At 40.4% G+C, this 54,812-nt stretch overlaps 1 long non-coding RNA gene across 1 annotated transcript; it reads right to left on the bottom strand.

The window, feature by feature from the left end:
* Positions 1-1,362: 1,362 nt before the first annotated feature.
* On the bottom strand, positions 1,363-35,150 carry LOC111091920. The gene is made up of 3 exons (XR_005376997.1): positions 35,009-35,150; positions 6,862-6,923; positions 1,363-1,482 (listed from the first exon to the last, which is right to left on the bottom strand). It is a non-coding gene; the product is annotated as an uncharacterized LOC111091920 (long non-coding RNA).
* Positions 35,151-54,812: the final 19,662 nt, after the last annotated feature.

The raw sequence follows: 54,812 nt of genomic DNA on the forward strand, positions 1-54,812 counted from the left end.
TTATATATGTTCATGGGAGGCAGGCATAGCAAAAATAAATGATGTCTAATTGTAAGTCCTACCATCCTTACCAAACTAAACCCATCAATATGTGGTCAAGTTGTCTAATATCAACTTTAGTTCTTAATAAAAATCACAGGTACCATTTATTGAATGTTTACAATTGTTGGAAGTAATGTGTATGTATTATGTAAGGGTCACAACTTTTTGAGGCAAGTACTATCATCCCCGCCTTACAGATGAATAAGTTGAGGCACAGAGAGGTCACAGGGTATGCCCAGATCATGCAGCTAGCACACAGCAGAGCCAAGATTTGCACCCAAGAATTCTAACTCCAGTGTCTGTGTCTGTGCTCTTAACCACTCTCCTTCTTTGCAGCTGAGCCCAATCTGAGGTATTAAAATTCATTCATTACAAACTCAATATATAATGAGCACTAGCCACTCATGTATATCAGGCACTGTGGAATATAAGAGCCCTGACCTCCTTCACAGAGTTGGGGGCTCACAGCCTAGGACTTGAACTCAATCACAGTGACTAGTCATCCACCACCACATTTGCTGTGAGGACCTTATCACCTACACGGCAGAAAAGGATTACGAAGGAAATAAGACCTTCGAGCAGAAGGACACATGTCAGGTTTGTGTTAGGAACGTGTTTCTCAGAATACCAGGCTTGGGACTGAGTCCTAAAGAGTGCCTTAGGGACACTTGGGTGTCTCAGTCAGTTAAGCGTCTGCCTTTGGCTGAGGTCATGATCCTAGGGTCCTGGGATCCAGCCCCATGTTGGGTTCTGCACTCAGCAGGGAGTCTGCTTCTCCCTCTCCCTCTGCTTCCTCTCCCTCTCCCTCCCCCCTGCTCATATATACACACTGTCTCTCAAATAAACAAACAAACAAATAAATAATTTTTTTTTTTTAAAGAGTGACTTAAAGCCTTCATAGAATTAAAAGCAAGCCCAAGGCCATTTCACAGGTACCTAACAAAACCTCAACTCTCAACCTCCCTACTCCTGAGATGGCCCATGTGGGATACCCCCCTCTCAGGAATATCCTTTCCCGCTTCCCTACATGGCTAGCTTTCTCTCAATTATCACTTAGGATTTTTGCCACTACCAGCCTGTCATCACCTGTGAGCTAGTTAGTTAGCAATGCAGAATCTCAGGCTTCCCTCCAGATCTGTGGAGTAAAAAAGAACCTGCATTTTAGCAATGTCCTCAGGTATTTCTTATGCCTATTAGTGTGAGAAGTAGCAAAATAAGACATGGCTAATCATTGTCTTCCTTGAGCTGTCCTCACCCTCCCCGCTGCCCTTGGCTTCCCCCAACCCCCCACCCCTCACAGCTTCAGTGAGATTCTTCTCCAGGGAGTGCCCATGGTCCTCTGGTCTTCAGTCCACCACTGTGGCTTGTTGACTCTCTGCCTCCACCCTGGATTCCTGGAGGGCAGCTATGGTGTTTCATTTTACTTGGTCTCTCCAGCGCCTACAACAATACTGAGTGTCAGCTGAATGGATGAGTCAGTGGCTCTGAAGAAATGTGAAGGCACTCTTGGAGAACTCAGTGTTATATTGCTGGCAGCCCATCTGGAACCCTGAACTTGGCATTTTCGCCCTCCCAGTTGCTCAGCCTGTCCTTGGATGGGAGAATGACTTCTGACTTCTCTGAACTCAACCTAACTTCAAGCCCTCAGGCCTAAGCCAGGGGGTGGGGGTTCTTTGAACCTTCTGATTTGAGCCACCTAGTCACAGAACCCAGCAGGAAAGCCCCAGCAAACAAGGGCGGGCCCTCTGTTGCTAAGCACAGTCACCTCAACAAAAGCGGGCACTTCCTGTGGGGCCCAACCCAGTCTGGCATCCCACCCCCCAGGGGGTTCCCCGGTGCTTAAAACCAAGGCCTTTCCCCTGTTGCTTGGGTTTCTGCAGGCATTGAGGGCACACCCTCCTCAGAGGGCAGCCTCAGAACCTCAGAGTCAGGAGATGCTGGGCCACCTCAAATGAATTCATTTAGTCTTTAGAGATCCTACAAACAGCAGAACAGGCTTCTGAACCTGCCCCTTGTTTCTTCTCAGAGAATGACTGTGCCCTAATTAGCCTCACATGCTGACTTGGGGGAGCATCTCTGTTCTTAGCATGTTAAAGGGGCTTTACTCTTTAGTAGTATCTTTCTTTTGTTAGTTAGTTTGTTTGTTTTAAGCATTTTTGGTGGCTACAGGAGGTTGGGTAATGCCCAGAGCTTTGCCAATCTCATTGTGGTATTTTTTTCACTTGTAACATATGCGACCGCAGATGCTGCCACAAGCATCACGTGGCTCACTCCCCAGAGCCTGGAGGGAGACATGCCTCATGTACCACCCCCCACCACCACCACCACCACTGGGCTTTGCCTTTTCCCTTTCCTGCTTACATTACTGAGCTGTCAGAACCAAAAGGAGTATAGGAAAGAAGAAGCGACTACCCACTTAAAAAAAGTTAGTAAGACAAATTGCTTTTCCATTTTTTCAGTTTTTAGAAGCATTTTATTTTTGTATGCAATACTTCTATATAATCATTGTAGAAAACCTGGAAAATACGAAGAAGCATAAATTGCCCATAATGTGACAATACAAAGAATCATTCTCAATATTTTGGTAAATTTCTCACTAAATAGGCACAGCACTGGGATAATGAGAGTTTGGATGGAGGGTGACCAGGAATGAGCTGTCATCCACTTGCACTTCAGGAACTTTATGACAATACAAACCTACATTTCATGCTGTTTGAAGTTTTGATACCTATTTATAACATTATGGGGGGGGGTGTTATTATCCTTACATAGGTGAGCTAAAACTATATGCATTTTTGTATGCTTATTACTATTCTTGTTACTTTTTAAAAAAGATTTTATTTATTTATTCATGGGAGACAGAGAGAGAGAGGCAGAGACAAAAGCAGAGAGAGAAGCAGCCTCACTGTGGGGAGCCTGACACAGGACTGGATCCCAGGACCCTGGGATCACAACCTGAGCCTAAGGCAGACACTCAAAGCAAGCATCTCCTTATTTGTTATTATCACTTAAAAGAATATAAAGGGCATTCTCCCATGTTAACATTTTTAAAAAATATTTTATTTATTTATTCATGAAAGACAGAGAGAGAGAGAGAGAGAGAGAGAGAGAGAGAGGCAGAGACACAGGCAGAGAGAGAAGCAGGCTCCATGCAGGGAGCCTGATGTGGGACTCGATTCTGGGTCTCCAGGATCATGCCCTGGGTTGAAGGCGGCGCTAAACCGCTGAGCCACCCGGGTTGCCCAACATTTTTTTCAATTGTCTACTTTGTCAGATAAATCTAAATGAAATTATAAGTAAATTAGGAATAATTTAGGAGGTTACTGATCTATCATAAGGTTTAAATGAAATAACATACTCAAAGTGTTTAGCCTGGGACCCAACATATAGTGAACTCTTTATAAATGGTAGGTATGGTTATAGATCATCACTAAACTCTCATTTTAGGGATGCCTGGGTGGCTCAGTCAGTTAGGCATCTGCTTTTCGCTTGGGTCATGATCTCAGGGTTCTTTTTTTTTTTTTTTTTTTTTTTTTTTTTTTTTTTTTAAAGATTTTATTTATTTATTCATGATAGTCACAGAGAGAGAGAGAGAGGCAGAGACACAGGCAGAGGGAGAAGCAGGCTCCATGCACCGGGAGCCCGATGTGGGATTCGATCCCGGGTCTCCAGGATCGCGCCCTGGGCCAAAGGCAGGCGCCAAACCGCTGTGCCACCCAGGGATCCCTGATCTCAGGGTTCTGAGATCAAGCCCTGTGTCAGCCCCTTGCTCAGCGAGCAGTCTGCTTCTCCCTCTCTTTTTGTCCCCCTGCCTGCCCCTTTCCGGCTCTGTCTCTCTCTCAAATAAATAAATAAAATATTTTTTATTTATTTATCATTTCAATGCCAGTATAATATTTCATTCCAAGTAGCATATTTAGCCATCCTTTTATTATGCTGAACTTATTTCCAATTCTTTCTATTTAAAATTATAGCATTGCAACAGATATCTTTGAATATAACATTTTTATTCATTTTTTAAAAAATATTATTTCTTTAAAATGGATGACTACATTGGGTGATATGAACATTGTAAAGGCATTTTATTACATGTTGGCAAATAGCTTTCCAGTGGTTGTACCAAATTTCCCACTAGCCATGAGTGGGACTACTCTCCTTTCTGCAGCCTCACTAGCTATACATTTTCTTGTCTTTGAATATGCTAATTTAATAGGTGAAAATTGGATTTCATTGTCCTTTGATTTTATATTTTTAAAAATTGCCAATGAAATTGAAATATTCATTCACATTCATGCACCATTTGTTCTGCCTCTTCAATGAATCATGTCTTCAAGAACTCTATAGTAAAACATATGTTATCAATCAAATATGCTACTGGTTTGGGTTTTCTTTTTGTGTGTGGTGTTTTTCACATCAAAACTCAGAAGCACAATCACTTCCTACATTTCCTCCACATACCTGGAAAGACTAACAGCGAGAACATTTAGGATTTTATTAGAGTTGTCTTTAAAGTAATCACACAACTAATAAATATTAGGGAAGGGCCAACTACATGTACCCATACAGTGGTATTTAGCAAGGTTCTGTCCAGAAGTAATGGGAGAGAAATGGGTGCACAGCAGCCAGAGCAGATAGATGCTTCAGGCAGCCCATCTTATCTGTGCTCAGCCCTAAGGGAGCATCTGAGCCCAGGACAGGCAAAGACACACTCAGACCCAGGAGAAACACACCCAGCTCCCCAGCTGGTGACTTGTGATTTGGCTAATCCAGAGTGGGAGGTGACATGATGGACCACAATGTACAGGTAGCAGTGGCCATCTCACACCCCCATTTCTCACCATATTCATTTTACTGATACGAAACTGGTGGTTGGAAGAAGTTAAGAAAAGTCAGAGTAAGGGGTAAGGATTCAACTTTGGGCCTAGTGGGCCCAGAGTGGATGCTCTCAGCCACCAAACCATGTCACTTGCTTTAAAAAACAGGGTCTCTGAACTTGACAATATTCTGAGAGCCTCAATAAAATTTGTATGAGCAAGGCAATTTACTTATTCTTATCCTCAAAGTAAACTAACCATCTCTAGTCAAGGAGTCCCATTTCCTTGGAACATACTTGCCTAGATACTTCAATTCCAAGAAAGAAACTAAGGTCAAGGGGTATTCTGGCTCCCAAGGAAGAACTTATTCTTTTTTTTTTTTTATTTTTTTTTATTTATTTATTTTTTTTTGGAAGAACTTATTCTTAATAGTGATGCAGTTTCCTCTCTGAAAAGGGGAAACCACTCCAACTTCCCTCAGAAAGATAGTGAAGAAGATGCTGGGCTTCATTAGTCCTCAGATAAGGAAAATGACTACGGAATATCAGATCCTGAGGACTAGATATTACACAGCTTCTGTCTTTCACACAATGCCTGTTAATTAATGATGATTGAAATTATTGTGAAAGTTATTCACAAGTACAAAGCATGATCTGCATAAATCTTGCAGAGAGTTCTGCATATCAATCCCAGAAGTGCTTTAGCCACCAGAGCAGCTATTTTCTCACCAACCCCTACAGTGCAGATATGCAATAGCACTGCCTATAATCCACCAATTAAAAACAACTTGAGTTCTATTTCCCCCTGAAATGTATATTTAACTTATTCATTACCTGATTTATTTTAGCATTGATCCAATTTCTGATATCCTGCTAATTCATAAGATTGTGTAATCTCTGTCTTCCAATATTTGGAAAACTATGAAAATATTCATCCATCTAAGCTACAGAAGTCAGTTTCCTCATTTATGTTTTGTAAAAGTACTCACTGCTATTTGTCAGAAAGGGATCGAGATATACATGCTTCTGTCTCAATCCTAAATAAGAGAGAAAGGCAAAGTGTGTTGTGGTAGATCCCATGACTTCAGACAGTGCTGTTTTTAATTTTCAACTTCTGTCTAAACTTGGGAACCAATTTGACTACCTGGGGTGTCCAAAACAGTTAGCTAAGTTTGCTTCTGCAAAGCTGAAGTGAATTGCTTTTGCCTGAATTAAATAAATGTAGCCAGCGCTCTCAGGACCTGGCACTGCTAGATGGCATTTGCCACACCTTGCCAATTACCAATCAGCACTCAACAGCTGGGCTTGACCAAACAACAACTACCCTTGACCCCGGCTTCTGATCATCTGTTGGCTGTAAATAGAAGCTGGGTGTCAAGTAAAGAGAGCAAAGTACTTGGTACTAGCAATCCAGGAAATCCATCTGACAGCAACATAATCAGCTTAATGTATTGAGCTAAATTTCAGGAATACTTGAAATGAGAATGGGAAAACACGGAGTCTAATAACTGACTATTCTAATATGGAGGTACCTGCAGCAAGAAATTATGGGTGGTTTTATGACATGGAAGCTAGAATATTTCCCAGATGCATGTATAGTCATATTGAAAGCATGATGTATTTGAAATACATCAGTATTTGAAATCCCCTGGGTTTGACAGAGATCAACAGTTAGAGTTCGTTTAAGAAGTACGAGAGCATATCCAAAATTCAGTGTCATGCTTTTCCCATACCAAAAGATGTATAAGCAAAAAATTGCAAAGGTTCACCATTCTGCTTCACATTATGTATGCTTAACCCATTTATCAAATTTCATATTAGAGCTAAAGATGGAGAGATGAGTGTTTTGTTGCCTCAGATCTGGACTGGGTAATGCTAAAAGAAAGCATCAGGAAGAAAATTCCCACAAGTTACCTTGCTAAATATCCGTATTTCTCAAAGAAAAAAGACAAGGGGTGGGGGGAAAAAGCAGAAAATGACATTTTTAGAAACAAAACAGAGATTACCTTAGTTATGCTGGATGAGATGGGAACCATACATTCTGCTGAAGGAAATGCAAACAGCCTGCCTGGCAAGAAAGGAAAGAGATAAAATAAAAAACAAGAAAAAAGAAAACAGCTGAGTTTAAGCTCCAGAGAGATTTTCCTGAAACTGCCGTGCTGTGACACAGGGCTGTGCTTTAAAGGTTAAGGCTCACACATGAGCAGGCCCAGGCGCCTCTCTTGGTGTCCGCTCTTACCCAGGACAGCTGGGGATGTCTTTCACTGCTGACAATTGGGGATGTGGGTGTGTGTGGACAGAACAGCAACTGTGGGCTTGGCGGGACCCCATGGAGCTGAGGGTGGGCAGGCTGGGCAGAGCCTGGCATTGCAGAGCCTCTTCTCTGGCCCTCTGCCAAGAGGGTGCCACCTGAGCAGAGGCCTGTGGAGGCAAGGGCTGTGGTTTCAACCACTGTGCTCAGAGGACCCTCTTTCAAAGTCAAAAACTGTGCTGTACAAGGACTCCGTGTACAAGCAGTTAGTTATGCTTTGAGTGGCCTGAGTGGTTGAAAGACTGGAAGCCACAAGGAATTCGTAAGGCTTTTAAAATTAATTTGTATTTTGTTCCTTACCACACCATCTATACAGATTTGGGAATAAGTTATGCAAAATCTGTGAAACAAGTTATTTTTTCTGTCTACAGATAGGTTGGAGGTCCCCTGCCTATTCTGAAGCACAGACCATTTGATCATGTAATTGACTTTGGGGCTGAACACTTGATTAGAAATTACATTATTTATGCCTCCCTGGGATATTTGTGGAATTGGAGGCTTGGAGCCACTTTCCCTGATTTTAGGTCCACTGATCTCCTTTTCCCATATATGCCTCCAGGGCAGGATGTGAAAAGAATTAATCAGTTTTCTTGATTGCTTTTCATTATGCAAATCACACTAAAATCAATCCAAATTTGGAGGATCCCTTTTTCCTTTCCCTCACATCGATCTTCCTTTTCTAGAAGGTTCTGCCTATACTGACCCCAAGTCTCAGGTCATTATTCACTCACTGAAAATCTGAGAAAACCAATGTTATCTCAGCAATGGAGGTATTTCTCTCACAATCTGGTGCTGGAAGAGCGAATCCAGAAACTGTGATAAACAGTAATTGGCAGAGTTTTCAGTTTCAGGAGATTCCCATAATTGTGCAAATGTTTCTCAGAAGGTAGACTTGTAAAGTGTTAGGGAGCTATAGCCCTCATACATTGGAGTAGGCCTCCTCATAAGGTTGGTTTTCCATAATTAAGATTCTCTGAGCCCACCCAAAGTCACGCATGACTACTTTTTACTTTGAAGACCATTTTAATTCATAGGGCAAGCCAGTAGGCTTATCAAAGAGAATCACAGAGTGCTGGCATTGGAAAAACCTTGGGGAAGTCCACTCCTCATATTTTATACACCAGGAAATGGAAACATGAGATTTTAGTGCCCAGAACAGATATTGACAACACCATTTCTTAGTTGTTTTTGTTTTTCATGAAGTTCTTAATGATATATAAGCCAGGCACTGCCTTTAATATGGAAAAATACTAGTTACCTACAAACAACTAAAGTAAGCCTTCTTTTTTTTTTTTTTTAAGATTTTATTTATTTGTTCATGAGATACACAGAGAGAGAGGCAGAGACCTAGGCAGAGAGAGAAGCAGACTTCCTGCAGGGAGCCTGACACAGGCAGGACTCAATCCCAGGACGCTGGGATCATGACCTGAGCCAAAGGCCGATGCTCAACCACTGAGCCACGCAGGTACCTCTAAAATGAGCCTTCTTTGGTATAATCCTCATTTTGTACCATACATTTTGCTTTGTTGGTAGGGAGAAATGACTTTGTTGGAACTGTTATTCAAAGGCCCATGGCTTCTTGGTTGCTTATCAAATCATGACCAGCAATGGAATGGCAACTGACTTTTCCATTTTGAATTCCATCCCTGCTTTGTACCCATTCCCAGAAACTCTGAAGTCACCTAAAATGGTGATCCATGGCTCAGATTTTAATGTAAGTGGGATCACCAAGGAGGCCAACCAAGTTGCTTTGCATGATTGAGACAGATTACTTCATAGGTCTCAAGAAGTATGTATCAGACAGGGTTAACCCAGAGGATCAGAACTAGTAGGAGACAGAGATTAAGAGATTTATTTCAATGAATTGGCTCATGTGATTGTAAAGGTTGGCTGGATAAGTATGAATCTGTAGGGTAGGCTGTCAAGAGGTGCTGGCAGGGGGCACCTGGGTGGCTCAGTTGGTTAAACATCAGACTCTTGGTTTTGGCTCAGGTCATAATCTTATGGGTCATGATCTCATACGTCATGAGATTGAGCCTCACTTTGAGCTCCACTTCATGCTCCACTTCCAGTTCTGAGCTGAGCAGTCTGCTTGGGATTCTCTGCCTCTGCCCCTCTCCCCACTCAGACATGTACTTTCTTTCTCTCTCTCTCCCTCAAATAAATAAATAAATAAATCTTTTAAAAAATGGAAAAAGAGGAGCTGGCAGGAGCTGGAGCTGTAGTTCATAGGTGGAATTACTTCTCCAGGGAAACCTCAGTTCTGCTTTTAAGACTTTTCAACTGAGCCAAGCCCACCCACAATATTGTCCATATTCCCCTTACCTAAAGTCAACTGATTATGGACTTTAATCACATCTATAAAATACCTTTGTGGCAACACCCAGATTAGAGTTTGACTGAACAATTGGGGACAATGGCCTTGTCAAGCTAATATAACTAGCCATCACTGAGAAGTACTATTCTGTTTTCCCTATGGAATATTCTAGTATTAAGGGATATTCCACATCCCTATGGAATATTCTAATATTCTAATAGAAATATTAGAATAATTAATATTCTAATTATAATATTCAGTGTCTCCAGTTGTTCTGGCACAAAATTGACAAGTATTTATTGAATGAATAAGATCATGACAGGGATGTAGGAGTGTGGGGTAAAAATGTAAGCCTTTTCTGGGATGGGGAATGGGAGGAGGGCAAGAGGCCAAATCATAGTGGCCCCAGGACTCAGGTGGAGCCCCAGGAGTGTGGGTGATTGTTTAGTTTAGGGTCGGAGCACATCTCCCCCAATTATTCTGTATAAGCAAAGGAAGTGAACTTTGCACCAAGAACCTTATTGAAAGAGGAAAATTCATAAAGAATAAACACACATGCCTGTGGAGAAAAGTAGACATTCTCTAGTTGAGAAATCAGGCCGCAGGAGAAAGGCTATGAGGATGAACTTCCAAGGTTCTCTATTGCTTTCTCTGCCCAAGCTTTTGCTCTGCTGTCCCATGTTCTCTCCTGACCAGAAAGACCAAAACAATGGAACTAGCTGCTATGAACCCTAATGTGCAAAAGGCAAGGCCCGTAGGACTCTTGGCCATCCCACCTATCAGCTCTCTGTAGGGGTTGGGCAAAGGTACTTTCTTCCACGAGCTTAGGTTCTTGAGCTATAAAATGGTCTCAATAATATTCTCTGGGCAATGGAAGGACTATGACATGTGTCGAAAGAGTGGTGGCATTACCTTGAAGCTAATGAAGCTAAAGCTTTCAAGGCTCAGTATCCCCCACAGATGTGAGAGGAAGCAGCAGCCCAGACAAGTGCGGGGTGTAGAGTGCTACCGCAACATGGGATTACCTTCTGTGTGCTGGTGATAGTACTCGGGCTACCAGTACTACCTCCATGCCCAATTGACCCCAGCAACCACTTGCTCCTTAGAAACTAATTGAGTGAGTTAATCACTTTGTGAGGATGAAAGGCATACACGTTTTCAAAAGTATTAGCTGCTATTATAATTTTAAAGGCTTACAGGGTAAATAGTAGATGCTAAGATTAACACTGAACTCTATAGATGCTCTCAGGAGCGGAATGTTGTCCTGTCTGAGTTTTCTATTTCCTACTACAATGAGCTGTTTTTTTTATTGATCTTCAAAGTGTGTTCTTTTAATCAGGGTATACTGGATAAAAATAGTGGGTTTGCTCACTTAGTGTTAAATATAAAACATGATCTTGATTACCCTAACCATCTTTCTCTCCATTTTATTTCTAGATCCTGCAGACTGGTTTCCGGCTAGCAAGAAAGTGAGAATGAACTTGAGTGGGCAGAGAATAAAAAGATGAAATGAACAAATCAAGCCAGAGACATTTAAAAGGAAGTTCAGTCAATGCTCATCTCTTCCAAACAGCTGCCAACCCATTTTCCCAGCTGAATGAAGATTTCACATTTTTGCCTCCAATTACTGGTAAAATTATGGGAGGAGGTCCAGCCCCATTTATTAGAACTTGACAAGATTGCCTCCATTATTATCGAGAGGGCCGTTGGTCCAATGACAGAGCGCCTTCCACAAATTATGAAATGTGCCGCTCCTCTACTATCACAGTTCCAATTGCGATGGGAATAGTTGAAAAAGCATAAACTATCTCACTCTGTAAGGAGACAACAGCAAGGAAAATTACACTTGAGGGGCAATGGTCAACTTCCAACTATCATTATCCAAAATGATCTAGCAGTGCAGTGTGTATTGTGAAGCTCTATACTTGGGAAAAAAGCATACTGGGTTGGAGGAATAAAACTTGCTGTTGAAAAAGGTATGTCTCACTGGCTTAATTCAACAAAGGTATGTTTCTTACCCTCAAAAAGTCTTACATAGGTCAGGTGGTCCTATTCCATCTCAAAAGTATGCCATCTGGAACCTATGGTCTTCAAGAGCATTTCAGCAGAATTGAATGATGAAAAGATACACTCCAGCCACTCTGCCTTGGTGCATGTTATCTTTGCTCCCTTTTTACTGGCCAACTACATTCATATAGCCACAGTTAATTGCAAAGGAAGCTGGACAATGAATGTAGAGGAAGGCACAGATGTTAACTGGTCACCTACTGTCTTTACCACCCATAAAAACCACTAGGGACAAAATGGTTGAAGATAACTGCACGTTCATGGATTCATTCAATGATTATTTCTTTTCTTTTTTAAATGTATTCATGAGAGACACACACAGAGTGAGGCATAGACATAGGCAGAGGGAGAAGCAGGCTCCCTGTAAGACTCCATCCCCGGATCCTGGATCACGCCCTGAGCCAAAGGCAGACGCTGAACCACTGAGCCACCCAGGGGTCCCAATGAGTATTTCTATGGGGTCCTACTTTGTGTCTGATCCTGTCCTCCACACTAGGGATATAGCAGAGAACACAATGGACATGGCTCTGACACCATGAATTTTCTAGTCTAATGGGGGAGACAGAAATCAAACATGTACTTAAACAATATCATGTGGATGTGAAAAGTGAAATTTGAAGCAAGCTGGTTTATGCACTCTGGGTGAACAGTCATTTGTTCGTACTTTTTCCAGGCAATTCTGTTTCTAAACGATTTGTGCAGTTTTCAGATCCTGGGTCCTGTCTCCTTAATGATAAAAGAGAAACTAAAGCACAACATACAGATGCAAAGGCATCTCACCTAGACTGTATCAGTGGCATCCTCCCTGACCTTGATACTTCCTTTGCACTCCATCTTTCAGTCTGTTCACCACCCAGCAGCCAGAATGATCTTTGTAAAATTGAAGTCTGAGCATGTCATCTTCTGAAAACTCTGTTAATCACTTTCAATTTAATTTAGTAAAAATTCAAGGTCCTTAGCATGGTGGTCTATAAGGCCCTACATGCCCTGGCCCTATCTGCCTGATCCTTGGATCTCTTCTCCTTGTCCCCCTATTTTCTCACTCAATCTGCTTCTACTACTTGGGCCTCCCTGCTGTCCTTCAAATGTGGTAAGCTCATGCCTACCACAGGGCCTTTGTACTTGCTATTTCCTCTGCCTGGACTCTCTTTCTCCAGACACTCATATGGTTCATTCCCTTGCTTCCTGAAGACCTCAACTGAAATAAATGTCTTTCTATTAAAGAGGCTTTAAAACCCAACCCGTCCATGAAATAATCGCACTTTCTCTACTCTTGTAACTTTATTTTTCTTTCTTTCTTCCAAGCTGCTGGCACTTTCTGCAAATTATAATGTTGGTACCCCTCCCTTCCTCTTCCCCCTCCCTCTTCCTCTCTGGACTTTCTTCCTTCCTTTCTTTCTTTTGTATCTCTCTTTGTAACAGCTTTTTTGATACATAATTCACCCATTTAAAATTCACAATTCAGTGAGGTTTTTTTTTTTTAGTATATTCAGAGTTGTGCAACTGTCACCACAACCATAATTATAGAACATTTTAATCACCTTCAAAAGAAATCCTGTGCCCTTTAGCTATCATTCTCAAATCTTCCCCATACATCCCAATCCTGGGGTGGTCCTAAGCAATTGCTAACCTACTTAATGTTGCTCTATATTTGCTTCATCTGGACATTTCATATAAATGGAATCATATAATGTGTGGTCTTTTGTTACTGGCTTGATATTTTTGAGGCTCCTCCATGTTGTATCAGTATTTCATTTCTCTTTATACCTGAATAAATATTCCATTGAATGAAAATACTACATTGTGTTTATTCATCAATTGATGGACATTTGGGTTGCTTCCATCATTTGGCTATTATGAATCATACTACTATGAACGTTCATGTACAAGTTTCTGTGCAGACATCTTTTCATTTTTCTTGGATATATCTCTAGGAGTAGAATTGCTGGATCAAATGGTAACTCTACAATTTAATCATTTGAAGAACTGCCAGAGTGTTTTCCAAAGTGCTACACCAGCTTACATTCCCCTAATAATGTATGAAGTTTCTGATCTATCTATATGCTTGTCAACACTTATTATTATCTGATTTTTAAATCATACCTATCGTGATAAGTGTGAACCAATATATCTTTGTGGTTTTGATTTGAATTTCCCTAATGGCTAATGAAATTGAACTTCTTTTCATGTCCTTATTGTTCACTTGTATGTGTGTGGGTGTTTTGTCTTGTTTTGTTTTGTTTTGTTTTGAGAATGCCTATTCATATCCCTTTGCTCATTTTTAAATTAGATTATTTGTCTTCTTATTCAGCTGTAAGACTTTTAAAAATATATTCTACATTTAAGTCCCTTATCAGATATATGATTTGCAAATATTTTCTCCCATTCTATTGGTGTCTTTTCATTTTCTTGATGGTGTCCTTGGAAGCCCCAAATGTCTTAATTTTAATGAAATATAGTTTATGTATTTTTTCTTTTGCTGCTGGTGCTTTTGGTGTCATGTCTAAGAAGCCTATTGCCAACTCCAAGGTCAGGAAGATTTACGACTAGGATTTCCTCTTAGAGTTTTATAGTTTTGGCTTTAAATTTAAGTCTTTGACCTATTTAGAGGTTTTGTTTTGTTTTCTATATGGTAACAGGGAAAGAATCAGATTCATTCCCTTGCTTATGGCTATCCAGTTGACCTATATGTTTATTCTATGCCAGTACCACACTGTCTTGAATTTTTTTTTAATTTTTATTTATTTATGATAGTCACAGAGAGAGAGAGAGAGGCGCAGAGACACAGGCAGAGGGAGAAGCAGGCTCCATGCACCGGGAGCCCGATGTGGGATTCGATCCCGGGTCTCCAGGATAGTGCCCTGGGCCAAAGGCGGGCGCCAAACCGCTGCGCCACCCAGGGATCCCCACACTGTCTTGATTACTGCTGCTTTGCAGTAAGTTTGGAAATTGAGAAGTAAGTAGGCCAACTTTGTTCTTCTTTTTCACAATTATTTTGACTACCTGGGCCTTTTGCAATTCCACATGAATTTTAGCTTGCAAATTTCTACAAAGAAGCCAATTAGAATTCTGATAGGGATTGCACTGAGACTATAGATCAATATTGCCATCTTCACAATATTAAATCTTTCAACCCATGAATATGGGATGTTTTTCCATTTTTAAAAAACATTTATTTATTTGAGAGAGAGAGAGAGTTACATAAGCGGTGGGGAGGAACAGAGAGAGAGGGAGAGAAGCAGACTTCTCACTGAGCACAGAGCCCATGGCCTCTATGGACCTCACAACCCTGAGATCATGACCTGAGCTGAAACAAGAGTTGGACGCTTAACTGATTTGGCCACCCAGGTGCCTCTGTTTTTCCTATTTATTTATTTATTTATTTATTTATTTATTTATTTATTTTTTAGATCTTCTTTCATTTCTTTCAACTACGTTTTATAGTTTCCAGAGTATCTTGTAAAAGAGTTTTACAATTCTTTTGTTAAATTTATCCACAAGCTTTTCATGCTATCTGATGCTATTACAAATGGAATTGTTTTCTTAACTTCTTTTTCAGATTGTTTATTGCAAGTGTATACAAATAGAGTTGATTTTTGTTTTGTATATATTCTATCTTTCAACCTTGCTAAACTCCTTTATTAGTTCTTATGTTTTACTGGATTCTTTAGAATTTTTATATACAAGATCATGTAATCTGAAAATAGAGATTCCTTTTTTCTTTCTTTCTTTCTTTCTTTCTTTCTTTCTTTCTTTCTTTCTTTCTTTCTTTCTTTCTTTCTTTCTTTCTTTCTTCTTTCTTTCTTCTTTCTTTCCAATACAATGCCTTCTATTTCATTTTCTTACTGTTGTACTTGACTTTTCTCACTTTTTTTTCATAGACCTTACCATTATCAAACATATTGGATTTATCTGTTTATAATTGCCCTTATTGGTATGTAAGCCCCTTGGAAGACAGGTACTTCCTCTATTCTGCTGACTGCCCTCCCATGTTTTCTAAAAGAGAGCCTGGCACATAGTATGTGCTCAATAAATATTTATGTTCTCTATTAGCTTTCAGGGTAAATACTCCAAAGGGACATCCTCACCATCTCAGCATGCTCTCAAGACCCAGAACTGCCTGGAGTTGAGGCCTTAATGACTGTATCTTTTCCTGCTTGCCTGACAATGTAGGCCAGAGGGACCCTCTGTGGCCACAAAGCAGTGCAGAAGTGAAGGGGCCTTTTGAATATTATACTGTATAAGTGTATCCACTAAGTTGCTATAGGACAGATTCCACCTGCACCAAGACCTGTCCACATGCATCCCCATCATCTCTTCTGCCACTAACCTCTCCCTGGCCAGTGTTTCTATTGCTTCACTCAAACTATCCTTTTATCCTTAGGATTTTTTAAAAAGATGATTAATTAAAGCAATAAAGGGTGACAGGAGGAAGTTTCTGTAAGGCTCAAAAGAGGAAGAGCTAGTCTCAAATAAAGAGTGAGTACTTTGGACTCCATAAAACAAAGGAAAAACTTTGGGGTCCAAGCAGGCATCCAGCAGCTCCTCAGGGAGATGGGCTGTTGATGAAATTGCATCCCTTTCCTCCCTCCTACCCAAGGCAGGGCAGCTGAGAGACAAGGATGTTATAGGGATTTTTGTGATTCTACTTCATTTTTAAAAGAAAACTAATAATTTCAGGTAACCTAACAAAGCAAAGTTAAGATTGTTAGCGAAAGTACAGGAGAGATTGGAGACATTTATGGTGTGTAAAGAATTGTTCTCTCAAAAGGTCAACCCTGGGCTCTGGCTTCATTTGACTCACAGTATGTTCAGGAAAAAGTAAGTGCAATTTCTATATCAAATATAAGAAGAAAAAAAAAAGATAAATCCAAAGTATTCCTAGGGAAATGGAGAAAAGCAAGAATTGACTGGATACACAGGAGAAAGTTTTTCATAGGGCAGTTTTCATACATTGATGGATTTTGTCTATTTTACCAATATTTTGGCAATTTAATTATAGAACAAAATGTCATCTTAAAATCTTAAAATTTAAAATATCTTGTAAGCTATTATATTTAAAATATCAGGCTCACATTTTATGATTAAAGCAGAGAGACCTAAGATAGTAACTAATGCATGTAGTGCCTCATATGTGCCAGGTACTATTAATTTAGTCCTTACGTAACTCTCAGAGGAAGATACTATTATTTTTCCCATTTTTCAGATGAAAAAATTGAAACAAGTGATGTTATGAGCAAGTTTCCCAAGGTCTCACAGTCAGTCTGGCAAGGTTTAAGTTTAGACTCTGGTTATTTAATTCTAGAATCTGTGCTACTACTGCAATTTATTTTTATGCCATTATAGTTTATGATAAGTATTCTATCCAATCTAAAAGCTCTTACTCTGTAAACTATACCAATTTTCAGATAGAAAAGTGTCAACCAAACAAACATCTCAGTTTATGGGCTGCTGAGAATTTACCTATGAGACATACTTGGACATAGGCCAAAGACCAAAATATATATACTAAATATGCTCACTATAGGTTTTTCTTTTTGGTAATAGCCAAAACCTCAAGAGAACTTGAGTGTACATTAATAAAGAATTGGTTAAGTAAATTATGGTTATCCATAAAAAGAGAATTATCTGTAGCCACTAAATTTATGAACAAGCAAGACTAGTCTGTGGTAAGGTAGAAACTTTAGAAGATGTGGAAAAGTGTATTTGTATTAGTAACAAAGAATATGCATGTACTTTTCTGAAACAACACAGAATATAACTGTGGTTAACACTGGGGTTAAGATAAGGGAGAGGACACGACAATATAAGTATACTCAACATTATTGATCTGTACATTTTAAGAGTGGTTAATGGTAACTTTTATGTTACGTGTATTTTACCACAATAAAAAATGAGAATAAACATTTACTTCTCATTTCATATCTTTCTACTCTATTTGGTATTTTTACATAATCCTTTAATTTTCATAAACAGCCCATTAAAGAATAAAAGGAATGCATCAAACAAAGTCGTGAGTGGTCAGAGCCACTGAAAATCACATATCTGCATCCAGCTATATTTTTATGAGTGTCTCATATGAAGAGCTCTAAGAGTCAATGATGCTTAAATTTATGTTTGATTTCAAGTGACTCTGAAGTCATCTGGAAGGTCCTAAATAAATAGCCCAGCTCTCAAGAACTTCATATGCCATCAGGAGAAGAGTTTTCTTGAATGTGGCCTGTGTAAAAACATCACTCAGCATGCGCCTAACATATTTTCCTGGAATTTATTTCAGATGATCTTGTTTTGAAGAACAGGTAGTTCTTCTGTAATTTCAGACTGTCCTTATGAGAACACATTATCCTGTTGTCCTCTCTCTTCTTGACCATGCAATTTCTTCATAACCTTTTATGGCTTTTGTTTTGTCTCTGCTTATGCCTTCAAAAAGTGAGCCAGAATATAAAAATGCATAGGGAGTATGCCAAACATTGTAAATTGTATGTGCCAAGGTTAGAGATAAAACATAGGCAAGTAAACATTACCATTTATTAGTTTTACTTTGACCGTTCCTATCTTTATATGATAAGATATATATATCATATATATATGATGCATATATATATGATATATATATCTTTATATATAAGATAAAGCCTGAATCTCTAAGACTTTATGTCTGCTTCCCAGAGTCGAAGGTCCTATGAATAAAGGAATCTCAACTTCTGGAAGAGACTTCAGAGATCATCTGGTTTCTAGTCCCTGCAGGGATGGACAGGTAAGTAAACACTGATGTTGGCCAGGTAGGGGGTAGGGAAACCTAAGGAGAGTGTACCTATCTGAAGAGACTGCTGTCTCTCAACTCCAGCCCACCATTACCCTATAGGACCCAATGTAGCAACAATATCTCTTCTGATATTTCAAGAGAATCAGGAAATCTAGACTATGTAATGATTCCAACCTTTAAAAGTTGGCAATCAATTCAAAAAATTTGAAAGCACTGTGAGGGCCAAACAAAACATGTCTCTTGGCTGAACTGAGATGTGACCTCAAATGGAATCCAACTCTCTTCATCTTATGGAAGAAGCCCAGAGGGGAATGAAGCCACCTACCTAGAGGCCCAGGGCTCATTTGGGCAAGAAACTGGGACCAGATGTAGTGTGCCCTCCAATACCACCCTCTTTCCTTAGCCTTTCAGTCCAACGAATAAAACAGCAGACTAATTTTAGACAAGCATATGATGGGTCTTCCACCGCAACACACGTCAGTAAGCCTTCAACCTGATGGGCTGGACCTTAACCACAAATAGAAGACTCAGCTGACAAATTACACCCACTCTCTACTTAATTCAGGCTGGAGTCTAGCTCTTGACTTGTTGGGTGGATATGGAGAAGGAATGGAAAGGTTGAAAATGTTACCCTCAGACAGTCTGTGGGAGGAATGGGAAAGTCTCCACTTCCCAGCAGAAATTTTTAAAAATCACTAATTATAAGTGTGGCATTGCTTGGGAAGATCTTTTACTTGGCTTCCCAGAAGGCAGATACAAGATCTCTGTCCCCTGCTCCATGGCAACTTTACAGTATGGGGCTTTGCCAAGAACTTATGTTTCTCACGTCATGAGAGGAAATGAACCTGTTGGCTAAGAGTCAGATGGCCTCTGTTCAATCCCACACCCTGAAAATTACCAGTTGTATGATCTTAGACAAAGCATGGGACTGCACTGTGCCTCTCTCTCCTGATCTGCAGAATGAGAACAATGTCTGCATCTCTTTTATAAGATATTTGCAAAGATTAATTACATTAATAGGCATAAACCGCATGGCAAGCATCATGTATGTCAGCTGCACCATGGAAGCACCTGCAGAGCTTTAAAAAAATACTTATGCTTGGGTCTGACCCTCAGAGATTCTGGTTTAACTGGTTTAAGCTCTGGCTTGAGCATCGGAGCTTTTTAGTCGCCATGGGCAATTCCAATGTGTAGCCAAGAACCTCTGGTATAAGTGCTTTAAATAAATAATGATCCTCTGAGTGATTGATTTGGGGATGGGAGTTAAAATTACAGAAATTAATTGTCTCACAGTTCTGAAGGCTAGAAGTCCAAAATCAAGTGTCAATAGAGCCACGCTCCCCTTGAAACCTATAGGGGAGAATCCATCCCTGCCTAATCCTAGCTTATGGTGGTGACTGTCAGTCCTTATGCTTTTTTGCAGCTGCATCTTGGAATGACTTACTTTTAAATAAACGAAAATGCTCTTTTCCTTGTTTAAGCCCATATTTTGCAGCCTTTTCATGAAGTTTCCCAGTGGTCATTTTTTTAGTAGCATTCAGCATGGAAGACCCCAAGATCCTGGGGAAATTTGCAGAGAAGGGGAATGCTTCTGGAAGCTTCCTCATTTCCTCTGCTCTCCTTTCTCACTACTGCCCTGGCTTCAGGATATTCAGGTATCCTGAAGTTTCTGATTCAGCTGCATTGTGGAAGATAAATTGGTGAGAATTCTCATAAAGTGAATAGATATGGGTGCTTAAAAGAGTTATCTGTATATTCAAATAATTTTTCATGACTGGAATAAACCTGTGGAGCCATAATGGGAGTGTGGGAGTGTATGCCAGAGAGTTGGGGGCATGTCTCTGCCACCTTCCAGAACCTTACCAATCCCAATGACCCAGTCCAATAGGAGAACAGGGGCCTCCAACAAGGCTCCCAGCATCAAAAGATGGTACTGCTGACACTCATCTGACATGCTGACAGATGGAGTCAGAAATACTGCTGAAATAGTTAATTTATTATCAGTTGAGTGTTTTATATACTAAAATGCAACATAGTGTACTCTCAAATTAAAATGGAATCATCTTCACTCCGTCAGAGAGGCTTGTTTGTAAATTACGCATCCCAACGTCTTCAGTTTTGATGGTGATCAGAAACCCTAATGTCATTGCATGGAGGAAGGGAGCAGTGGGGGCAAGGAAGGATAAGACTTCCATGCAGCTGAATGTCTTCCCTAAAATGGGAAATATAGGGGGAAGGCTTTTAAACCAAATGAAACCTTGATGAGGGGGTGGCAGCATCTGTGGTTTGAAGCACAGAGTATCCAAGTTCCTTTGTAGTAAGTCTGGTATTTTTTATAAGCCTCTATGTTTCTCCTGGGCTTGGTATCTTATTAGTAAGCAATTCTATTAAACACATTTGTTTCCCAAGTAGGAATATGAATCTGAAGACTTCCATGGTAATTCTGGAATTTGCCACTAGAAAGGAGAGTTAGTTGACCAAAGATAGATTCATTCTTTACACATCTCACAAATATCTCTGTACTCCAGCACCGGGCTGTGGGGCTCAGCCTGAGAGGCCTAGAACTCCAGCCACTACATTCCTTTGCTCTGTTGTAGGCTGTCAAGATTTCTGGAATTGTAGGGAAAAGAAGAACAATTATAATAGCTAATACTGGTACCCTCTGACTAAGCCCTAAGCCCTTTTCATAAACTGACAGATCCAATCTTCACAGCAACCCTATGAAGTAGGTAACCCTATTTTTCAAAGGAGGAAACTCAGACAGAGAGAAGTTAAGCGACATATTCAAAGTCACACAGCTAGGATTGGCAGAGCTTAGACCAGAATCTGGCCAATCTAATTCCAGCGACACCGCTATCTTAGAGAGTGTGTAACCTGGCACAACAAAAACTTTGTTAGATTATGTGGTCAGAGTCACTGTTTCAAAAGCCCATTTCCCCTTTATAAGCCCCTAACAAGTCGCACCCCTCTGCCACTTCTCTCTTAGCCCTTCTGAGAGTAGAACATTGAAGCTCTTTCCCAGGAGAGCCCTCAACGGTTGACATCTCTTATTGCCCCTTTCTACTTACACTTTCTCTTTCCTGTTGCAAAGAACAAGAGTTCTCCCATCCCAGAACAAACACTCTGGCTGTACTTTTATTTTTTTTTAAAGATTTATTTATTTATTTGAGAGAGAGAGAGAGAGAGCACACGTGCACATGAGCAGAAGGGGCAGAGAGAGAGGGAGAGACTCTCAAGCAGGCTTTACACTGAGCCCAAAGCCCCACGTGAGACTCAATTTCATGACCCTGAGATCACATCCCTGAGATGACAATCCCAGCTGAAACCAAGAGTCTGATCCTTAACTGACTGCACCACCCAGGCACTTCATTCTGGCTATACTTTAAATTACTTCTTATTCCTTTTTGGAACAGCAGCATCTCTCAAGTTCTATGTTCTGTTTCTCCCTGCTCCCCTTCTGTGATGCTCACAAAAGTGTAAGCATCTTAAAAAGTGCAGGTACACAGCACAGGGTCAGAGCCAGGATGTCTGGGTTTGAATCCTGGATCTGGACTTTCTACCTTTGTGGTCTTGGGCAAGTGATTTACCCTTTCTGTGCCACCTATAACTTGGGAGTAATCACAGAATCCATCTAATGGGATTGCTGTGAAGATTAAAGTGAATTAATCCAAAGTGTTTAGGACAGTGTCAGGCACATATTAAGAGCTCTAAATGTCATTAGATTATTTTTATTTCCTCTATTGGAGACACATTTCACTTGGCCCCATTGCTTGGTACAGTTACCTTGCCACTTCCTTTTTGATCTTAGTGACCAAGTCAGTATCCAACTCAGAATCCTTCAATGGCTCCCCACTGGCTACCCAATAAGATGAGATAGCTTGGTGTTTGAGGCCAAAATGCTCCCTCCATCCTTCCCTGCCTGATCAATTCTTCTCCATCCTTCAATGCCTAGGTTCCACAATGTCTCCTTCAAGAACCTTCGAGATCCCTGCTTCCTTCCCTGGACTCTTGATTTCTACCATGCTCCAGCACTTCTCCAGCACCCCATCTACTATGTGCTTGTCTTTCCTCATCTAGCCTCCGCTAGTTTCTTCTCCTCTCCCTAGAATTACTTCTATAGCCAGACTATATTGCATGTGCCCATAGTGCTAAAGGCTGAAATATATGCATTATCTCAGCCAATCTCTACAAAAGACATGGGAGCCATTATCCACGTTTTACAGATGAAGTCTGGAGAGCTTCATGACTTACTTAGAGTTACACAGCTAGCAGGTGACACAGCCCAGACCTGGAGCCAGGGTGTAGAGCTCATTATCTTAACCGTCATGCTGTAGAGCTTCTTGGCTGATTTTGTATCTCCCTCAGCCCGAATACAAAATAAGTGTGCTGCTGAGCACTTCAGCAGGAGCTTAGTAACAATAATAATGACAACATTGATGATAATAGCATATCAGTTCATCTGAGTGCTTACTATATGCCTGGAACCTTTCTAAGCACCTTATTTCTCTTAACCAATGCAATCCTCACAACAACCATTTGAAGTAGGTACAATTTTTATCCCCATTTTATAGATGAGGAAATGGAGGCACAGTGCATTAAATAACATATCCAGTGGCAGAGCTGGGAGGCAAACCTGGGAAGTCTGTCCCCAGAGTCCATGCACTTAGCCAACATGCTGCCTCTGTGCATGTCTATTTTGAGTGAATGAATTTAAATGAGGAAAACAAAGAAAAAGCATGTTATTGAAAAATAGAATTTAATAAACTTGCACTCTGTAGACACCTCCTAAACCAGATGACAGGAACTCAACTGTGACATTTAGCCATATGTCTTATTCTGAGAACAGGCAGGTCAACAGATAAGGACACTGTGCCAACATCCACAGAGAACCTAAAAGAGAGCAAGAAGCTCCAGGCAGCACCTCCCTGCTACAGGTCCCTGCTTTTTCCACCCTCAAAGCCATGGAGACTCACTCAGGTGGCCCTGGGCTCTTGGCTGGTCTGATTTGATCTGCTCAGAGGAAAATCAAGAAAGGCCTGCTGGCTTCCAGGCCTACTGCCCTGCAGAGGTTCTGTGTTAGGAATATGAATGGTGAGGGCCATGGTGAATCTGTGAGCATGAGCCAAGGTGCCCTCATAATCAAACTCCCATGCAATCTCTAGGCACCTGCCCAAGGCACGTGGAGTCAAGGTTACCACTCGACAGGGGCTAGCTTAACACCTCTCTTGGACTTTACTCAAGAATGGCACAAAGGTGTAAATGGAAGGGAAGACAGTAATAAATAGATGCCCCTGTCTTCCTATCCTAGTGCTTGTTCTGGACTCCTTAACTTGGACAAAATACTCAAGAGTCCTAGTTATTTCATTAATATGCATGAAAACTGTTTGCTTTGCTGAGACTGAAGCATCTTGTTCTTTCCTTATCAGAATACCTAGCTCCCTTAATTATAATGGATCTTTTAAAAAACAGTCAGCAGCATATGGTAAACAAGCTCCCTAAGGGCAAGAATCATGCTTACTTGTTCGTCTATATAAACCTCCAGACTCACTACCAGGCCCAGCAGATAATCAAATATATGTTGAATAAATGTATGAATAAGTAAAAGAACAAGCAATCATGTCAAAGGAGCTAGCCATCAGATCTGCGCACTGATTGCCAGTCTTTCTCTCTAAAACTCCTAGTTCCTGAGTTGTTAGGTAGGATTACATGATTTGTTCTGGCTAATGAGTTATAAATGTCTGGTCTGGAGCATCAGATGCTAGTATATGACCCACCGAGCTCTTAGCCAGAACAGATTGGCAATTTTCCAGATGGTGGGTTTTCTCTCAATCTGGATCCTATGTTGGACATGCAGTGTGAGTGCGAAATAAACCTTTGTTGTTCAAAGCCATTAAGACTCAGGAATTATTTGTTACTGCAGCAAAGCCTCGTCTATCTTGATTAATAGATGTCCAGTACAAATAAGCTTGTCAGGGACCTACAGAACTGAAGAAATCCAGGAAGATATGCTCTAGAGTAGCTCAACAGATCTTTCTGGAATGATGGAAATGGTCTATATCTGCTCTGTTTAATACTATTTCCACTAGCCATAAATGGTTATTAAGCACTTGAAATGTGGCTAGTGTGATTGAGAAACTGAATTTTTAATTTTAATTAATATAAATGTGATTAGAGGCTATTGTATTAAAGAACATAGTTCTAGAATATACCAGAATAGCACATGCTGTAATGCACCATACCAACAGCCCCTGATTCCATCTGGCTGCTGTACAGTTGTAATGGACAGTTCCATGCCCGAAACCCAAGTCCTGCATCAAGCTCACTTTACAGTGTCTCTCTGGTCTGCCTTCTTTAAGGCTGTGAAGGTCATGCAGCTACACACAAAAGTACATAGATGAGATGGGGAGTTGATGTTACCAGAGGCAATCTTCAACCGTGGAGGATAGAAGTCAAGGGGTAAATGCTCCAGCCTTCCTGCTCCCCAGTGGGAAAATTCTGAAATGTGCTTGACATGGGTTTAACATGGTTTCTTAGAGAGTGCTCAGAAAGAGACCCACAGAAATTAACCCATTCATTCAGAGACCTTTTATTGGTCTTGCTCATTTCCCTTACTCCTTCAGTCTGCTTTGTGGGGTCACCTCCCAAAAAGGCTCCCAGCAACCAAGTCCTGGTGGCAGAATGCTTTAGAAGAAATCTAAACTAAGATGAAATAGGTCTAATTTCCTCAGAACCCCACAAGCAAAGCTGCTAATACATGACTTTAAAAAAAAAAATCTTTTAAACTTTAACTATCCAGCAATGGTTTGTCTTTCCATATTTCTTAGACTTTGTCTGTGAGAGATGAGGGTCAAGGAGGCTGGCTATCAAAGGCAGGCCAGCAGAACACTCAAAGGCTGCATGACCTGCTTTTGGCTTTAAAAGGCAAACAAAAGGGGCAACTGGGTGGCTCCACAGTTGAGTGTCTGTCTTTGGCTCAGGTCGTGGTCCTGGATGGAGTTGGGACTCCATCGGGTTCCCCGGGGGAGCCTGACTCTCCCTCTGCCTATGTCTCTACCCCTCTCTTTGTGTCTCTCATAAATAAATAAATCTTCAAAAAAAAAATAAAATAAGAAAAAAGACAAACAAAAGACAGTATCCTTACTAAATGCAATCTGAGACACAGATCTCAATTTTTCTCAGCTTTGGGGACAAAAGACAATTCAATCCCAATGTAATATTTAGAGACTGAGCTAAACATTTCAAAGCTCCAAACTGCATTCCTCCTGGCCTGCAATTTAAAAAACGTATCCTAATGATGATGTATTCATTCAGGCTTCTGTCTCACAGGCTGCCTCTTGAATCCTATGAAATAATTTTTCATAGAAAAGTATAGTCTCCTCCCTGTGCTGTCTGTGACTCTAGTGGAGAATCTGTGGTGAGTAAGAAGGCCTGCACATGAGGAAGAGCACTGACCAGGGAAAACTTCCATGAATACAGGGATTACCAACCCATATGTACTATTTAAGGGTCCATGGCATCCTGGCTGCTGCCATTGGTATTTACAAACACATATTCTCCTGGAAGGAAATTAAATTACTGAGGGCTGCCCATGGCCATACTCTGAACCACGTGTATATATGGGATTTCACTTAATCCTGAGAGAAAGGGATTACTGGAGCCATTTTGTAGTTCAGGAGAACTGAGACCCAGAAAGCATAAGAAGCTGGGATTCAGACCAACTCAACTTGGCCCCAAATTTCATATGTTCTGCTGTCTTTTATACACTATAGAGAATAAGTGGCCCTCCCATAGATCTTTGGACAGAAGGGGGTAGAACAAAAGAACGTCAGTAGCTGAAGGGGTGCTTTTTTTTTTAAAAAAGATTTTATTTATTTATTTGAGAGAGAAAGAGAACAAATGATGGGGAGAGGGAGAGGGAAAGAGTGAAGCAGACTCTGTGCTGAGCAGAGATCAGTACCAGGATCCTGAGATCATGATTTGAGATTATGACATGAGAGGAGGGCAAAGGCTTAACTGACTGAGCCACTGACTTAGCCACCCAGGCACCACCCCCTGGAGGGGCTTTTGTATTGAGCAGAAAGGTGTAGAAGGAAGCATGAAGGAAGAGAATGAGCCCTGAATTAGAAAACAGGCTCCTAACAAGACCCAGAGGCCAGGGAGTAGGGGGTGAAGGAATGCCTTGTTCCCTCTAGGCCTCAGTTCATTCATCTGTAAAATGAAATGACGTGATAGGAACATGTCTATACTCTCTACCAGTTCAGTATTTTCAGTGGTTTCACTTCAGGACTCCAGACAGTTTGCTAGCCTTTGCTAACTCCAGAAGATTGCTAGCCTTTACCTCTCTGGAAAATCATCCCAAGTCAGATTTTGTTTTGTTATTGCTGTTTTAGACTGATAAGCTTTAGGGTCAGTGTTGGGGGTAACTAGAGTCTCAGGCAGTCTAAGTGGAGTTTAGTATTTTACCGCTTCACTGGGGAAAAAGGTCCAGTTCAAATATTTGCCATTTGTTTTTTTCTTATCCAACTTTTATTTTAGAATGGTTTTAAAGATTTCCTAGGATAATACTAAGAGTTGCCATATATCCCACACCTAGATTCTTCTATTATTAGCATCTTATATTACTATGGTACATTTGTCACAACTAATGAGCCAATAATGATTTGTTATTACTAACTAAATTTTTAAAAAATTTCCTTTGTTTTTACCTAGTCCCTTTTTCTGTCCCATGATCCCATCTAGCATAACACATTACATTTAGTTGTCATGTTCCCTTAGGCTCTTTTAGACTGTAATAGTCTCTCAGATTATCTTGTTTTCAACAACTTTTAGACTGTAATAGTCTCTCAGATTATCTTGTTTTCAACAACTTTGACAGTTTAGGAATACTAATAGGATATTTTGTAGAATGTCCCTCAATTTGGGTTTGTCTCATGTTTTTCTCACAGAATGCAGTTAGTTTTGGGGAGGAAGACTACAGAAATAAAGCACCATTCTCACCATATCATCCCAAGGGTGTATGTTATCAACATGGCTTACCAATATTGGTATAAACCTTGATCACATGGCTGAGGTAGTGTTTGTCATGTTTCTCCATGAAAAATGGAGCATGCATTTTTATAAAGCATAACCATGCAGGCAATTTCTGCCAGGGAATAGATTCCAACTCTAAACTTTATTGTCCCATAATAATCCAGCCAAGGTATTAGTGAAATGTTATCACTGTATCCAGTCTTTGAAAGTGGCATTCCCTAACAATGAGGGTAACCTGCTTTATAAAAGTTACATACATAAAGTACTTTGCATAAAAGATACTGCTTTGTAGAGGGCTTATTCCTATTCCTGTTTATACAAAACTTGTTTATTGCTCATGATGTTCAGTCTCACTCTCACCTACAAATCTAATGCAGTTCAGTATCATATATAAAGAGCTCTTAGAAATCAATAAGAAAAAGGTATAACTTATCTTCTCAAATGAGCCAGGGAGATAAACAATAAATTCACATAAAAAACACAAATGGATAATAAATATATATATACATGAATATATGCCAAGAGGTCTATAGTGGGTATGGGGGTGGAGAAATTCTAGAGCATTCTCACTTTCTACTTCATAATTTTTGAATACTGAAAAAAAATTTTTTTGCAATAATTTTTTAAAAGCAATAAAATAATTTTAAAGTAATAAACTTACATCTACTAAAATATATGTGGTGTGTTTTCTAAACTCACACTGGCTATAAAACTTAAATTTTGAGTGCCTTTTTCACTTAACTGTATCTCTGAGTAAAGGAGAACCTGCAGGCTTTGGGAACAGATGGCTGGTATTGTGAAACACAATATGTGTTTTTTTTTTATTTGCATCTCTCAATTGGAAATTTGCATCTCTCAATTGGAAATTTAGCATGTGAGGTCACTCCACCTTAAATCTTTATAATAAGAAATATAGATATTTTTCCTTGCTAGGTTTTTCAGATTAGGCAACTGAAGAAAACCATTGTTCACTAGGTAATTTTAGTAATACTTGCCATTAACTGGAAAAACAGTCATATACAATTTCTGAAGAATATTATTATTATTATGCATATTCTTGCTTTGGTCTTATTAAATATATATATATATATATATATATATATATATATATATATACACTTGTGATATATATATATTTGTAGACTTCCTTCCAGATGAAGGAGTTATTAAACTAAGACTATTTGAAGGGTCAAAGGAATAATAATAAAATCTGCCATGCTTATTAAACTTACATCAGGGATGAGAAAAATTAAAAACTGGACCCAATATTTGAGTATAAACTTATGTTCCTGAAAAGACAACCCTTAAGTGAACAGACTCATACTTTGGGGTGTTCAAATAAGAGAAAAATAATGTGACATTAAAATTCAACCTGTCACAACTGAGCATTAAGCATGTGATCCTGGGATGTGTGATTGAAATGTTGTAGGAGAAAAAATCCTGTTAGTATTGTTGGCCATGCAAGGGCAACAGTAGTTCTGCATTATTCCCAGAGAAAGAGCCCAAGATTAATGCAGATGGGAGCAAGAGAAATCAATGCCCACTTATCTTAAGGTGTGAGTTAATGTGCAAAAAAGATGCTCACAGAGGTGCTATGTATTTGTGTATATGACAAAGGCTGGAGCCATGGTCACAAGGGCTCCCTACGAGGGATTGGATTAGCTTTGACGTTATTGCTCTGGGCCTCTGAATACCTTCTAGTCTGCCATTCACTGATTAGCTGAAGAACATACATTCACACACATAATGAAACCTCTTCTATTATCGAGTTTTTATTTCACTGTAGGGGCTGAGCAGCTAAAATAACTTGAGAAGCTACTGAGAATGTGAGGCAAGTACATTTCCTGAGGCTGAAAGGAAGCGTGTGAGCTCAACCATCTTGGTTATATCTAGACCTTTTGAAGTGTTCCTTCAGGAAATCCTATTGGAAAATGCTTTGGGAGTTTTTGTTTTGTTTTGGTTTTGGACTTGGTGCTGACTCCATTTGGAACTTTAAATCTCTTGGATGCTATTTTTGAACAAAGATTTTCTCCTACAAATTTTGCTCAGAAGGAGCTGAGATGAAAGAAAGTTAGCCCTAAAATTATTTCACTAATTCCAAACCTTCAAACAACATTGTAATATTTTTATTGGAAATCCACAGGACAACATTACCCAATTTGGTTATAATCTTTCCACTAAAGTGGACTGCCTGGCTGAAAAACAACCAGAGTGATTGATGGAAAAACATTTATTTTTAATCTGGCAGAGGCTAAATACAAAATAAAATTCCATAAAGTGTCTAAATCAGACCCCCAACATATCTGAAGTTCTGATTCATCTTCAGAATCCAGCCTCAGACAAAGTCTCTTTAATTGTTGGGTAGTTTGTTTTGGAGAATAATCTTTTCAGATGTTCACTCCTTATAGCCAAAAGTTCCCAATGATTCATTTTCCAATTTCTTGCACCAAGTCCTGTGAGAAAATGGTCTTAATGTCCCACCAAGCTAATGGGGGATATACCTGATAATGTAGAAAATACTGTTGCCATTAGGAATCAGAAAGAATCAAGGACATTCTTCCCAGGAAGATCAAAAAGCCTGCCAGCTGTCTCAGGTGCCTGATTTGCAGTAAATCTGGGAAGACTGTGTTCCCTTGCACCAAGGATGTTTTGATGAACAATATGTTCAATAGGCACTTGATACATTACAGCCCACATCAACCCTTTCCCAAACCACAACAACAAAACAAACTGTCCAAATAAGCATCTTCTATGCTTTGGTCAAATAAAGTCACATGAAGAAATAGTCTCCAAAAGATAAAATGTTTAGAAGATGTTTCCCAAACTTTAGTTATTTGCATATCACTGTGAAAACCTTTGTGGTATCCTGGGATCACTGTACTATTAAGTTGAATGGCATACAATATTTAGGTGTGATCTACAAAATCAGATATTTCATATGGTTCAATTTAATATTATTTAATATTAATATTATTATTTAATGTTTTTTCTTCATATCGACTAACTTTAAAACCTCTAAAAAGCCCATCCAGGGTCACCTGGGTGACTCAGTCAGTTAAGCATCTGACTTTGGTGCAGGTCATGGCCTCATGGTCTGAGGATTGATGTTGGGCTCCTTGCTCAGCAGGGAGTATGCTTCTCCCTCTTCTTCTTTCCCTCCTCCTGCTCATGCTCTATCTCTCTCAAATAAATAAAAAATTGTAAAACAAATAAATAAATAATTGAAAAGCCCATCCAGCAATTGTATCCTTTGGTATTTACCCAAAAAGGATGAAAACTTATGTCAACAAAAACTTGCACACAGATGTTTATAACAGGTTTGTTCATAATTACCAAAACTTGGAAGCAATCAAGATGTCAGTAGGTGAATGAATAACCTGTGGTACATACAGACAATGTGATATTATTCAGCACTAAAAAGAAATGAGCTGTCAAGCCATGAAAAGACATGGAGGAAACTTAAATGCATATCATTAAGTAAAAGAAGCCAATTTGAAAAAGCTACATACTGTATGATTTCAACTATACTATACTGTAGAAAAGGCAAAACTACAAAGATAGTAAAAAGATCAGTGACTGCCAGGTGTTAGGTGGAGGGAGGAGTGAATAGCACAGAGAATTTTTAGGGCAGTGAAAATACTCTGTATGATGCTATAATGATGAACACATCATTATACATTTGTTCAAACTCATAAATGTACAACACCAAGAGTGAACCCTAATGATCTGGGGATTATGATGTGTCAGTGTGGTTTTGATCAATTTTAACAAATGTTCCACTCTGGTACAAGATATTGATAATGGGGGAGACTATCCATGTTTAGGGGCAAGAGTTATATGAAAAATCTCTGTATGTTCCTCTTAATTTTGCTGTGAACCTAAATTGCTCTTAAAAATAATCTATTATAACAACAAAACCTTAAACTAGTGATATTTAGTCCTTAAGCATATTGTAGTAGAAAGTCTCTAAATATGGCTGCCATCAATTCCTTCCCTCCCTGCATGTTTATACTACTTCTCTCATCAAGAGGTAGAGTCCATTTCTCCTTCTCTTGAATCTAGATTGGCTTTGTGACTTTCTTGGACCAATACCGTGTGGTAGTGGTAAAACAGCTTCTACCTCGCTCTCTGAAGAAATGCCAGCTACCATGTCAGAAATCTCACTCCTCTGAGATCACTGTGCTATGAATGACCTCAGACATTAGTTACATGGGGAGGTCATGTGGGAGAGAACCAAGGAACCTAGCAGTGAGAACCCCAACCCTAGGTGAACCATCTCAGTCAGCTCTCAGCAATTTGAGTCATCCCAGCTAGGACCTAGACATCTGTGAAGTACAGATGAGTCATCTTTGCTGTGAACTACTGAATTCAGGGCCCATAAAATCAATAAACATAATAAGACGCTTGTTGTTTTAAGTCACTATATTTGGAGATAGATGATTGAAACATTCTGCTTGAAAAGATTTCCTGGTGGTTATAACCATAGAATCTAGACCCAGACTGCTCCAGGACTCAGCTTAGCTTCTTCCTAGCTGTGAGTTGTTGAGTCAATCATGACTGTAGAAGATTGCTACATTGGTAGCCCCCAATGAACTATACCTCCCAGTATTCACACCTGCCACAGTGACTCTGGACTTTGTATGTGACTTGCTTTGGCTAATGGGAAGCTAGTATGATGCAAGCAAAGACTTGATAAGCACTTCCAAATTAGATTTGTTCTAACTGGAACACTTGCTCCTAGAGCCCTGAGGCACCATGTAAAGAAGTTCAGCTGCCTGGCTAAAAAGATCATGCAGAAGGTGAGATTCCCAGCTAACCCCAACTATTCCAGCCACCCCCACTCAGGGGCCAGATATGTGAGTGAAGAAGAGCAGAACTGACCTGCTGAGCCCAGCCAAAAAATATAAATGCTATCACAAATCAAAAGAAGTAATACATCACTGTTGGTCAAAGCCACTAAGTTTATGGATGGTTTGTTATGCAGCAATAAATAACTAAAATAGAAATAATATCCACTATGTCACAAATGTGATTAAATAATATTTTTCCTAGCACATATTAATATGTTTTAAAAGTCAATAATATAGCACTTAAAGTTATCTTATGTACCACCAAACAATCCACTTATCAGACTTTGGGAAATGCTGGTTTAAGGGAACAATAACAATGATAATAAGCATAATAGCAATCATTGATTGAACTAGCTACTCTTTTCTAGATTTTGGAACAAATGGGTTATATCATGCATATATTTATTCTCCTAGCAACTCTACTAGGTTCTATTTTGTAGGCAAGGAAAATGAAGCTCAAAAAGTTTAAGTAATTTGCCCAAGTTCTCTTGAGAGTCTCCTTTGATGATCCTTACAATTTTAAAGATTTATTTGTTTATTTATTTTTAATTTTTTGTAAGGTTATATTTGTTTATTTGAGAGAATAAGAGCTCAAGCAAAGGGAGGGAGAGAGACAAGCAGACTCCGGCTGAGTGCTGAGCCCATTTCAGGGCTCATCCCAAGACCCTGAGATCATGACTTGAGCTGACATCAAGAGTGGGATGCTTAATTAGTGGAGCCACCGAGGGGCCCCAGACCCTTATAACTTTTTTTTTTTAGAGATAGAAACTTTCCTGGATCTGGAGACAAAAGAATGAGATCTATTCTCTATGTAAATATGTTTTCCACCATTTATTTGTTTGTTTATTTATTTATAAAGATTTTATTTATTTGAAGAGAGAGACAGAGATAGCGACTTAGAGTATGAGCAGGGAGGAGAGGGAGAAGCAGACTCTCTGCTGAGCAGGGAGCCTGATGCAGGACTTGATCCCAGGACTTGGGGATCATGACCTGAGCTGAAGGCAGGTGCTCAACCCATTGAGCCACCCAGGTGCCTCTGTTTTCTACATTTAAATTACTGATACCTTTGCTTGTATCATATTCAAGGTCTACTTTAGGGACAGTTGTTCTTCTCAACCAGAAGTTTGGGCCATAGGTAGGCTCTTCATCCTGTCACCACCTGCCCATTTTTACTCCTACTGAGGAGTTGTCAGGACTAGTCCTGTCCTGTTCTGTCCTGTCCTGTCAAGGACATTATCTTCATCAGAGTCCTGCTGACTCTAATAATCAACAGTACTTATTGGATATTTAGTATGTGTTCAGTTTTGTACTGAGAGCTGAAGTAGGAATGGAAAGTTAAGAAGAGATTCAGTATATGGGGCAGCATATGAATCCAACCCTCAAAGAAGACTGTACACCCAAAATAGTCACTAGATAAAGTAAGGCCACTTAACATTATATGCTAAATCATGCAGAACAAATATGTTACAGAAATTATGAGGAACAAAGAAAGACCAGGGGAGGCTGAATGGAAAAGGTAACTCTTGCATACCTCAAAAGTTTGTATAAGTTTGCAAAATTGGAGCTGCAAGGAGATGGCACTTTAGCAAACACTCCAGGAAAAGATGTGGTGGTGAGAATGCAGGACAGATATTGGGGACAGGAAATATGTTTGGATCCACAGATCAGAAGTACTGAACAGGCAAAGACCATGTTGGATTCACTTCACATCCCCAAGCCCAGCACAGAGCCTGGTACATAGTAAGCATAGTACTCATTGAATAAATATGAGTCAGGGTCCTCTCCGTAGACACAGGGAAAGAGTGACCACAGAGTATTTGTGGATGGAGGGCTGGACTGGAGACAGGAAGACTGGCAGGGGAGAAGGTATACTCCATTCAAGAAATAGAGTCAGAGGCCATGCTGATGCATGACCTTTCAGGATGGATGCTGGGGGAGACACAAGAAGTCCAGGTGAATTAAAGACCTATGGAAGACATGTGGAATATAAGAAATAGTGCAAATGACTATAAGGGAAGGAGGGGTGGGATCCCTGGGTGGCGCAGCGGTTTAGCGCCTGCCTTTGGCCCAGGGCGCGATCCTGGAGACCCGGGATCGAATCCCACGTCGGGCTCCCGGTGCATGGAGCCTGCTTCTCCCTCTGCCTGTGTCTCTACCTCTCTCTCTCTCACTGTGTGCCTATCATAAATAAAAAAAAATAAAAAATTAAAATTAAAATAAAAAAAAAGGGAAGGAGGGGAAATTGAAAAGATGAGAGAGGAAGACAAACCATGAGAGACTCTTAACTCTGGGAAACAAACTGAGGGTTGCTAGAGGGGAGGGAGTTATGCGATGGGGTAACCAAGTGACAGGCATTAAAGGCACATGAAGTGATGAGCACTGGGTGTCACATGCAACTGATAAATCATTGAAAACTACATCTGAAAATAATGATGTACTAGGTGTTGGCAAATTGAATTTAAATTAAAAAAAAAAAAAGACCTATGAGACAGCACCAGTGGGACCCTACGGGCCTGGGACAAAGGGCTTTCCTGCCCTGTCTCTGCAGGTATCTAAAACAGAGGCTAACTCCTACTGCTGAGAAACAGAGGAGAAACTCTGTGGCAGCTTCCTTCATTGGTCTAGGACAGAGATACCCTCTCTCTTCAGAAACTGATGGTGGCTTCACAATGACCTATTTCTTCCCTCCAGCAATGACCACCTTCCTTGATCCCTCCATTTTCCTCCTGGGCCTGACCAAGTCACTGTTCTCTCATCCAGCATGAATGGAAAGGAATTCCCATGGCTCCCCCAGAGAGGACTGAACACTCACTGTGCTCTGGAAGTTTCTAAGTCTCCAGTAGCCCATAAAGTCTATGGGTCTTCCTCAAAGTCCTTTGACTTGGCAGAGCCACACACCACACCCGAAGCCCGTTATGGTGAGATCCTTCTGGTGCAAGGTCAGCAAAATTCAAACAAGCCTCCCAACTTCCTGACCATCTGAGCACTCCCAAGCACTGGCAAGTTCTCATTCTCTCTTTGTTCTTCAGGGAACACTGAGCTTTGGTTTGAGGTTACCTCAAAGGAAAAACAATCTGATGTGTGATAAGCCTCTTTGGCCGCTGGCAGAACAAGGACCTATCAGACCCAGCTCCAACTAAACAAAGCCAGACTTTCTTAGTGGGTGAGGCTAAACTGTAGCCCTAGTTTTTGTGGAAAAGAGAACTGCTCAAAGTCCAGCCCAAGGCTGACACCTGGGAATCCTTCTAGGAGAATTATAAATAAGCAAAGGAAGTCATTCTTGGGGCTGTGCAGAACTGTGCAATTTCATAAGTGTATACATTTCCAACAGCACCTTTTCAAAAACAGCTCAATTTGAAATATTCATTTGCATCAGAATAGTCATGAATATTCAAAAGTCAGCCAGTGTTTCAGAACTATTGTCTATTCCTGGCGCTTTCCTCTTCCCCTTGAAAGGCAGATCATGGGTTTTCAAGAAAGGTGGGCTTGGCTGGTCTTCACACTGCCATAGTTGGCAGGAAAGGGGATGATTATTTTCTGTTTCTTAATATTAAAATAATAAAAAGCCTCAGCTGGTGTTAAATCTTTGCCCTTCCTGTCAGGATACGAGTCATGCCACAGACCTCGAATCAGGCCTAGGGGTGTATTTTTCAAACTGCTGGGCAGAACTTTCTGTTCAGAGTCCCAGACATATTTTCCTACTTGCAGATTTCTTAAAGACAAAATCCCACCTGGGCCATGATCCAGATCTGTGGAATGTGTATAGCCCTAAGACGTGGGAGACTCCTGTTATGGCGCTCAGAACTCTTTGGGTTACTTTGGCCATGCCACTTATCTTCTGTTATCTTAATATCCCCACTGGACAAATAAAGATTCCCATGTGTCCATCTTCTCTCTCTTCTGCCTCAAATTTACAAAGCTAAATAAGATGCTACTGCATGAGTGAAAGTGCTTTGAACTCCTTGGAAGAAAATCAAGAGCTGTAGCCAAGTCGGTGGTTGCATATCAAAGTTTTCATTGCCAGAAAGCAATATAAGCTCACAAGGGATTATCTTAAACAATTTTAATGTTAAGAAAACAAATCCCATTTAAAAAACACAAAAGTACACAAAAAGGAACTCACCAGTCTATTATTTGCTGAGATGATTAGTTGCGATTTTTCTCATTTATGCTAAAATTTGATTTTCTCAACATGTTTTCCTTATGCTCCACACTGATAAGCAGTTCAGTAACAGATTTAAGGTTGGGTTATGAGAGAAGGAAGGTTGAGTTGGCATTGAGCTGATTTTCTGAGAATTCATTCCTCTGCCCCCACCATGTCAGTTGAAGTGCATTACATTGTCACCCAAGCTCTGTCTAAATTGTTCAATTTATATGACAAAGTCTTGATGGTGTCTCTTTAAAACTGTCAGAGGAGCCAATGCAATGCCAATTCCAAAGGGAAGTCATGGTTACAAAAGTGCCTTTAGTGAAAATTGACAATGTGGGAAGTCTTACCTGTTCTCTTGCAATTACTTCCGTATTCAATTTGCAAGATAAAGGATGAGTGCCTCTCCACCCACCCCCATACCTCTGCATCTGGCTATGGGCTTTGTACGTATTCATCAGCTTTCTCAGGGTTGGCCTTAAATCACCAGGGAGAGTCCTTGCATGTTGATGCTGGGAGGACTTTGAAGATTTTCTAGCCCAGCTACAGTAGAGGATCTGAACATTCAAAACATAGATTTAAAACACTTATCTTTGTTAAATGGGCATTCCACTTAAAAAGTCATGCACTGCTATCATAAAACCAAAAAGGATGTGAATCAAAGGAAAAATTCTGGGGATGGGATGAGTCATGGAGGATAAACACTCAGCTTCTGTGCTCCTTAATGGGGCAAGTTTTTGGTGTGTTCTGCACAGTCCCAAAGGCCCCCAGTGATGCTGGCCTCTTGCCACCCACAGTAGTAACCTGCCTGTTAACATACCTTTTATTGGCTTTCCTCCCTTCCCTGACTCACTTCACTAATCCCTCACAATGCTTCCTGAGATGACCTCCCAAATAGGCTACCCATACCTAATTCTGTATCTCAAAGACAGTTTCTGATAATGTGGATGTTCACACATCCAAAGGTATTCTCCCTTAGAGGACTAGTTCTCAATGGGGGCTGATTTTGCTCTGGCAAAATTTGGCAAAATCTGGAGATATTTTTGGCTGTCAGAACCCTGGGAGAGGGAGTGACATGGCATGTGACAGGTAGAGGTTAATATCCTACAATGCATAGGTAAGGCCCCCCACAATCAAGAATCATCAAGCCCAAAAAGTCAGTGGTTCAAGGGTGGGAAACCCCGCCTTAGATAACCTGCTCCACATGTCTCATGCCATCAACTCATTATCTTAAAAATTGTATAAAGGTCCACTGTTGGAGGATGAGCTCACAGAGAGGAACCATCTAGGCCATCTTGGCTCCTCCTCTGCCTATAGTAATAGGAGTTCTTTTCTTTTCTTTTCTTTTCTTTTCTTTTCTTTTCTTTTCTTTTCTTTCTTTTCTTTTCTTTTTCTTTTCTTTTCAGATTTTATTTATTTATTCATGATAGAGAGAGAGAGGCAGAGACACAGGCAGAGGGAGAAGCAGGCTCCATGCCAGGAGCCCAACGCGGGACTCCATCCCGGGACCCCAGGATTGCACCCTGGGCCAAAGGCAGGCGTCAAACTGCTGAGCCACCCAGGGATCCCCTAGGGGTTATTTTCTGGGGTATGATGATGATGTGGCTCCTGCAGCTACAGATGCAAAAGGGGACAGGGCTGGTGTTTAGTTAGGGCAGCATGGAGCATGACTGGTACCTCCTGGGATACCACTGAGGTCCTACAGATAAAGACACTCATTGTGATGATTCTTGGTCATTCCTGTTTGGGCAGATAACTTCTCTTTTCATCACTGAAGTGCAATTGAACATACATATATTACATGCTAACATCATTTGGGGGCTACTTGTGCTATTTTGAACCAAATTTAATGAACTCTTAAAACAGTGTGAAAGGTACCTAAGTAGATCCCAGATGTTCTAGGAAAACATGATTTTCTAAAGCAGCTTATTTTACAGATGAATAAACTGAGGCTTGTATCAAGGAAGCCATTCTTCATACATATAACTAGCTGGTGCCAAATCGAAACTGAGAGATAGCTGAACTCTCAACTCATTATTTCTTCACCCAAGGACAGAGAGCCCAGGGTTGTACTGCTGGGTGGGTAGGTGATATAAGCCCAGCAGATGGTTAACAATGAAGCAAGACATTTCTCAAAATTCCCAAAGTCTAATCAATAGTTTCATTATGATGAACTGAGCCCATCTTCTCTTGTACCTTCAAAAGGGCAACCACGCAACCACCACCACCACCGCCGCTGCCACCACCACCACTGCCACCACATACACACACACACACACACAATCTATATTTTTTATCCTGGAAAACAATATAGGAAATTCAGCTTTATAAAACATTTTAAATTATAGGTAAAGATCAAGAAAAAAGTAAAACTAAGCTTATGCTAGGAATCCTGAAGAATTCTGTATCTGACTTCCTAAGATGTCATAGGTAGATAGAGGTAACAGTCAATAACCAACAGGAGTGCTTTAGAGAACCCTACAATTTTACATCTGAGGAAGATTCCAGATATCATCTCATCCAATGGTCTTATTTTACAGATAAGGAAATGGAGGCAAAGAGAAGACAAGGAATATGTGCAAGTCCACTCAGCAGGGGTTAAAATACTCCCTGCCCATTATTATGGAACACTTTGCTGAAGCCAATTTTCTTATATGGTTCTCATTTTAAAAATTATAGTCATCAACTATATATATATACACACACACACACACACACACATATGTATATATATATATATATTTCTAAGCTAGAGTGTTTATGTGCAATCCAAGAGACAAAAAAGAAGAGGTAGAGGGCAATTTATTACTTTACAGGAATTTCTGAATTATTTTCTTCCAGAGTCATCTTTAAGTTGCATCTTCTTTATGGCTCTATGAAGAGAAAAGTTCTACCAATATCTGGATTATAAATTTGGGAGAGTTGTTAGTAGTCACTGGAAATGAAATCAACGTGTGGTATATAACCGTATAGGTTTTGGTCATACAGGAGATTGGTGAGAACAATTTCATTTTTATAACTCTATCATTTAATTAGAAAACCAACTGAAAGCAACGTTTTTCCTTAGATCACTGACATTTTTTCTTTAATTTTGGAAAAATGACTAAAAAATTCATGTGTTGGGCTTTTGTTTAATTTTCTCTTCTAACTGGACTACACAGTACTTGAATATTAGAAACAGATCACATTTGTCTTCCTGGCACTTAGCACAATGTCTGGTACTTAGTAATTATTCAACATACTTGTGTTGAATGAATGAATGTCAGTGATGTTTTAGAAAGCATTCTGCCTTGATATAAATTATTAGTATATGCAAGTCTGTTTATATTTCACAAGTGTGTTTGAATTTTCCTATTTTTCTATTTTTTATAACCCAAGTCAGTCTCAGAACATTCATCTTTTATGCCATAATAATTCAAGGAAGGAATTACTGAAACAGAAGCCTGACTAGGAAGGCAGGTCATCATTTCAAGAATCATTCTTCCCTTCTTATGAAAGTTATCTTTAGCTAGGAAATATACATAGAAAACAAGAGTTATAAAACTTGAGTATTATTTCCCTGTCTCTATTTATCCTTTATCATTGTGGATTGGTTTGTCGTAAGTTCCAGTGGCAGTGTAGTGGTGTGGTCATGAGCAAGGACTTTGGAATCAGGCAAACATAAAGTCAAGTCTCCAACCTGCCACTTACCAGCCATGTGACTTCGGGCAAGTTATTTCACCTCCCTGTGCCTTGGTTTCTCCATCTATATAGTACTACCTATTTCATAAGGCTGTTAGGAAGATTAAATGAATTCTACATATAAACTAACTGGTGTATACTAGATGTCCAATAAATGTTAGAAAAATAAACTCTCCATCTACTTGTTATCTTTCTTTTCTACCATCAAAGTGCACTTAAGACCTTGATAATATCTATTTTAGTTGCCCATTGCAGCAAAAGAAACTCTAAAATTTAGTGGCTCAAAACAATAAGAATTTTTTTTTTAACAATTCTAGGGATTAGGGGTGTCTGAGGTGCTCAGTGGTTAAGCATCTGCCTTTGGCTCAGGGCATGATCCTGGGGTCCCAGGATCCAGTCCCATGTCAGGCTCCCTGCATGGAGCCTGCTTCTCCCCCTACCTGTGTCTCTACCTCTCTCTCTCTGTGTCTCTCATAAATAAATAAATTAAAAAACAAACAAACAAACTAAAACAAACAACCAAACAAAAAAAACCAATTCTAGGGATTGATTGGGTGGTTCCTCTGCTTGGTCTGCCTTGGCTCACTCATGGAATGTCAGCTGAGGATGGGCCCATAAGGAAGAGCTAGTCTGCTGGCCTTCTCCAAATGGCCCTTCACTCAGACTTTTTCATGACATCATGGCCACAGAGTGATGTCCTACATGTGCAAAGGCAGAAGCCAGAGGGCCTCCTGAGACCTAGGCTCTGGACTCTGTACAATAGCACCTCCACCATATTCTGTTGGCCAAAGCAAGTCACAGGTCCAGCCCTGTTTTAAGAGGGTATAGCCTACACCTCTGGATGAAGGAGCAGCAAAAGACAAGACAGACGACCAAGCATACTGGAATGGGATGACTTTTTGCCCATAATACCAACTATACCATATCCTTTCAACTTGCCTCATGTACCTCTTCTTGGACTGTACTTTCCTAATCTTCCACTTCCACTTCACAAATCTTCCAGTTGCTGCATAAAGTAAAAATAACTTTGTCATGTAGCCAGTGCCTGATAGATAATCATGCAGCAAGTCTGTGAACAAAGAGCTTGTGCCCCAAAGTAAGGTAGATAACTCAGATCTAGGGAAAAATTCAGAAAGAGGCACTTTTTAAGAAAGAAGCTAACAAGAACCCATGTGCCAAGATTGGGGCCATCTATTGCACCTGAAATAATCCAAACATGGGACTTTGGAATAGTTTTACTCAGAGAGCCATACAGTCCTATTGGTATGAAAAGTAACTAGCACAAAACCTGTTAAAAATAATCTATAAACTTAATGTGGCATGCATGGCTTTAGAAATAAAAAGGGACAAATGAGATAGTAACACATGAGACAGAAATTGATTTTCCAGCTTCCCCTTGACCCAGGCTTGCCCAGTCAGAGGCTCCCATCTGAGACTTCCAGCTGTAAGCCAGTGACACAAATGAGGCAGAACCACACAGATGCCTTTTGAAGGAGGCAGAGATAGCAGTGGCCAGAGCCTGCAGGAGTGGAAATTCTAGAAATCAGTGGTGTGGTCCATGGTATCTATGCCCCAGATGTCAAGGGATCACCTGGGGATTGTTCAGGCTATATACCTGATGAATTGTACTGTCTACTCCTTCTAGAGATTCTGTGAGCTGCCCAAACCTCCTTTAACAAATTCTACTTGTGCTCAACTAGTTAAAAGGGGTTCTGAAATTTACAACAAAAACCCTCCATGGTACATTTGTATTAGTAGGTAGTTCAGTCAGTAGAGTGCTATACTCAAGACAGTTAGTTGGAATTTATCAGAGTTCAGATGAAACCAGGTTATCTCAATCCTAGCACATGGCAGTCATGGGAATGTGTCATTCAGACCTCTTCACAAGAAAGCCTAGTGTGATGAACCTGGGACATACTTGGGATTTTCCACAATGTCCCCAATGAGGCCATGTTCTCCTCAGGCTGTCTCCAGGGAATAACTGAATATGGTGGGAGTGCCAGAGCCCGTTCTGGGCTTTCCCACTGGCCTGGATGAGATTTTCTCAGAGCTGCACTTTTCTTTTTTCTTTTTTTTTTTTTTTTAAATATTTTTTTAAATTTTTATTTATTTATGATAGTCACAGAGAGAGAGAGAGGCAGAGACACAGGCAGAGGGAGAAGCAGGCTCCATGCACCGGGAGCCCGATGTGGGATTCGATCCCGGGTCTCCAGGATCGCGCCCTGGGCCAAAGGCAGGCGCCAAACCACTGCGCCACCCAGGGATCCCAGAGCTGTACTTTTCATGTCTCATTTAAGAAATCCTTTCTTTCCTTGCAGGTCAGAAAATATTATTCTGTATTTCTTTTTTTATTCTGTATTTCATACTAATAATTTTAAAGTTTGGTTTAATAATTAAAGACTTTAATTCATCTGCAGGTATCTTGGGATATGTTGTAAAGCAGAGGTCCAGTTTCATTTTTATCCATACAGATAAGCATATTTTTAGCTCCGCTTATCATAGAATCCCTCCTTCCCTTGCTGCTAAACCACTCCTATCATATATCAAAGTTCCATGTGTCCATAGGTCTGTTTTGGAGCTCTTTATTCATTCCATTGGTCAGTATATCTACTGCAGTGCCAGTACCACATTGTCTTAATTACAATAGCTTCATAGTAAGTCCAGCTATCTATAAGTGAGTCTTTCCGTCTTATCCTCCTCCTTCAGAACTACCTTGACTATCTCTGATCCCTTACTCTTTCAGATCTGTTTTAGAATTAGCCTGCTAATTCTATGAAAAAAATCCTTATGAAAAAAAAAAAAAAAGAAAAAAGAAAAAAATCCTTATGAGGTTTGTTAACTTGGAAATGCATTAAATCTGTAGATCAACCTAGGGAGATTTGACTCTTTTTCTGTTCTTTTTGACGGCAGGGCAGGAGGGTGGCAAGCCTGGCTGTCTACTGCTCTGCCTCTAGTTGTGGGAATCAATGACTCCTTATATAATCTCTGTTTTGAGTTTCCTTTTTTGCCCCCAGCTTATCTGATTCTGAGCACAGAGACTCAGTTATAGAGACCATCTCTCTTCTTTGCTGTGCCTTAGAGGTAGTTTGTATTTTCTCATTTATATCTTTAGAACTTTTCTACAATGAATATGCATTATTATTTTTATAAAATCAACAAATAAAATGGCTCTCTCATTCTTTTGGTGCCAACTCCCAAGACCAGAAGTCAGCTTTTTCAATTACCTTAATGCCAACAGGACCAACATACACATGGCCAGCACACTCTCCCACGTCAACAGCAGATGTTGGTAATCAATCACACACATTTGCCTGATGCACCTCATTATCAGAATCCATCTCAATACAGCTCCATGGGCAGCCACTCCTAATTTATCAAAGTTGTTAAAGAACCTGTTTGCCATCCCAACATGTGACAATGATTCACTCTTCCTTCTAGATCGGTAATCTGCAAACAATTTTGAAGAAGATAGTCTAGTGTGGCAAAAAGAGCACTGCACATGGAGCCAGACACCCCAGTGTCCAGGTCTGGCTCTGTCATCCTCTACCAGAAGATATTCCTCGCCTTAGGCAGTTTCTTTCCTCATCCTCAAGCTTCCTTTTCTGTGAAATCTGGAGACTGACCCATATGCTAGTTAAGGTCTCTACCTGCTGTAACACACTGTAATGCTAAATTCCATCTTTTTTCCTGGGCACTTGACACTGGAAAGGAAAATAAGATGAAGGTAACAGTATACACATCAAAGGCCTCCTCTGTATTAAGAATTGTGCCTTATAAGCCCTTAACATGTATTATTTTCTCATTTACTTCTCACAGTATCTCATGATGGTATTATTCTCCATCTTACAGATAAAGACGCTGAGGGTTAGAGAGGGGAGATACTTTTCTGAGGTCATCCAGCAAGTCAGTGGATTCAAATGTGAACCCAGATCTCACCATAGCAGATACTGCTATGCTCCGTGCATATCACACTCCTCCCCCCAGCACAGTACTCATCCCAATGCATTCTAGAATCGGTCATTCATTCTCCACTCTAGGGCTTTCTCTGATGTCAGTGGGGCAGACGTTCCAGAAGCATAAGAGTTAATGCCCCTGGAAGCAGCTCTCAATGCAATGACAGGAGTTGGGAGAAAATATATTCCAAATCTCTCATCTTTTGGCTGAAATATGACAAGGCATGCTTTTTTTTCTTCCATTTCTCACTTCCTTTCTCCTCTATCTTTGCTTCATAAAATCATGTCCCAAGAAAACTCGTTGCACTCAAATTCCTGCCTCAGGGTCTGTTTCCTGGAACTAAAACCAAGACAACATTGTATGCTGATATCCTGCCATGAAACTGGACAGGGGTGATGTGGAAAAATACATAAAAAAAAATTGTTTCTCAAATCTTACTGAGTTCCCTTTGCATTTGAAGTATATAAGCCAATTGTCTAATGGTCTACACCCCACTGAGAGAGGTAGGTTAGGGGCACTTGGCTTTGTAGGCTATGAAGTATGTTGCTTCATAGAGTAGACCTCTGGGTTCTTGTTTTGTTTTCAGCCATGTTAGCCCTCAAATGAGTGTGGAACCTCCAGAGGTCTATTTCTTCATTTGCCAACAGAAAACTCTGTGGTTCTGCCTCTAAGGTTTCAAATCTTGGATTTAAGTAATCCAGCACAGATTGGCCAATCCATAGTTAAGGCTGGGATCATTACTTTATGTAGCTGACAACTTTGTATAAAGAAATAATGGCCTCAGGACACCAGCAGAGCAAGAAAAGGTGAAAACACAATACTAAACAAGGAAATTAGATGGGTTAGAGATATGGGCTGTGCAATCAGTCCCGGGTGAAATGTTCATTATAATACAGCCTCTTGGAGCAAGATGGAATGTAAATCCCACAAACTACAATGTGCCCAGGGCTAAATATGCAGCCAGTGTGATGATTTTTTTCAAAGAACTATCATATTCAATTATAGCGATGTTTCTTTTCATAGAGATAATACTTTTACACATTGAATAACTTCTTTTTAGAATGAATCTCACTTCTTAGTGGCAGTGGCATTACTGTATACCATATCTTCTAGCCTTGTCTGGGTGGTGGTTGTTCGTGGGATCAGCTGAAATAATTCTTGCTATTTTTTCGAGGAATTTGTGAATAGGAGAAGATTCCCAGTAGAATTTGAGAACAAAACAAAAAAACAAAACAAAACAAAACAAAACAAAACAAAAAAAAGCAATTCCATGTGACTTTCCTCCCCTAAAGTTCTCTGTGACTCCCTGCCTGCCGTCAAGCTTCAGCTGTGATGTTCGTTTTTCCATCTGCTTTGGCTGCAGGTAATTTGGAGACACCAACGTCATCAGACCATCTGTTCAGTAAAACCACAGCAATGCTTTCCTCCTGCGTTGTTTATGCTTTGACAACTACGTAGGGCTATTTTCAATATATGCTGGGCAGAGACTAAACTGTGTTCCAAACTATTCCTTAGTATTGCATCCAAAGGTAAGAACTGAAGATTAATTTAGTTTGTAATTATGAAAAAAAATGCAGGTGTAAATAGGGTTACTAAAACTCGTCATTAATCCTAAAACAAGGGAAAGCAGATAGTTTGCATATGAGTGGTTACACAACATGATTTCTTTCTTCCTGATGATTTCCTGACAAACTCAGTTTGTACAAAATTATCATTCCACCTATGCCTGGGTCCTTGATTATCGAAATGCCGTTCTCAAAATGACATTGTTCAATGCTATGCTTTTCTTTCTACTTTTCATAGTGACTTTGAATCTTCTGAATAATCCAATTCAAATGACATTTATCAAGTATCTACTATACTCACCTGAAGTCCACGTAAAGCTGCAGGGGACATTTTCCATGCATACTTGCAGCTTCCCTCCTTCAGTCGTGAGCCTTTCTGTAAATATGCCTATGCAGGAGCTTTCTTGTGGCATCAGTGTGGGGATTACTTGTGCTTGGGATAGCTTGGAAGATTTACCACCCCCAGGAGTAACCCTCAAGCAATGAGGGATAAACTTGGCAGATAAACATCCAATTTCCCTAATCTGCAGTGAGCCAATTCCAAGGCACATTCTATGCAGTTACTCAGAGGGCCCCAGTAGGACTGAGCCCCAACCCATAGCAGTGACTCACTGACTGAGGCACACTTCATTGGTTTTCCTCCTTCCCCATCTCACTGTCTTCTCTCTTTTACTTGTGGAGATAAACTGTGCCCAAGTCCACGTTACAAATTTTGCTTTTGAGGATACTCAAACTTTAATAAATGGGAGATGGGGAAGGAAAACTGGGAGAAGGAAACTAGGGAAAATAAGTGATGCTTGAGATAAGCCTTGAAAGATAGTTAAGAGTCAGATGCTAAGATGGAAAGGCCTTAACCAGGAATACAAAGAGGCAAAGGCATGGACACAGGCATATCCTGAAAGACATCTGGAGTTTGGAATGTGCCAGAGTTCTTGGAGCATAGGGTGGGCGGAGGGCAGAGATAGCCAGCAGCCCTGAGGGGTCATCCAGGGGCAGCTCAAGTAGACCCTTGCATGCAGAGTGGGTCTAAGACAAAAAACTTTCTTTTGTTGCACAATAGATCTATTCCAAAACAGAACTTTATCAAAATCCTTTCCTTTGAGTCCTTATCCTCATTTGAGTAATCAAAGGTGCAGAGTCATTGAACAGAATATGCACTGGGGTCCAGCCAATTTAGTTCTAACAATCCCAGGATTCTAGAAGCATCCTACCTCTCCTCTCTAAGCAGCTTGAGCAAGCCAACTATATGGTGACACAAAGACTTTGGACTTTTTTTTTTTAAGATTTTATTTATTCATTCATGAAAGACATACATAGAGAGGCAGAGACATAGACAGAGGGAGAAGCAGGCTCCCGACAAGAAACCTGATGCAGGACTTGATCCCAGGACCCTGGGATCATGACCTGAGGCAAAGACAGACACTCAACCCCCTTTTTATTATTTATTTATCAATCAATCTATCTATCTATCTATTTATTAAGATTTTATTTATTTATCCATGAGAGACACAGAGAGATGCACAGAGAGAGGCAGAGACACAGGCAGAGGGAGAAGCAGGCTCCAAGCAGGGAGCCTGACGTGGGACTTGATCCCAGGTCTCCAGGATCATGCCCTGGGCTGAAGGCACCACTAAACCGCTGAGCCACCCAGGCTGCCCTCAACCCCCTTTTTAGACAACAACCACTGTCTCCTACAGCATCACCAGAAATAAAGATGTGTTTATTTAGAGCACATTAAACACCAGTGCTCTTTACCTCCACTGGATTCATGATTCTCACTGATTCCATAAGGGGACCTTTGTGACAGGTACTGCCTGGCCTGGTGTCCTGAATGGGGGGAGAACTACACAGCCTTCTTCTCTACTCTGAAGGTCTCCTGAGACTCTGAGGATCTCAAAGATGCAGCCAATGCTCAGTGATTCTGTTTCCATATTATTAAAAGTTCTGCTTTTCCATACCTTTTCAAAGCTGTTCATGGTTTAGTTATCATTTCCAATGAGCAATAGGATTTAAGAATTATAAAACAGTACACCTATAGCAGCTACTCCTAATGCCCTGCCCATATACTCTTGGCCTCACCTAATTCTAGTGCACAACTGCCTGACTTCCCAACTACTTAAGGGTTTACTTGGGTGGTTGAGCCCACTTTGCCCAAACCTAGGAGGCCATAAGTGCCAGGGAATTAATGCCCATGTCCCTGCAGTAGCCCGCAGCTAACAATAAAGGAAAATTGAAGGATAAATACCCCAGCTCCCTCTCCTTTCAGGTGTGACAACTCTGAAGTGCATGTTGTACATAGATTCCTAGATTGTTTCCCAGTGGGATTAAGCTCTGGTTACTGGGAGTGATAATTAACTTCATATTTCATCAGAACTTGCCCCTCCTTGTCCCACTTTCCCACTCCCGTCCCCATGTTTTCTGGAATCATCCTCCAAATAAATTACTGCACTCAGTTCCTGGTCCTAGGGTATCCTGGGGAAGCCAAACTCAGATAACATTCACCAGTCTTTCCATTTATTTATTTATTATTATCATATTTTTTTACAGATTTTATTTATTTATTTGAGGGGGGGGAGAGAGGACAAGTAGGGAAGAGGAGCAGAAGGAGAGGGAGAAGTTGACTCCCTACAGAGCAGGAAGCACAAGCAGGGGTGGATACTAGGACCCTGGGATCATGACCTGAGAAGAAAGAAGCTTAACCAATGAGCCACCCAGGAGCCCCCAGTCATTCCATTTTAGCACCAACTCTGATATGCTTTGTTTAATGAAGGGGAAATTTAGAATTTTAAAAATTATTTTGATGTTTTATTGGTTATGTTCAAGTTTCTTTTGCCCTCACTACTATAGAAATTCAAGAGTTACCTACTTAAAAAGAATATGCTGAATGGGGGTGTGGGGCACAGTTTGAGTGAGGAAGACAGTTATTGCAGGATTGATTGGGAAGAGTCCCTAAAAATGCATACTGGGAAGACAGATATAAGAGGAATCAGAAGTGGTTCACAGTCTAGCTAAAAAAATGGCAGGAAAAAAGGGTGACAGGTGGAAATAAATAAAGATGGATTTTTTTTATTGAAATATAATTGATGTACAACATCCTCTTAGTTTCAGGTGTGCATCATAGTGATTTGATATTTTTACACATTATGAAATGATTCCAATGGTAAGTCTAGTTACCATCTGTCACCATACAGAGTTATTACAGTATAATTGACTATATCCCTTACACTGTACATTATATCCCTGTGATTTATTTATTTTATAACTGAAGTTTGTTCCTCTTAATCCCATTTCACTGCCCCTTCCCCTCTGGTAACCAACAGTTTATTTCCTGTATCTATTGAGTTAGCTTTTGTTTTGATTTGTTTTGTTTGTTTGAAATAAAGACGGATTTGCACTAAGAAAAGCACAGTCTCTCAGTTTCTCCTCCTTTGTAGGTAGGTATGTGTGGCAGAAATGTTCATTACTTTTACTGACAGAATTTCATCTTTGTTAGAGTGACAATGTATCCAGCCACAAGTGATGAGTCTTGATTGATTTAAGTCAACTGTGGCAACACTATTTCCCTACTATGCAGTTAAAAATTGCCATGTGATTAGTGCTAGGCAATGAAATGTATTAAAACCTTACTGGGGGATCCAAGGAAAACTTTGCTTCCCTGACCAAAGGGACAGAATGGTCTGTCACTGTTTTATTCTCTTTTTTTTGTGAGTTAAATATAGATGTGATACCTAGAACTGTAGCAGGCATCTTGTGACCATGAGGCAAAAAGCCAACATGCTAATAATGATTGAATAGATAGAAAAGAAAGATGAAAAGAGCTTGTCTGCATTAAGCATTATCCTGGGCTGTTGATGTATATTAAAATTTATTAGAGAAAAATAAACCTCTATTTGTTTAAGCAACCCATAAGTTGAGTTTTCTGCTATTTATAGCTTTCCTAAATTTTAAAAATATTATCTTCCAAGTCCTTTAAAAATTTTCCTAAATTTTAAAAATATTATCTTCCAAGTCCTTTAAAAAAATATTCATACATGTATTTTGAGTCAGTGACAGCCAATTATGAGTATCATTACATCAATAAAATCTTGGTTAATTTGAATTTAATTAAGTTTTGAGAAGGCCCACAGATCAAAGTCCAAAGTTCAGTTAACTGAAGAAAGCATGGTAATTTAGTTGATTCATTAAGAATCAAAAGGAAGAACTAAAGGTTGAAGGACTGCTATCAGAACTGGTCAGTAATCCAATAGGAAAATAGTTAATTTTTAGGGAATATTCAAAGATTATACTGCATATATACATATATAACCTTGTATGTAGTTTTCCTAGATGACATATAAAGTATTTTGCACTTGGCTTTTTATTTGTTAAGAATATACCCTGGATATTGCCCTGCCAACAGTTCAGAGGATTTCCTCATACTTTTCTATTTTTACAGCTTCGTGGTACTCCACTGTGTGGATATCTCATGGTCTTTTCAACAACTGCCCTATAGATGGGTGTTATGGACTTAACTGTGTCTCCCCAAAGTTCATATGTTGAAACCTTAACCACCAGTTCCTTAGAATGTGACTGTATTTGGAGATTAGGCCTTTAAAGAAGTAATTAAGGTTCAATGAGGTCATACCGGTGGGGCTCTAATCCAATAGGACTGGTGTCCTTATAAGAAGAGGAAGTGACACCACAGATGGAAGCACACAAAGAAAAAGCAATGTGAGGACACAGCAAGAATGGGAGACCAGGTACTGACCACTACCGAGAACTCCCACCTGAGCACCAGAATCCAGAGGGCTTTGCTTTGAGACTCCAATCCTCCACTTTGGAAGCCCTTACTTTCTCCCCAGGCAGCTCCTGTGACATCTGTAGCTAGCAGTGCTCCCAGGTTTGGCCTGGGGGGTTAACTTGTGGCTGCTAGTTCCCCTGCAGCTCCATAGCTGGGTGAGGGGAGCATTTATGCATGTGAGTGGTGAGGGGGGTGGGATATTGTCACAGCTTTGCCACAGGCAGCCTTCCAATGAACACTTCCTCCACAGTTTACTATACCACCTCCCACGCTAACTCTCTCTACCTGGTGACTCTGGGCTTCCAGCATTTCTGGGGCTCTTTGGGGAGACAGGCTTCAGGCTGAGCTACAGCCTTCATTCTAGCAGTGGTGAGTTCCTCCATATGTTTACCTGTTAATGTGTTCCCATTTGCCGTCTGCCATCCAAACATTCATTAATAACGCCCATGTAACGATAAACCTGCTCCTACTCTCTACACTGTTGGGGGTTTATTTCCTCTGGAATTTGTGTCATAATTTCAATGGGATTTGGAGAGAGAATGGAGAGACAATTGCACGTGGGTCCCTCATCCTGACCTAAAAACTTGATTATAACATAGTGTAGTGTCAAGGGCACTTGATAAGGTGGCTAGAGACTAATGTCCTTTTCTAATTCCATTGCCATCTATGTCACCGTGTTATTATACTCTTTCCTTATTTGTCCCTTACAGTTCCAATGTTCTTAGATTTTTTTAGTTTTTTTAATTTGAATTTTTAAAATTCCAATATAAGTAACATATAGCCTTATATTAGTTTAAGGTGTACATTATAGTGGCCCAACAATTCTATACATTACTCAATGCTCATCATTATAAGTGTACTCTTAATCCCATTCACCTATTTCATCCCCTCACCCATGTCCCCTTGTTAACCACAAGTTTGTTTTCTGTGTTTAAGATCCAACATTCCAAGATTTGGGGGGGGAATATTTTTTCATATGCCGACACCACCTGGTGACTCTGTGAACCTTATCCCTCACATTTTCTCCTGACACACCAATGCATCAGAAATGAACATCTGTGTCACCTTCCTTTTTTCCAGTCCAAGAACTTTCAAAGATTTCAAGAGGGAAGAAAATCAGAAGCAAATTATTCCTCTGAGAAGTCTCAAAATGATGTGGAATCCTTTTGTCCTCTTCTTATTTTCTAATCCCCTGCTAACAATAGACTCTGCTTTCTTAAGACCTACCCTTTCTATGAATAAGGAGTCACTGAACAAGCTTAAGTGAAAAAATTAGGCAAAGGAGTAGCAGAAGCAAAGCTAACTGGTACTGCCAGTGTGGTGAGAATGTGTCCATTCATCCAAAGAGAAGCTGTTGGGACCCAAGGACACTTAAAACACAGCCATTACCCTCCAGGAATGTACAGTTTCATCAATCAGATTTTCCATCAAGGAGCCACATTGGAAAGGAGCAGTCAAGTGTTGTTTGCTGCTCTGGATAAATGTGAAGCTGCATGAGAATTCATTTGGTGGAGACTGTGCCCTACAGGAGTGCAGTCTGTTATTGCCAACAAAATGCCAAAGATTGGAACGAAAGATATAAATTTCATCTAGAAGGAGTCTTTGAAGCATATGTCACAGAGATGAGCTGGCTCATAGGGACAGAAATGTGCCAATATGGCATGCCAAGGTGATGCAGGAAGAGTGGATATAGGTAGCCAAAGCCAGCACTTCAGCTCATCTTGTACCATTTGCCAATCCAGAAGATGTTTGCTGAGGTTGGGCAAGGATGGCATAGATCTTATGAAGATGTTTATTTGAAGATAGGCTACCATTGTTTAGAATGGTGAGTAAAGGGACGCTTGGGTGGCTCAGCAGTTGGGCATCTGCCTTGGCCTCAAGGTGTGATCCTGGAGTCCTGGGATCGAGTCCCACATCAGAGTCCCTGCATGGAGCCTGCTTCTCCCTCTTCCTGTGTCTCTGCCTTTCTCTCTCTCTCTCTCTCTCTCTCTCTTTCTCTGTGTCTCTCATTAATAAATAAATAAAATCTTTAAAAAAATGGTAAGTAAAAAAATTAGGTATGGTTTATTTAGGTCCATTTACTTAGGTATGGTTTATTCACCTCAGGTATCTCTAGTTGCATTACAAATTACCCTAAATATGGCACCTAAGGAAACAACCATTTCATTATTATATCTTATGAGTCTGTGGGCCAGGAATTTGAATACAACACAGCAGTGCAATTCTCCTATTCAAAACGGTCTCAAGTGGGGTGCCCGGGTGGCTCAGTTGGTTAGGTATCTGCCTTTGGCTCAGGTCATGATCTCAGGGTCCTGGCATAGAGCCCTACATTGGGCTCCCTGCTTGGCAGGGAGCTTACTTCTTCCTCTCCTCCCTGCTCATGCTCTCTCTCTCTCTCTCTCTGTCAAATAAATAAATAAAATCTTAAATAGCAGCAACCACAACAACAACAACCCCCATCCCAAAACCCAAAATGGTCTCAACTGAGATCACCTGGTGATTTCAGTGGTGATACTCAGTTGGTGCATGGGCTTCACTTATATATCTGGCACCATGGTGATGGAAAGACGACTGTATCCAGCTGATTGTGTTGACAGAAGTGCTTGCATGTGACCCCTCCAGCATGACTGTTTCAGAATAATTGGACTCCTTACATGGTGGCTCAGGGGTCCAAGAGAAAGGATTCTAAGAGATAGGAAGTGGAAGCTGCCAATGTCTTAAGGCCTGAGCTGGAAAACTGGTACAGCATCACTTCCCCTGTATCCTATATAGTCACAGAACTTCCCAGGGTCAGGAAGGAAATATAGGCCCCATTTCTCGATAGAAGGGGTGTCAAAGACTCTGTAGTCATCTTCACTCTGTTACAGCATTAAATAAAAGATTGGAGGACAAAATGTTACGCTAAACTACTCATAGGGTGGCCAAACATCTTGTTTTTTTCAGGACTGAGGGATTTCCTGGGACTTTTAGGGCTAAAAATGGGACTATCCCAGGCAAACACAGTTGGTTGGTCATCCTACCTACTCAGCTCATTCTTGATTCACCATGACCTTGACAGATACAGCAGGTTCTTCCCATTTTTTGCATTTTGTATTCTTCCTGCAGGAGATGTATATTCATGTGGGTTGTGGTTTAAGGAGACAGTTCAAGATACAGCTTTCTGAAGTTGAGATTGGAAATATAGATATTTTTTAGGAAGGAGAAAAGAATGCACAGTGGTACAAAGTGAGAATAAGGGTACCTGGGTGGCTCAGTCAGTTAAGCATCTGCCTTTTGCTCAGGTCATGATTCCAGGGTCCTGGGATCAAGCCCCACATCAGGCTCCCTGCTCATGGAGGAGTCTGCTTCTCCCTCTCCCTGCCCTGCCCCTCTTCTGCTCATCTTTTCTCCCTCTCTCTCTTTCTCTCTCTTTCATAAATTAAAAAAGAAAGTGAGAGTAAGAAAAAAAAAGTCCCTTGCCATCTTTCCCACTTGTTGCTGTTAGAGCTCATCATTTTTATCATTCTAATTATATTCAGTCATAGCTTACATTTTGTTTGCTCTTCCCCAGCCCCTCCTTAGGCATCCAGGGCTGGATGAATATCCCATTGTAGCAGAAAGAACAGAAAATATAGGTTCAAATTCCTCTTTTGTCACATTTATTATTAATGTGACTGTGATCATATCCCTGGACCTCTCTGAGTCTTAGTTCCCTCATCTCAAAAGCAGAGATGGTTTTATTTAATTTTCTGATGTACACATCAAATGAAAAATCCTATGTTCATTCAACATTTTTTATCAATGGATTGGATGTAAGCCCTGATGGCATGATAGAATGTTTAGGCTACATGCAGCTTTGGAAGGAGAGCTAATAAACCAGATAATGCTCAATATCCCAAAAGATTTAATAGGCTGGAATGATGAGACAAATTTAATGAGATGAAGTTTAAGAAAATGAAAACTTTTGAGCTTTGGCCTTAAAAAAAAACCCAACTCACCAACTCAAGTACAGGATAAGGACCAGGATTAGTAGCAACACATGAAATTATCTGGGAGCTTTAGTAGACCAGAGGCTGGGTATAAGTCAGCAGTACCATGTAACTACCAGAAATAAAAGCCAAAGATGCCTTGGGCTGATTATAGGGAGTCTAGATCTAGATCATAAGGGAAGCTCATCCTTTTCTGATCTGAAACAGAGGAACCACATCTGAGGTATGTATTCATTCATCTGAGAAGAGTCCCAGGGAAATTGACTTTTAAAAATTCCAGTGTAGGGGATCCCTGGGTGGCGCAGCGGTTTGGCGCCTGCCTTTGGCCCAGGGCGCGATCCTGGAGACCCGGGATCGAATCCCACATCGGGCTCCTGGTGCATGGAGCCTGCTTCTCCCTCTGCCTGTGTCTCTGCCTCTCTCTCTCTCTCTCTCTGTGACTATCATAAATAAATAAAAATTTATTAAAAAAAATTCCAGTGTAGTTAACATATGGAGCCATATTAGTTTTTCAGGTGTAC

This window comes from Canis lupus, chromosome 23 (genome assembly GCF_011100685.1).
Source record: "Canis lupus familiaris isolate Mischka breed German Shepherd chromosome 23, alternate assembly UU_Cfam_GSD_1.0, whole genome shotgun sequence".
Taxonomy (NCBI): Eukaryota; Metazoa; Chordata; class Mammalia; order Carnivora; family Canidae; genus Canis; species Canis lupus.